Here is a 60,948-nt window from a genome sequence, read left to right on the forward strand (position 1 = left end):
ACGCTATGATGAAATTTCTTGCTAACCTTGCTATATCTAATTACAAGAAATGCTTCAACTACTAATCCCTACCACGACCGAAACTAATTCAGTTACCGTATATTTCCGCGTATGAGACGACCTTCACGTGACGAGGTCTAAAATTAGGTAAAATTTTAATAAATTTAGGTAATATCTATTGTATAAGACGACTGGTAAATTACTAAACCATCGGCGTTTAGGCTAGCTTTTGTTGTATCCTTGGAAATACAAAATGTAATAAAGGCGATTTAATATCATGCTTTTCCTAAACCCGTCGCCTAAAATGGACACCATCATTTTGTTTACGTTTCAATGCCAATCATAACGAATAAACAAAAGCATTTACACATCTGTGTATAAGTTATCTTTTGCAGCAACAGATATCTCAACAATTATTAGCTATGTAATGATACTAGTATTACTAATGTTTTATTACCTTTTTCCCCAAAAATTCTAAATAAATAATATAAAGGCTATTTTATATAATTTTTTTCTAAACACACCACCTAAACTGGACACATTAACACATCCAATAAATAAATGATGATACTAAGTACTTTTAGTAAAGATTATGCTACTACTAATATTCAATTACCATATCTCTAGAAATTGCTAAACAATGTCGCATAACAGAAAAACCATTTTGTTTGCGTTTAGTCAACAATAACAAAACACCGCTAATGACAGTACGATAATTTACGATAATTTTACTGTCTTATAATTGTTCTAAATTATTACGAAGGATAATTGTACATTCCACTTCCAAAATACTCTTCCTAACTTCTGTTCTAAGTCAGTTTAATTCCATAACTTAAGTTCAAAGTCAGTTTAATTCCTCAAATAGGCTATTCATCATGAACTTACGTCAATAATATGTAAGGTAAATATGTTTTGGTTACCTTCACTATGTTATCATACTGTGGTTAGGGCTAGACTACCAATAAACATCACTTAGAATCAAAAGGTGTCATTTTCAGATCAGTGGTAGAAGACAGCCTTTAATTTTCAGAGGCGAATTTTAGGATTTAAGGTCGTCTTATACGCGGAAATATACGGTACATACGACAGCTTAAAACTATTAATAACCATTCGCAATTTAGTCATAAAAGGTTACTTTGTCACCAGGCAAATTTTACATCACAAAAATACTACCTACTTCAAATAAAAATATTTTCAGTCCCCGTTCTTCGTAACTAATGAATTTCAGGCTATTAAAAGCAGAAAATTAAGGAAAACTAAATAAAATTACAGTAATTGATGTTTTAGGCAAGCATTAACCTAAGGAAAAATCAAGATCTTGATAAGAAATTAATTTTAGACAACCTAGAAGTAAATATTGGTTTGAACTAAACAACAAACTATGAGCTAGCCAAAATAATAGAACTTTGAACTCTATATGAATATCTAACCAGAAATAGGAATTCATTTGACATCATCATGATATTTACAAATGCCTGGTCAGTGATATCATGGTATTAGTGTATTTTGAAACACCATAATTACCTGATATTTAAGAATCTAAAAGTAACTGAACTTTAGTAGAATTACCTGATATTTAAGAATCTAAAAGTAACTGAACTTTAGTAGAATTACCTGATATTTAAGAATCTAAAACTAACTGAACTTTAGTAGAATTACCTGATATTTAAGAATCTAAAAGTAACTGAACTTTAGTAGAATTACCTGATATTTAAGAATCGAAAACTAACTGAACTTTAGTAGAATTACCTGATATTTAAGAATCGAAAAGTAACTGAACTTTAGTAGAATTACCTGATATTTAAGAATCTAAAAGTAACTGAACTTTAGTAGATATGGTTACTATACTATAACCCTAAAGAACTTATACGGAAGTTCCAAAATACTACAACCTTAAATGTATAATAGTCGCATTAGCGTAACGAAAAGCTAATACCCTACCACGTAAAAATGACCTGTAAGGATTAAGGCATTTCAAACAACTAAGCTAGACTGACTAACTCCCATTTGCTAGCAAGCAAAATCGTCTGTCTTTCACGAGATTCGAGTCTACTTTGTAATCAATCAAGATGGTGAACAATCTTCTTAAACAGCAGATATTCTTGATTTCCTTTGGGAAATGGAGTCGAGTTTATAAAGTTATCTTGTTCACATTAACTTAGGAGATGGAGTCCAGTGTACAGTTATCTTGGCCACATCACTTGAGAGATGGAGTCCAATGTATACAGTTATCTTGTTCACATCATTCGTCACTGGATTTATTTTTCTTTAAGAAGACATTCTGAAAAGACAAGAAATTGTTTATATCATGTAGTACTGAGATCCATAATCTAATTAACTACAGTATTATAAATGGTAATTTGCTACAAACAGGCCCTATAAGCTTATTTTAGGTCTCTAATAACATCGGCACAGCTGGGACACAAGTTTGTGCGATATGATGCACGCTTCTGAAAGCCTATATGGTTATACACTAGCTGCAGCTACATGAAGTAACTGTTTTTGAAATTACCATCTAGACTGAAATGAAAAACTCACTGAAAAAGTTTATTGGCATCAGAGTTCATTTTTGTTGTTATTGTTAGTTTATCATCATCATCATTATTATCATCATTTTTACCATTATTAAGATTATTTCAACAAGGCCTGGCTACACTTGCATAAAACTATCGAGATCTATTTACATGTCATAAAATATGGGTTGTGGTGACTTGGTGGAAGCGTCTTTGCCTGGTGATTGCTAGACGGGTTCAAATACCGCTTAAACTCGTTAGTTCCTTTGGTCGCCGCAACCTCACCATCCTTGTGAGCTAAGGAGAGGGGGTTTAGGGGAGCCTATAAGTCTATCTGCTGAGACATCAGCAGCCATTGCCTGGCCCTCCTTGCTCCTAGTTTGGGTGGGGATGGGGGTTGGGTGCTGATCATATGTAAAATGGTCAGTCTCTAGGGCATTGTCACTGTCCCTTGCCTCTGTCATTCATGAGCAGCCTTTAAACCTTTAAAAGTAGTCTATTCGTCTCAGATTTTTCCCAAGTTTTCAAAGCATTTCCCTACTTAACCCTTTTACCCCCAATGGACGTACTGGTACGTTTCACAAAACTCATCCCTTTACCCCCATGGACGTAGTGGTACGTCCTTACTAAAAACTGCTATTTACATTTTTTTTGCATATTTTTGATAACTTTAAGAGAAACTTCAGGCATTTCCCCAAAGAATGAGACCAAACTGACCCCTCTATGACAAAAATTAAGGCTGTTAGAGCAATTTAAAAAAACATATATTGCAAAATATGCTTGAAAAAAAAAAAACACCTGGGGGTTAACTTAGGTTTAGAAAGTTCCAAATAGCTTGGGGTAAAAGGGTTAACTGCATCACTTAACACTTAAATCTAAGCTTCCTCTGATTTAAGTACTGAAAGTGTACAACTCTAGATTGCACGAAGAATATTCACAAAGTAATCTTACATGTTGAATGGTTAAACCTATTATCACTCGTCTAGCAAATCATTCTTCGCATAACCTTCAAATATATAGCGTAATATTTTAAGACTGGGAAGTACAGATACTTTTTTATAATTAATTCTATTGAGAAATTTCATTTACGTTATTGTGTTAATTTTCTAACTCATACAATGGGTTCTGTCAGCTATTTATATCAAAGTTCTCTCTAATATTATTACATCATAAACTCATGAAATTAGTGTATTTAAAACGCACTACATTTTTTTTAGAAATGTATTACCCTGAAATTATCGACTTTTTAAAGCCTAACATTCAAAGTTCGGCCAAAAAATGTTATTTTTATTAGTAAAATAAATTTTTGAATATACTTACCCGATAATCATGTAGCTGTCAACTCCGTTGCCCGACAGAATTCTATGGAGGGATACGCCAGCTATCACAATACTAGAAGGGGGTGTACTTACCAGCGCCACCTGTGGCCAGGTACTCAAGTACTTCTTGTTGACACCTCCTCAATTATTCCTCGGTCCCACTGGTTCTCTATGGGGAGGAAGGGAGGGTCAATTAAATCATGATTATCGGGTAAGTATATTCAAAAATTTATTTTACTAATGAAAATAACATTTTTCAATATTAAACTTACCCGATAATCATGTAGCTGATTCACACCCAGGGGGGTGGGTGAAAACCAGTGTACAAGATTAAAGGATAGCTAAGTATCCCAAATTTCATATAACAGTTATCTCAAATAACAATGAAATAATAAGTACCTGGTAAGGAAGTCGAATTGAACCGTTACTCTGCCTCTTTTTTAAGTTCGTCTTCCTTACTGAGCGCAGCGTTCCTCTTGGAGGCTGAATCAACCCAAAGGTGCTAAAGTATATAGGGTTGCAACCCCTACTAAAGGACCTCTACAAAACCTCTAACCTAGGCGCTTCTCAAGAATGAATAGACCACCCGCCAAATCCAAGGATGCGGAAGGCTTCTTAGCCTACCGTAACAACCATAAAAACAACAATAAAAGTATTCAAGAGAAAGGTTAAAAAAGGTTATGGGATTAAGGGAACGTAGTGGCTGAGCCCTCACCTACTACTGCACTCGCTGCTACGAATGGTCCCAGGGTGTAGCAGTTCTCGTAAAGAGACTGGACATCTTTCAGATAAAATGATGCAAACACTGACTTGCTCCTCCAATAGGTTGCATCCATTATGCTCTGCAGAGAACGGTTTTTATTAAAGGCCATCGAAGTAGCTACGGCTCTTACTTCGTGGGTCCTTACCTTCAGCAATGCAAGGTCTTCCTCCTTTAAGTGAGAATGTGCTTCTCTGATCAGAAGCCTTATATAATACGAAAGCCCATTCTTGGACATGGGTCTCGAGGGTTTCTTGATGGCACACCATAAGGCTTCTGACTGTCCTCGAATAGGTTTAGACCTCTTGAGATAATATTTGAGAGCTCTGACAGGGCAAAGAACTCTCTCTAGTTCGTTACCTACCATGTTGGAGAGGCTAGGTATTTCGAACGATCTAGGCCAAGGACGTGAAGGAAGCTCGTTCTTTGCTAGGAATCCAAGCTGAAAAGAACATGATGCAGATTCGGTTGTGAAACCAATGTTCTTGCTGAAGGCATGAACCTCACTGACTCTCTTAGCTGTTGCAAGGCAAACGAGAAAAAGAGTCTTGAGGGTAAGGTCCTTGAAGGAAGCTGACTGGAGAGGTTCGAACCTAGATGTCATAAGGAACCTTAAGACTACGTCTAGATTCCAGCCTGGAGTGGAAAGACAACGTTCTTTAGACGTCTCAAAAGACTTAAGAATGTCTTGAAGGTCCTTGTTGGAAGACAGGTCCAAACCTCTGTGGCGGAGAACTGAAGCCAACATACTCCTATATCCTTTAATCGTAGGAGCTGAAAGGGATCTCTCATTCCTAAGATGTAGAAGGAAGTCAGCTATTTGGATCACAGAGGTATTGGTAGAGGATATAGAATTGGCTCTACACCAGCTTCGGAAGACCTCCCACTTAGACTGGTAGACTCTACGAGTGGAAACCCTTCTTGCTCTGGTAATCGCACTGGCTGCCTCCTTCGAAAAGCCTCGAGCTCTAGCGAATCTTTCGACAGTCTGAAGGCAGTCAGCCGAAGAGCGTGGAGGTTTGGGTGCAACCTGTCTACGTGAGGTTGACGTAGAAGGTCCACTCTTAGAGGTAGAGTCCTGGGGAAGTCGACTAGCCATTGAAGTACCTCTGTGAACCATTCTCTTGCAGGCCAAAGGGGAGCAACCAGCGTCAGCCGTGTCCCTTCGTGCGAGACGAATTTCTGCAGAACTTTGTTTATTATCTTGAACGGAGGGAATGCGTACAGGTCGAGATGGGACCAGTTCAGTAGAAAAGCATCCACATGAACTGCTGCAGGGTCTGGAACAGGAGAACAATACAGCGGAAGTCTCTTGGTTATGGAGGTGGCAAACAGATCTATGGTAGGTTGACCCCACAAGGTCCAAAGTCTGTTGCACACACTCTTGTGGAGGGTCCATTCCGTGGGAATGACCTGATTCCTTCTGCTTAGGCGATCTGCTGACACGTTCATATCGCCCTGAATGAACCTCGTGACCAGAGTGAGGTTTAGACTTCTTGACCAAATGAGGAGGTCCCTTGGGATCTCGTAAAGGCTCCTCGAATGGGTCCCTCCTTGCTTGGAGATGTAAGCCAAGGCTGTGGTATTGTCTGAGTTCACCTCCACCACTTTGCCTAGCAGGAGGGACTTGAAGTTCAACAGGGCTAGATGAACTGCCAGCAGCTCCTTGCAGTTGATGTGGAGTAATCCTTGTTCCTCGTTCCACATTCCCGAGCATTCCCGTCCGTCCAAGGTTGCACCCCAGCCCGAGTCCGATGCATCTGAGAAGAGATGAAGATTGGGGGTCTGAATGGCCAATGATAGACCCTCTTTGAGAAGGAGGTTGTGCTTCCACCACAGGAGAGTGGTCTTCATCTCTTGGTTGATAGGGATAGAGACTGCTTCTAGAGTCGAACCCTTGTCCCAATGAGCTGCCAGGTGGAATTGAAGAGGGCGGAGGTGGAGTCTCCCTAGCTCGACAAACAGGGCCAGTGATGAGAGGGTCCCTGTGAGACTCATCCACTGTCTCACTGAGCAACTGCTCCTCTTCAGCATGCTCATGATGCACTCTAGGGCTTGGCTTATCCTGGGGGCCGATGGAAAAGCCCGAAAATCCTGACTCCGAATCTCCATTCCCAGGTACACAATGGATTGTGAGGGAATGAGTTGAGATTTCTCTATATTGACTAATAGACCTAGGTCTCTGATTAAGTCTAAAGTCCAATTGAGATTCTCCAGACAACGACGACTCGTGGAGGCTCTCAACAGCCAGTCGTCTAGGTAGAGGGAGGCTCTGATGTTCGACAAGTGTAGGAATTTGGCTACATTCCTCATCAGATGAGTAAAGACCATAGGAGCTGTGCTTAGGCCAAAACACAGGGCTTGGAATTGATAGACAACCTTTCCGAAAACGAATCTCAGGAAAGGTTGGGAGTCTGGATGAATAGGAACGTGAAAGTATGCATCTTTCAAGTCCAACGAGACCATCCAGTCCTCCTGTCTGACCGCTGCTAAGACCGACTTGGTCGTCTCCATCGTGAACGTCTGCTTGGTGACATACTCGTTGAGAGCGCTGACGTCCAGCACCGGTCTCCAACCTCCTGTCTTCTTGGCCACAAGAAAGAGACGGTTGTAGAAGCCCGGGGATTGATGGTCCCGGACTATAACCACTGCCTTCTTCTGCACAAGTAGCGACACCTCCTGGTGCAATGCTAGCCTCTTGTCCTCTTCTTTGTAGTTGGGAGAGAGGTTGATGGGCGATGTGGTCAGAGGTGGTTTGAGGCAGAATGGAATCCTGTAACCGTTCCTCAGCCAACTGACAGACTGTACGTCTGCACCTCTCTTCTCCCAGGCTCGCCAGAAGATCTTGAGTCTGGCTCCTACTGTTGTCTGGAGAAGCGGAGAGTCAGTTTTTTCCTTTAGAAGTCCTGGATCCTTTCCTAGACTTGCTCCTGTAAGAGTCTGGACGGGAGCTTCCTCGGCTGGGGGCTCTACCACGAAAGGGCGGTATGAACCTCGTAGCAGGGGTATCGGCCACTGGGGAGCGGTAAGTCTTGGGGACTGAGGTAGCAACCTTAGACTTACGAGCCGATGAGGCTACAAGATCGTGCGTATCCTTTTGTATCAGGGCAGCAGACAAGTCCTTAACTAGCTCTTCGGGAAAGAGGAACTTCGAGAGCGGAGCAAAAAGGAGTTGTGACCGTTGGCAAGGTGTAATGCTGGCGGAAAGGAAGGTACACAGTTGTTCCCTTTTCTTCAACACCCCTGATACAAACATCGACGCTAGCTCACCCGATCCATCTCTGATGGCCTTATCCATGCAGGACATTAATAGCATGGCAGAATCTTTGTCCGCAGGAGAGGTTTTCTTGCTGAGGGCCCCCAGGCACCAGTCGAGAAAGTTGAACATTTCAAATGCTCTAAACATCCCATTCAGTAAGTGATCCAGGTCTGAGAAGGTCCAACAAACCTTCGAGCGCCTCATAGCAGTTCTCCGAGGCGAGTCTACCAGACTTGAGAAGTCAGCCTGGGCAGAGGCAGGTACTCCCAAGCCTGGTGCTTCCCCTGTGGCATACCAAACGCTCGCTTTCGAAGTGAGCTTCGTTGGAGGGAACATGAAGGAAGTCTTGCCAAGGTGTTGTTTAGACTGCAGCCACTCCCCTAAGATCCTTAAAGCCCTCTTAGAGGATCTAGCTAGGACAAGCTTAGTATAGGAGGACTTAGCTTGTTGTACGCCCAGCGAAAACTCAGATGGCGGAGAGCGGGGAATAGCAGAGACAAAGTGGTCTGGGTAAACCTCCCTGAGTAGAGCCAAGACCTTACGAAAATCAAGAGACTGTGGAGAAAGCTTGGATTCGTCCACGTCTGATGAGGGATCAAGGTGTGCCTCCTCATCATCCGAAACTTCATCCCCAGAATGTAGCGAAGAGATCGGACAAGAATGCTGAACCGCAGAGTCAGAACGTGTAGGAACAATAACCGTGGTTTCCTCTTCAAGTAACTGTTGTGGGAAAACCTGAGGCTCAGACTGCAAGGGCTGAACAACAGACGAAGCAGACGGAAGGCGCATGGGTGGAGGAGGTTGACTCCTAGCAAGAGAGGTTGAACCCAAGGATTGCGCTTGCTGAGCGGAGGACGGAGGCGGAGTAGCAAGTTCCTGTTCCTGTGATATGAGCGGAGCATGATGAGGCTGAGGCTGCGCAGAACAAGGTAAAGTTCTCGCAAGCTGAGGCTTCTGAGGCGCAAGATCAGGGTGTAAGGGTTGAGCTCGCTGCAGCGAGAGCTGAGGAGACTGACTCATGGACGGAAGAGGTTGTTGTACCTCAACCGAGAGTTGCACCACTGGTGGAGCAGCAAGGGGAGGCGGAGGAAGAGTGGAGTAATCCTCCTGATCCCAAAGTAAAGGTTGCCTTAAAGAAGGCTGAGGCTGAACACCACTGGGAACAGCGAACTCAGAATGTGGCTCAACATCGTACGCCTGGCAGATGGTGCTGCGACTAGGCGGAGCGAGCGCAGGCGGGGCGAGCGCAGGCGGAGCGAGAACAGGCGGAGGGAGTGTAGGCGGAGGCGGAGGTGCAACACTCTCAGCCCGACACTCACGCATCAAGTCCGAAAGCTGAGCTTGCATGGACTGAAGCAGAGTCCACTTGGGATCGGCAGAAACGACAGTAGACTGAGGTAAAGCCTTAACAGTCGAGCTCTGTTGTGGCAGAACCTTACTCCTCTTGGGCGGAGTACAGTCGACAGATGACTGAGGCGAGTCAGAGCTGAGCCAATGACTGCAACCTGGCTGAGCACTCGCGGACTGGACTCTGCGTTTAAGCGGTCTCGAGACCTGAGACCAACGTTTCTTCCCAGACAGTTGATCAGCGGACGAGCGGAAGACGGGCTCAATCGTCTGCAGGTGGGAGTGACGGTCTTTGGAAGACACGCCCGCAACCACCGAGGATAATTCTGTGCGCCTAACAAGGCCTGCCGAACCCTTATGCCCTTCGACATTGCTTCTCCCCTGGGCTTGGGAGCTTGCAAGAGGTCCCGGACTGGGAGGACGACTGGCTCGCACAGAAGTATCCTCACGCACCACACTGGCACTAACACTAGCACAAGGCACTGCACTGACACTAGCACTCGTCACAGCACTGGCACTAACTCCACCCACTGCACTCTTGACCTTCAGTTCTTTAACTTCGGCCATCAGAGACTTATGGTCACTTACCACTGACTCTACTTTATCGCCTAAAGCCTGAATAGCACGCAAAACCACTGACATATCAGGCGGAGGGCACACAGTAGGTTCGGGGGTAGCCACTACAGGGGTAGGAACAGGTAGGGGATCATGAGGTGAGGAAAACAATGAAGAGTGAGAAGAACTCCTCCTAACTCTACCTCTCTCTAACTTAGTAGAATACTTCAAAAGACGGACAAATTCCAATTCCGAAAGTCCGGCGCATTCCTCACATCGATTTTCTAACTGACAGGGCCTGTCCCTACAGTCAGAACAAGCGGTGTGAGGATCTACCGAGGCCTTCGGAATACGCCTATTGCAAGACCTACATCGTCTATGGGAGGGGGCTTGCGAAATGTCAGACATTTTGAATTCAAGAGTTAGCCAAAGGAGGGTCCAAAAAACAAGCAAAAATTCGTTAACCGTTAATCAGGACTATATAAAAGCTATCTAGCTAATATAAGAAGGTTTCCAGTAAAGCGACAGCCGTTAATCTGAGAGAATACTTCACCAATTAGCCGTGAATAAACTCGAAGACCATAAGCGTATCCCAGAACGTCTTGCCGGAAGCACGACAGAGGAATAATTGAGGAGGTGTCAACAAGAAGTACTTGAGTACCTGGCCACAGGTGGCGCTGGTAAGTACACCCCCTTCTAGTATTGTGATAGCTGGCGTATCCCTCCATAGAATTCTGTCGGGCAACGGAGTTGACAGCTACATGATTATCGGGTAAGTTTAATATTGAAAAATAAGTCTAAAACATTCATAAATACTGTAACTCTCACCCATGTCAATGTAGATATCGGTGGTGTAAGCCAAGTCAGGTTAGAAAGTCCTCTTATTGGCAAACATTGGGTCCATCTAGCAGGTTCCATACTTGCTTTTCAATTTGTACTTATTTCTTGTGTCATTTCCAGTTTCACTTCAGTTTATTTAATGATTTTCAGCTTCATTTTCAGCCCATCGAGTTAGTCCCTAGTTGTTTATTTACTTTAAATATATTTTTTGAACAAGAAGAATTCCTGTATTAATCCAGTTTTTCATAAATTCTAAAGGTCCTCTTTCATGTAGCGCAGTGAAAGGTGACCTGACATTTCCACACTCCAGCATCTAAAACTTGAGCCATCGAGTTTCTCCTGAAGGCTAAAGTAGTAAAACTACTCTAATCTCACGAGTTTGCACTTTAGCCGACTGAAAACAAATTTACTATCTCATTCTTATTCAGTTATGATATTAATAGAAATTTATATTGTATCTTCTAATTTGCAGATGTAGCTTTTTAATTTTCGTTTCCGTTCCAATTATTGATGCCCATACTATAGAGAAACAGATAGGCTATGTGCAACTATTCAAAATAATAAAGGTATCTTATTTTGTCATTAATGTTTTTCTTTTGCCAATTAACGTAAGTTTATTAAATAGAAATTTATATTGTATCTTCTAATTTGCAGATATAGCTTTTTAATTTTCATTTCCGTTCCAATCATTGCTTAGCATTTTTTTTTATGGAATGCAGTTTTTGATGTGTGTGATAATCCCTTGGTTGTTCGGGTCTGATGTACTTTGGAATCTTGGGGACCTCTATTGATAATCTCTCACAGATTGTATTCTTGGTGACTTTTTCACTCTACCAGTACTTATAAGTTCTGTCACCTAGGACAGGCCATTTGGGTCCTCCAAAGGTTACACCTTAGAGCCCTTACCGGACACATAAGTACTGTATTTCTCGTGTCATAAGACGCACCTTTTTCCTGGAAAGTTATCCCAAAAAATGACCCTGTCTTAGTACTAACAAAGTTGTACAGGGAAGTTTGACAACCCTCAAATGCAACTGTAATGATAAACAAACACACTCCTCCAGACATAAAATGTAAGCTTACAATTATCATTCACATGTAATATTTTTATTTTGATACTGAACTTTGTTTAATGAATAAGTTATTGTTTGTTTTGGTGAACAGCTGATGACTACACACAAACATACCAACTAATGGCATCCTAGCTGACGATGCTAAGACGTATTGTGTATGCAGTAATAATCTATTTTCTCATATTTTGAAATAAAAGCAATATTTTGATAACGACTTTGTTGCCCAAATTCCGAAATAAACACAAACAGATAGTCGTTTAATGCTACCCTGATAAAATATTTCACTGAAAACAAGTGCAGAAAAGTAACTGCCATATTTGACAGCATATAGGACACACATTTTTACCAAAATTTTGAGTGAAAAATTGCTCAAGTGTCTTATACATTATAGGTGAAGTTTGAGACCTCCCTCAACCCTAGGCTAATAGTCTCTCGGATGCTCACTAATCCAGCTTGCGATCAGTACTTTTACCTGCCCTAAACTCCATACATCCTTATTTTCTTTTTATTGCTAGTATTATTGTATTATTACAGGTGCTTTAAAAATGAATTAGTAAAAATGAAAGCAATACAATCTGAAATGCTGAGACTTGCATTTGTTTAAAAAAATTCAGCTGAATGGCGTTCTGACTTCTCTGTACTACCAAATATCTTTTATTATTATTACCATTACTAAGACTATTACTATTTTTATTATTTTCTATTGAAATATCTTATGTAAATAAACTAAAAACTTAGCTTTCCTGATTCTGGCCTGCTAAAATGAGGGTGCGTCTCATATGCCGTCAAATATGGTAGACCAAGAGTCACACAACTGGAAGCAAAAGTATTCCTCCTAATGGAATTTCTAAAGAATTCTTTATTTGATCAATAATTAATCTTTATGAAAATATGTGCATGCGGAATTTGGGGAAATATTACTGGAATTTTACCTCTTTACCAAAATTTGATCAGGAACATTTGGTAATACTACTTTCATGAAAATCACTTGAAACACTAAACTTGGTGTGCGTTATGTATAGTTTCGGCAACTACGACTGGTTTAGTGGGGTTTTTTAATATATAAATAAGTAATAAAATTGGAATAACTTGTTTATAGCTAATTAATATTAACCTAAATTATTTCATAATGCACCCAAAATATGAAATTTTACTGTGCCAGATGAAAAATCTCATTGTCGAGTCACCGACTAAAAATTGCTACCAAGATCCCTTGTAAAATCACCAAAATCTTTTTTCAAAAAACTGCTTAGCTAATTATAGGTTGCTTATTACCACTTGTAGCGTCTTATGACATGGGAAATACAGTAACTCATCCGGATCATCGATTAGTTCCCCAGAGGAGAAACTGTAAATGATGAAAACCTGGGATCAATGATTGACAGATTTTGAGCTTTTTCTACAAATTCACATGTTCTGGGATTTCAGTTTTTGTCAGCAGAAATTAGGATTTCTTTCCTCAATCTTTCCTTTACGAAGTTTGCAGTATGTAGATTTATTTTGTACACCATTGAATGCATAAATGGACCTGAAAAAGAGAAAACTATATAGAAAAAAAGGAATTAGGATTTCTTTATAGGATTCCTTTCCTCAATCTTTCTTTTTTGAAGTTTGCAGTATGTAGATTTGTTTTGTACACCATTGAATGCATAAATGGACCTGAAAAAAAAGAGAAAACTATGTAGAAAAAAAAAATTCCTCATTGGGTGATGTAGACTCAAAAAGCTTAGTCATATACATACATATACCAAAGCACTTCCCCCAATTTTGGGGGGTAGCCGACATCAACAAAGGAAACAAAAACAAAAAGGGGACCTCTACTCTCTACGTTCCTCCCAGCTAAACAAAATCTAATCCACTTTCATAATGCCTGCTCTTACAATGTACAATTTGGAAAATAAGTGACTTAGAAGAATGGGGGAAATGTGCCAGTACAAGAATATGGTAATCAAAGCAATGTACATAATGGAGAAGTATTGAATTAAAAACTCAAGTTTGACAACTGGTGAATTCTAACCGAGGCCCTTTGCGTCAATAGGCGTTGGAGATGATGACATAACGGCAAGTAGATCATAAATTATTGGTAATTTGTATTTTTCCTAACATACTTACCGAGAAACACTTTCATAGGAGTTACCTGGAACCTCCTCTCAGACGACCAGAGTTTTGTGTAGTTTACCCTACTCCCCTTTTCTGTAATGGTAGGCCTAGCAGAAGGATACATGCCCTGAGGGCAAACCCGAGGTAGGCCACATGCGCGCTTGGGTCGTGATCTCCAGGAAGTTCTATGAAAGTAACAATACTAAAGATCAGTGAGGCACCCGGGGGAAGGAAGGGAGGGCCATAACCCAAAAGTGTTTCTCGGTAAGTATGTTAGGAAAAATACAAATTACTAATAATTTGTGATTTGTTCCAAAACAGAGACTTACCTCGAAACACTTTCACAGGAGACTTACACTTTAGGTAGTAGGTTGGCCAGGGCACCAGCCACCCGTTGAGATACTACCGCTAGAGAGTTATGGGGTCTTTTGACTGGCCAGACAGTACTACATTGGATCCTCCTCTCTGGTTACGGTTCATTTTCCCTTTGCCTACATACACACTGAATAGTCTGGCATATTCTTTACATATTCTCCTCTATCCTCATACACCTGACAACACAGATTACCAAACAATTCTTCATCACCCAAGGGGTTACTGCACTGTAATTGTTCAGTGCCACTTTCCTCTTGGTAAGGGTAGAAGAGACTCTTTAGCTATGGTAAGCAGCTCTTCTAGGAGAAGGACACTCCAAAATCAAACCACTGTTCTCTAGTCTTGGGTAGTGCCATAGCCTCTGTACCATGGCCTTTCACTGTCTTGGGTTAGAGTTCTCTTGCTTGAGGGTACACTCGAGCACACTCTCCTATCTTATTTCTCTTCCTCTTGTTTTGTTAAAGTTTTTATAGTTTATATAGGAGATATTTATTGTTGTTACTCTTCTTAGAATATTTTATTTTCCTTTTTTCCTTTCCGCACTGAGCTATTTTCCCTGTTGGAGCCCCTGGGCTTATAGCATACTGCTTTTCCAACTAGGGTTGTAGCTTAGTAAGTAATAATAATAATAATAATAGGAGGTGGGAGTGCCTCCCTGACAAGGACCCAAACAACTGGAAAGTAGGATAAACTACACAAAGAGCTCATTACCAGTGAAAAAAGTACTCACTCTACATAATTCCTTGATGATGTGCTTGCTGAAGTATGGATATACGGGGGTTGTGCCGGTCTACTGGCTAAGACCTCCCTCGGCGATAAAAAGTAAAAGGAGAAGACAAGGGAGAAAAATAGAAAAGATCACCTGTGTCTAATGGTTTTGATATTCACGATTGAACCTGGGGCTTGGGCCGTTAAATCGGTTGGAGCGTGGAGATGACTGGCCCAAAGGAAAAACCATCTAAGGACTTCCTCGTACAATCCTTGAGGTAATGAGACGTGAACGTCAACTGGGTAGACCAAGTGCCTGCTCTAAGAACCTGAGCTACTGACATGTTCTTTTCAAAGTCTAGAAAGGTACTTAAACCTCTAACGTCATGTGCCCTGGGCTTTCCTGGAACTGAAAGTCCTGCCCTAGAATAAGCTTGAATGATGACTTGCCTGAGCCAAAAGGAAATGGTGTTTTTGGAAATCTTCTTTTTCGTCGGACCCGTGGAGACGAAAAGATTCTTTATACCCGGGTGGAGATTCGCCGTCCTCTTTAGATATTTCCTTATAACTCTGACAGGACACAATTTTAAGTCATCTAGATTATCTGATCATGGAATTGCTGGATAAACCTCTAACCTAGGATCCCAAACGGATGGGTTTTGGGTTTTGGCGACAAACGAGGGAACAAACTTAAAGGAGATATCTCTCCAACCCCTTGAGTGTCCTACCACGTAAGACAACCCATGAATTTCTCCTGCTCTCTTCGCTGACGCCAAAGCTAACAAGAAGACCACCTTAAGCGTAAGATTCCTGTCCACTATATCCTTCAAAGGTTCGAAGGGAGGCTTACTAAACATGTCTATAACTCTAGCCAGGTCCCATTGCGGAACCCTAGGAGACGAGGGAGGACAGGACTGCTCAAAACTCTTGATGAGCATCGAGATGTGTCTAGAAGAACTCAGATCTATACCTTTCAGGAGAAAAACTTGTCCCAGGGCGGCTCGCACACCTTTTACTGCTGGAATCGACATGCCCAACTCATCCCTGAGGTGAACGAGAAAATCTGCAATATTGGGTACTGATGCTTCTAAAGGCTTTATTTTCCTTGAAGCACACCATTTAATGAAAGCTGCCCATTTTGCTTGGTAGACTGCTGTAGAAGACTGTCTCAGGTAACGTGACATTCTAACAGCCGTCTTGGTCGAATACCCTTGTCTTTTCAAGAGGTGCTGGATAACCTCCAGGCGTGAAGACGAAGGGATTGAGGGTTCCCGTGGAACCTCAGAAAGTGTGGCTGCCTCAGGAGGTCTGGTCTGTCCGGAAGAGGCCACGGAGGGAGAATAGCCAGACCTTTTAGGTATACGAACCACTCTCTCTCCGGCCACCAAGGCACTACCAAAGTCATCTTTAGGTTGTTGGCTGTCCTTACTCTGTTGAGAACTTGCCTCATCAGAGCGAAAGGAGGAAAGGCGTACACGTCCAGATTGTCCCACTTGTGCTGAAAGGCGTCCTCCAATGCCGCCTTTGGGTCTGGGACAGGCGAACAGAATACGGGGAGTTGCGCGTTCAGCCTCGTCGCGAAGAGATCCATTACCGGAGAACCCCACCTTCGGATGCTGAATCTTGCCACTTCGGGGTGAAGGGACCATTCCGTCCCCACCACTTGGCCCACTCTGCTGAGGCCGTCGGCTAGCACGTTTCTCTTTCCCGGAATGAATCTCGCCGACAGTCTGACTTGTTCCTCTTCTGCCCATTTCAGGACTTGCAAGGTGAGAACGCACAACTCCTTCGACTTCAACCCTCCTTCCCTCTTTATGTACGCCACTACTGTGGCATTGTCCGACATTAACGCCACTGAGTTTCCTTTGAGAACTAGACTGAAGTGTAGACAGGCTTCCTGAACCGCTCTCACCTCCAGAACCTTGATGTGGAGAGCCTTCTCTTTTTCCGTCCAACTGCCTCTCGCTGCTTTTCCCAGAAGGTGGGCTCCCCACCCTTCTTTTCTTCTTTTGACGCGTCTGTGAAGAGCAGAAGCTCTGGCGGTCCGGAGGACAGTGGCATCCCTTTCAGAGTGTTCGCTCGATCTTGCCACCACTCCAGGGACCGTTTGGTCTCCGGTAGAACTGGCACAATGATGTTTGGGGAACTTCTCTGATCCCACCAATCCTTTAAGTTCCACTGGATGCTCCTGAGCTTCTGCCTTCCTTGGGGAACCATCTTCTCTAAGGACACTAGGTGTCCTATCAACCTCAGCCAATCCTTTGCTCTTCTGGGTTGACCCTCCAGGAAGGGGCGGAGAACTTGGTCCAGATTGATCAGCCTGTCTACTGATGGAAACGCCTTGACTAGTAAGGAATCCAGGACTATCCCCAAGTACGTCATCCTGTTGGTTGGGGACAGGTGAGACTTCTCCAGATTGACGGTGATGCCCAGAGTTTTGCAAAGATGAAGAAGCTCTGCGCCTTGTTGCTGCAAGACTTCCTTTGAGGCAGAAAGGAGTAACCAGTCGTCCAGGTACCGAATTAGACGGATCTCCCGTTCGTGCGCCCAAACGGAGATCGTCGTAAAAATTCTTGGTAATACCTGGGGGGCTGTGGACAGCCCGAACCACAGGGCTTTGAACTGCAAAATCTAAGAACCCCACTTCACCCGGAGAAACTTCCTGCTTGCTGGATGAATTGGGACTTGGAAATAGGCATCCTTGAGGTCTATGGATATCATGACATCTCCTTCCCTCAAGGACGGCATGACCGTTCTTGGGGTGTCCATCTTGAATTGTGTTTACCGAATGAATTTGTTGAGGGCTGACAGGTCTATTACTGGTCTCCATCCTTCCGTTGCCTTCTCTACCAGGAAGAGTCGACTGTAGAACCCCGGACCCGGAAGATGCACAGTCTCCATTGCTCCCTTCTCCAACTTTGTGGAGACTTCTTCCTCCAAGGTTGCTCTTTTCAGGGGGTCTTTGGGGGCCAACCACTCCGCCTGGCTTGCAGGAATCAAGGGAGGTGGATCTTCCAGAAAAGGGAGCCTGTAGCCCTCTTTCAAAACAGTTACCGTCCACAGTTCTGCTCCGTGGAGTTTCCAAGCTTGCCAAAATTGTCTGAGGCATCCCCCTACCTGAGGCTTGGGCAGGGGAGGGGGGCCTCTCACTCTACCTTCAGCGGGAGGAACGTCCTGAACGGCCGCTCCTAGCTGAAGAGTAGGAATTCCTATAGGTGGAAGGGGCTGAATTAGTTCCTCTTTGGGGGGGATACGTTGACTGAGCCCACTGCGATATCGAAGGTTCTCTCCTTACTTGAGTTGGGGAAGGGCGAGAACTAGCAGGCGCCTCGGATACAGGTCTTCTAAAAACCGGTCTCCTCGCCGATTGCGACTTCGGTAAGATGGCATCTTTCTTCCTAGCTAGTTTCTCCGCAACTTCTTCCGCCTTCTTGATTGGGAAAAGACCTTCGTCCCAAACCGAAAAGTTCCGGAGGGATTTCGCTTCTCAATCCGGGATCTTCCTGGAAAGGTTCTTTAAGACCGAGTCTCTTCTCCTCAAGACCCAGTTCGCGGATAATGCCAAGGCCTGGAATGTGAGAAACTTAAGGGCACGGCCGCCCTAACCGACCAACTCTTTTAGGGCTTCTCGCTTGGCAGGATCCAAAGACTCCATCGGGATCTGGGTACCAACTAAGGTAGTAGCCCACCAGTCCAACCATGAGGCGACATTCACGAGATCCTTGGACATCTCCTCCATCATGATGGACTCGGATTGTGTAAAGAAAATGGGTGCCGCCGCCGCCCTGTCTTCCGGGGCACCTTGTCCTAACACCTCTAGGACGTCTTCTAGCTTGCTATCCCCATGTGGTCGTCCTTCTAAAGCATAGTACTTGCTTTGCGATTTTAAGCCCTGCAGCAGTTCGGCCGAACTGTGACCTTTTGAGGTGTCCCCATTGCGGGTGACCACCTTGTCAATATGAGTGCGCCCCAACTTCACGTCTCTCGCCTCCGGAAGAGCCAGTGATGACTTCTTTTGGACGGGTTCCTCCACGATCCTGTTAAGGCCAGACGTCCAGTCATCTTCTTCCTGAGGTAGAGGCTCCACCAGCTTATTGTGACTCCTTATTAAGGAGATCACCCTCCTATAAGCGGAGTCCTCCGTCGTTCCAAGGCCTGCGACTTCAACCGCATCCTCCGTCCGTCGATGGGGTGACGAATCTACACGGGCACCTCCGCTCTGACGGGAGCCGCGGCTAAGGCCTTCTGGAGAGACGGGCGCCTCTGTCACCTTAAGGGCCTTTGACGATGGAACGAGCTCCCCCGTGAAGGTGTTCGACGGAGGGAGTCGAGCTCCCCCGTGAAGGTGTTCGACGGAGGGAGTCGTATACGTCGATCCGTACCACGGGCTAACTCGTCGAGGCTGCCCGTCCTAGGAGGTGACTCCCTCCGCTGGGCGGATTGAGTCTCCTTGGATCGGGACTTATGCCTACCAGACGAGGCCTTTTGGTCTGAGGCTGAAGCCGACTTGCGGCTATCGGAGGCCCTTCTAGGAGGACTGTCTCCTGTCAGCCTAACCACTGAGCCCAAGCCTGAAGACAGGTCTCTGAGCTTACTTTCGGGTACTAGGACCCACCGTTCCTGTGGAGACTCAGCTCTCCTGCACTTCTTCCGTGGGGAACGAGATCTCCTCCTTCTATACCTAGACTCCGACGGAGACCTAGAAAAGGACTGCCTCCTCCAGGAGCGATCCCTCTTCCTCCTACGTCTCCTGCGACGTTCTTCGTCCGACGACGCGGACGATTCATCTGCCGACGATTCGGACCTCCCGTGGAAACGGGTCCCAGCAACAGAAGGAGCCTTGCTCAACACCTGCTGGGTTCCCGACGTCGACGGTTGAAGAAACTCCTCGGGAACTGCCGTCGAAGGTGCTGGAGTCGTAAAAGGACAATCTATAAAAGGGAAGCATCCGCTCAACTCTTCCTCCAGCCTCATAGGGGACTTGCCCGGCGTCCTCGGAAGACTCCATCCCAGGGGCTCCTCCTGCGGGGAATCCTCTCTATCCAGGGCGCCCTCCGCTGCGGAAGCGCCGGAAACATCCACCCACGAATCTGGCGAAGAAAAGGGCACATGTTTAGTCCACATGGGGTCCCCGGCCGAGACGCGCTCCCCTTGCACAAGAGCAACGTCCCGCGGACCCCCACTACACATACCTTCAGGCGCCTGGTTCGCCTTTAAAACTGTAGATACCCCCAAAACATGACTCTCCTGGGGAAGAAGCCCCGACTTCTTCCCCTTAACAGACTTACCTCGTCCCCTACTCTGGGTAGGGGAAGAAGAAGGAACTCTACTAGGACCCTCTCCGGCCGAAGTCGTAGGGGAAGAAACACTAGCCTTCCTTGGAGAACGCTTCGAGGACTTCTTCTTCTTGGTCCCGTACTTGATCCATTGGACCTCACTCCAGGCAGCACATTCCGGATAAGTGTCCGAAGGAGAGCACACTTTACCCCTACACGAGGAACAAAGGGAGTGCGAATCTACATCGGGCTTCGCTAAGAAAGCCCAACACGATTTCCCGGCCCTAGGCCCAGGACAAAGGCGAGCATGCTCCAACGCACACAAACACAACACCACTAGACACAGGCAAAAAGCGGAAAAAGAATGAGAACACTAAGAAGCACAAGCGAACGCACAAAGGAATTAAAAGCCAAAGCACCAAGTTAAAGCACTAAGCACGAGGGAGAGCACAACGGACCACGTGGCCACGAGACACAAAGGGTCGCACTGAGATCAGAGGAGCGTCGAGATATCACGAACTTACTGGAGATCACAACCCAAGCGCGCATGTGGCCTACCTCGGGTTTGCCCTCAGGGCACGTATCCTTCCGCTAGGCCTACCATTACAGAAAATGGGAGTAGGGTAAACTACACAAAACTCTGGTCGTCTGAGAGGAGGTTCCAGGTAACTCCTATGAAAGTGTTTCGAGGCAAGTCTCTGTGTTGGAACAAATACTGGTTAAAGGTTGATTACACAGTAGAAAGGAAAGCTTGTCTGTATAGAGTTGAATGGATACAACTGCAGCTTACTAACACAGTACTTTGTGAAAAAGACCTCTTGATTGTTTTGCCAAACATGTAACAATTACTGAATGTTATTGGATTGGATTTAAGGGCTTCGACTCCATACTCTTACGTACAAAGCCAAATTGAATCCGAGGAAAACTCCATGTTACAATGAAATAAAAGTTGAGAGGTTGGACAGCAAAGTACGAACGATGGTTAAGTAGGTATGAAACAAGTGTAAGTAGGTGCCAAAATAAAGCTGAAAAGATTCTCAATTAATGTATACACATGGAATCACAGGATAGTTTTATTGGTGGCTATTTTCTAGGTCCTCAACATCACAAATTTCTTGACAAGTGACAAATGATTTATTGAACTAAAAGGATTATTGAATGCATTTTAAAGTAACTAAGTATTGTAGGCCAGAAGTCATAGGAGAAAAGAAACCTTGACTATGCAACATTAGGTTGTTAATACCTTTTATAATCTTGACCAAATGAAACCAGCCAAAATATTGAAGGATAAATCTTTAATAAACCCTATAGAATATTGACAACCTTAGGGTAAATCAATCTTATTTTCTATGCACAAAGTCCTCATGAAATTATTTTCAATTTGCCATTTTACCGAGACATAGATATGCACTGTATAAACGACACTTTTTTTATATTTGACTGAATCAAGAAAGTAAGCAGCATTTAGTATACTCTTTCTTACCGTTCCATCAGCTGTATCTTGTAGTTTATTTATTTCCTTATTTCCTTTCTTCACTGGGCTATTTTCCCTGTTGGAGCCCTTGGCCTTATAGTATCCAGCTTTTCAAACTTGGGTCGTAGCTTAATAAGTAATAATCTGATCCATTTCCGAAATGGTCAGAAAATCATTACAAGGCTCAATGAACGTCACAGTGAACTTTGACTTGAGATGTTCCCAGACCTGTGAAACAACAGATTATTAGTGAATTGTTAGTAGAAATTAAACATATTCCTAACAGATTAAACCTAGGTTAGCATTTTTAAGCATATGTCTCAACAACTAATACTTCAAATGTATGTCCACTTTATAAAAGATAGCAGCTGGCAATACAATGTGCCTAGCAACAGTTATAAGTTGTCTTAATAATGATTTATGATTGAAAAGTTAATCACAAAGAGCAAATATGTTACATGAAGTGAAGTTGAAACTATTGTAAATGATACACAATTTTACTTTGGAATAAACTATATTGATGATAATGCTAAAACTTGAAACCATGTTCTTACTAGTGTTAAGGATTGGACGACAGTTTAACAACTAAAACTAAATGAAAATAAGACTAAGTTTATCATAGTAGGAAAGAAAATTAACTTAGGATTGATTACTATAACTATTTATTGCAATCAACAGTGCAACTAAAGAAATTACAAAGCATAACACTGCAAGCAGACGAGTACGATTGGTTGAAGACGTTCTACCCCAAGAAAGGATACTCATAATTGAATTACACTGGCTCCCTATTGTTGTTATTATTATTATTATCATTATTATTATTATTATTATCATTACTTGCTAAGCTACAACCCTAGTTGGAAAAGCCAGATGCAATAAGCCCAGGTGCTCCAACAGGGAAAATAGCCCAGTGAGGAAAGGAAACAAGGAAAAATAAAATATTTTAAGAAGAGCAACAATATTAAAATAAATATCACTTTATAAACTATAAAAACTTTAACATAACAAGTGGAAGAGAAATAAGATATAAGATAGAACAGTGTGCCCGAGTGTACCCTCAAGCAAGAGAACTCTAACCCAAGACAGTGGAAGACCATGGTACAGAGGCTAAGGCACTACCCAAGATTAGAGAACAATGGTTTTATTTTGGAGTGTCCTTCTCCTAGAAGAGCTGCTTACCACAGCTAAAGAGTCTCTTCTACCCTTACAAAGAGGAAAGTGGCCACTGAACAATTACAGTAAGAAGAATTGTTTGATAATATCGGTGTTGTCAGGTGTATGAGGACAGAGGAGAATATGTAACGAGTAGGCCAGACTATTCGGTGCGCGAATATGTTGGCAAAGGGAAAATGAACCGTAACCAGAGAGAAGGATCCAATGTAGTACTGTCTGGCCACTAAAAAGACCCCATAACTCTCTAGTGGTAGTATCTCAACAGGTGGCTGATGCCCTGGCCAGCCTACTAAGCCATAATTGAGCTCAAGATATGCATAATGACTCATGAAGTTAACAGAACCAGATATGCAAAATGTCTAAGAGAACTGACACACATCTTGCAGCAAATAAATCATGTTGACACAAAAATGGTTACATGTAGTTTCAAGATATTGGAACCAAGATGTAACTCTACAGTAGGGTCTAAATCTTTCAAATATGCAATCACAAGATTATGTAACAAGATCCCACTACACATCTGAAAGAATGAATATATTGACTCTTTCAAGAAGAAAATTGAGACACTTATAAAATATCTATACTGTACTTTTATATATATAGTTATTAAACTATAACCCTAAATAAACTATATTGTACAGTACTTCCAAATTACTAAACTCTCGACTCTAAACTAATATTATTGGTAAAACAAAGGAGAAATAATGCCTTACTTGTCTAAGCTAGATCCATAAGGACTGAGGTATTTCAACCTCCCATTTGCTTGCATCCAAACCCGCCTGTCTTTTATGACGACTCTTCAGGCTAAATTCGAATCAATCTTGATGGTAAAAAATCTTCTTTAAGAACATAGTCTTCTTGATTTCCTTTGAGAGATGGAGTCCGGTGCATAAAGTTATCTTGGCCACATCACTTGGGAGATGAAGTCCCGTCTATAATGTTATCTTGGCCACATCACTTGGGAGATGAAGTCCCGTCTATAATGTTATCTTGGCCACATCACTTGGGAGATGAAGTCCCGTCTATAATGTTATCTTGGCCACATCACTTGGGAGATGAAGTCCCGTCTATAAAGTTATCTTGGCCACATCACTTGGGAGATGAAGTCCCGTCTATAAAGTTATCTTGGCCACATCACTTGGGAGATGAAGTCCCGTCTATAATGTTACCTTGGCCACATTACTTGGGAGATGAAGTCCCGTCTATGAAGTTATCTTGGCCACATCACTTGGGAGATGAAGTCCCGTCTGTAATGTTACCTTGGCCACATTACTTGGGAGATGAAGTCCCGTCTATGAAGTTATCTTGGCCACATCACTTGGGAGATGAAGTCCCGTCTATAAAGTTATCTTGGCCACATCACTTGGGAGATGAAGTCCAGTCTATAATGTTAACTTGGCCACATTACTTGGGAGGTGGTGTCCTGTGTATAATGTTATCTTGGCCACATCATTGGGAGATGTAGTCCAGTGTATAAAGTTATCTTGGCCACATTACTTGGGAGATGAAGTCCCGTCTATAAAGTTATCTTTGACACATCATTGGGAGGTGGAGTCCAGTGTATAAAGTTATCTTGGCCACATCACTTGGGAGATGAAGTCCCGTCTATAATGTTACCTTGGCCACATTACTTGGGAGGTGGTGTCCTGTGTATAATGTTATCTTGGCCACATTATTGGGAGATGTAGTCCAGTGTATAAAGTTATCTTGGCCACATCACTTGGGAGATGAAGTCCCGTCTATAAAGTTATCTTTGACACATCATTGGGAGGTGGAGTCCAGTGTATAAAGTTATCTTGGCCACATCACTTGGGAGATGAAGTCCCGTCTATAAAGTTATCTTTGACACATCATTGGGAGGTGGAGTCCAGTGTATAAAGTTATCTTGGCCACATTACTTGGGAGACGAAGTCCCGTCTATAATGTTATCTTGGCCACATCACTTTGGAGGTGGAGTCCTGTGTATAAAGTTATCTTGGCCACATCACTTGGGAGATGGAGTCCAGTGCATAAAGTTATCTTGGCCACATCACTTGGGAGATGGAATCAAGTGTAGAAAGTTTTCTTGGCCACTGGATGTATTTTTTTAAGACATTCTGAAAAGACAAGAAATTACGTACATCATATAACATTGAAATCTACGAGCTTATTAACTATTATAAATAGCAATTTGCTATAACCAGGCCCCAAAAGTGTATTTCTAAACCTCAAGCTTGGGTATTGTGATGTACATGTTTCTGAAAGCCTATTTGGTTATACAATAGCTGCAGCTATTTGAAGTAACTTTTTTTGTAATTACGATCTGGAATGAAATGCTGAAATAAATAAAATAATTTAAAGTGTATTAGTCATTATTGTAGTTTATTATCATTATTAATGGTGGATAATGTGGGAGGTGGGCTGTGGCACCCTAGCAGTACCAGCTGAACTCGGTTGAGTCCCTTGTTAGGCTGGGAGGAACGTAGAGAGTAGAGGTCCCCTTTTTGTTTTTGTTTCATTTGTTGATGTCGGCTACCCCCCAAAATTGGGGGAAGTGCCTTGGTATATGTATGTATGTATGTATTATTATTACTATTATTAGTTCAACAGGGCCTGGATATACCTACATAAGACTATCAGTAACTGCATATGGTAAAATTCATTAACAGGAAGAGTGATCGATTTCTCAGATTTTTCCCAAGATTTCAAAGTAATCTCCTACTTGACTCAATTACTTAATACTTAAATCTAAGCTTCCTCTAATTTAAGTACTGAAAGTAAGTAGCTATGGATTGCACTGAGAATATACATTGTGAAATATGATATTTTAATTATAAAATAAATTTTTGAATATACTTACCCGGTGAATATATAATAGCTGCTGCTCAGCGGCTCGACAGAAAACACACTCAAAAACTCGCGAGCGATCGCTATGAAGGTTGCGGGTGTGCCCACCAGCGCCAACTATCGGCCAGATACCACTCCTGCATGTAAACAAACCCTTCAATTCTTCTCGTCCCGCTGCTTCTCTATTGGGGAGGAAGGGAGGGCCTTTAATTTATATATTCACCGGGTAAGTATATTCAAAAATTTATTTTATAATTAAAATTTCATTTTTAAATATTTAACTTAGCCGGTGAATATATAATAGCTGATTCACACCCAAGGCGGTGGGTAGAGACCAGAGTTAATTAAGTTTACAGCGTATGTGCTAAGAGTTTTTGACAGTTATCAATATAACAAAACCAAAATATATAGGTACCTGGTAAGGAAGTTGACTTAGACGATTACTCTGCCTTGTAAGTCTGTCTTCCTCACGAAGCCCAGCGATCCTCTTAGGATGCTGAAAGACTCCCAGGAGCTAAAGTATGAAGGGTTGCAACCCATACTAACAGGACCTCATCAAACCCCTAATCTGGGCGCTCTCAAGAAATGACTTTGACCACCCGCCAAATCAACCAGGATGCGAAAGGCTTCTTAGCCTTCCGTACAACCCATAAAAAACAATATTAAAAACATTTCAAGAGACAGATTAAAAAGGATATTGGAATTAGGGAAGTGTAGTGGTAGAACCCTCACCCACTACTGCACTCGCTGCAACGAATGGACCCAGTGTGTAGCAGTCCTCGTAAAGAGTCTGGACATCTTTCAAGTAAAATGACGCGAACACTGACTTGCTTCTCCAAAAAGTTGCGTCCATGATACTTTGCAGAGATCTATTTTGCTTGAAGGCCACGGAGGTTGCTATAGCTCTAATTTCGTGCGTCTTAACCTTAAGCAAAGATTGGTCTTCCTCATTCAAGTGGGAATGAGCTTCTCGTATTAAAAATCTGATAAAATATGACAAAGCATTCTTTGACATAGGTAAGGATGGTTTCTTAACCGAACACCATAACGCTTCAGATTTACCTCGTAATGGCTTAGTACGAGCTAAATAGAACTTAAGAGCTCTAACGGGACATAACACTCTTTCCAGTTCGTTGCCTACGATCTCTGATAAGCAAGGAATATCAAAAGATTTAGGCCAAGGACGAGAAGGCAGTTCATTTTTGGCCAGGAAACCAAGTTGAAGAGAACAAGTGGCTTTTTCTGTAGAAAAGCCGATGTTCTTACTGAAGGCATGAAGTTCACTGACTCTTTTAGCCGAGGCCAAGCACACCAGGAAAAGAGTCTTAAGAGTGAGATCCTTCAGGGAGGCTGAATGTAATGGCTCAAACCTGTCTGACATGAGGAACCTTAGGACCACGTCTAAGTTCCATCCAGGAGTAGCCAAACGACGTTCCTTAGAGGTTTCAAAAGACTTAAGGAGATCTTGTAGATCTTTATTGTTGGAAAGATCTAAGCCTCTATGCCGAAAAACCGAAGCCAACATGCTCCTGTAGCCCTTGATCGTGGTAGCTGAAAGGGAGCGAACTTTTCTCAGGTGTAAGAGAAAATCAGCGATTTGGGCTACAGAGGTACTGGACGAGGATACAGATGCTGACTTGCACCAGTCTCGGAAGACTCTAATGGTAGAAGCTCTCCTCGCTCTTGCAATCGCACTGGCTGCCTCCTTCGAAAAGCCTCGAGCTCTAGAGAGTCTTTCGATAGTCTGAAGGCAGTCAGACGAAGAGCGGGGAGGCTTTGGTGTACAGTACATTCTTTACGTGGGGCTGACGTAACAGATCTACTCTTAGAGGAAGACTCCTTGGAAAGTCTACCAGCCATCGAAGTACCTCGGTGAACCATTCTCTCGCGGGCCAGAGGGGAGCAACTAACGTCAACCTTGTCCCTTCGTGAGAGGCGAACTTCTGCAGTACCTTGTTGACAATCTTGAATGGTGGGAATGCATATAGGTCCAGATGAGACCAATCTAGAAGAAATGCGTCTATGTGTATTGCTGCTGGGTCTGGGACTGGAGAGCAATAGATTGGAAGTCTCTTGGTCATCGAGGTTGCAAAGAGGTCTATGGTGGGTTGACCCCAAGTCGCCCAAAGACTCTTGCACACGTCCTTGTGGAGGGTCCATTCCGTAGGAATTACCTGACCCCTCCGACTGAGGCAGTCTGCTAAGACGTTCAAGTCGCCCTGGATAAACCTCGTTAACAGGGAGATGCCTCTATCTCTTGACCAAATGAGCAGGTCCCTTGCGATCTCGTACAGCGTCAGGGAGTGGGTGCCTCCTTGCTTGGAAATGTATGCCAAGGCTGTGGTATTGTCAGAGTTGATCTCTACCACTTTGTTTCGAAGGAGACTCTCGAAGTTCATCAAGGCCAGGTGGACTGCCAAAAGTTCCTTGCCGTTGATGTGCATGCTCCTCTGACTTGAGGTCCACAGACCTGAGCATTCTCGACCGTCCAGGGTCGCACCCCAACCCAAATCCGACGCGTCTGAGAATAGTACGTGGTTTGGGTTCTGAACTGCTAGGGAAAGTCCCTCTCTCAGACTGATATTGTCGTTCCACCAATTCAGGCATGCCTTTACTGGTTTGGAGATCGGGATTGAGACCGTCTCTGACGTCTTGTCCTTTTTCCAGTGAAAAGCTAGATGGAACTGGAGAGGTCGAAGGTGTAGCCTTCCTAGCGAGACAAACTGCTCCAGGGATGATAGAGTTCCTACTAGACTCATCCAATTCCTGACTGAGCATCGTTCTCTCTTCAACATCAGTTGGACTTTGAGCAGGGCTTGCTCTATTCGGGGGGCAGACGGAAAAGCCCGAAAAACTGGACCGCGAATCTCCATCCCTAAATACAGTATAGTTTGGGATGGAATCAGCTGGGACTTTTCTAGGTTGACCAAAAGTCCCAATTCCTTGGTCAGATCCAATGTCCAATGAAGATCCTGCAGACAGCAATGACTGGACGAGGCTCTGAGAAGCCAGTCGTCCAAGTACAGGGAGGCTCGGATTCCCGATAAATGGAGGAATTTTGCTACATTCCTCATAAGCCTCGTAAACACGAGAGGAGCAGGACTTAGGCCAAAACACAGGGCCCGAAACTGGTATACCACATTGTTGAAAACAAACCTCAGAAAAGGTTGGGAATCTGGGTGTATGGGGATGTGGAAGTATGCGTCTCTTAGGTCGAGAGAGACCATCCAGTCTCCCTTTCTGACCGCTGCTAAGACTGATTTCGTGGTCTCCATGGTGAACTTTGTCTTCGTAACAAAGATGTTGAGTGCACTGACGTCTAGCACCGGTCTCCAACCTCCTGTCTTCTTCGGTACTAGGAAGAGACGGTTGTAAAACCCCGGTGATTGAAGGTCCGAGACTTTCACCACCGCTCCCTTCTCTAGCAAAAGAGACACTTCTAGGTTCAGGGCTTGTCTCTTTGACTCCTCTCGGTACCTGGGAGAGAGGTCGATGGGGGAAGTCGCTAGAGGAGGTTTGCGTACAAATGGAATTTTGTACCCCTCTCTGAGCAACCTCACAGATTGTTGGTCTGCGCCCCTCTTCTCCCAGGCTTGCCAGAAGTTCTTCAGTCTGGCTCCTACTGCTGTCTGAGGCTGCGGGCAGTCAGACTCTGCCACGTGAGGACTTGGCTCCTCTCTTCTTTCCTCTCTTTCCCTCGGCACGAGTACTTCCCCTGCTGGGAGCTCTGCCACGAAAGGGCGGAATAAATCTGGACGCCGGAGTGTCTATCCTAGGTCTTGCAGAAAAGGATGTCGAAGGAGTCCCTTTGCGAGCAGAGGACGCAACCAAGTCATGGGTGTCCTTCTGCACGAGTGAAGAAGCTATGTCCTTAACCAATTGTTGCGGGAACAAAAACTTTGATAAGGGAGCAAAGAGCAGTTCAGATCTCTGACAGGGAGTAACTCCTGCCGACAGAAAAGAGCAAAGGGACTCTCGCTTCTTTAGGACTCCCGACGTAAAAGAGGAGGAGAGCTCATTGGAACCATCGCGGATGGCTTTATCCATACAGGACATAATCAGTAAGGAGACATCTCTATCAGCCGATGAGATTTTCCTACTTAAGGCTCCCAAACACCAGTCAAGGAAGTTGAAAACTTCAAAGGCTCTGTAAATGCCTTTCAGCAGATGGTCAAGGTCCGAGGAGGACCAACTAATCTTCGAGCGTCTCATGGCTAGGCGGCGGGGAGAGTCTACAAGGCTTGAGAAGTCGCCCTGGGCAGAGGCAGGGACTCCCAAGCCGAGAACTTCTCCCGTGGCATACCAGACGCTCGATCTAGACGAGAGTTTAGACGGAGGGAAGGCAAAGGCCGTCTTCCCCAAACTCCTCTTGGTTTCCAACCAGTCGCCTAAAAGCCGTAAAGCTCTCTTGGAAGAGCGAGAGAGCACAAGTTTTGTAAAGGCTGGCATGTTAGCAGGTACGCCTAGAACAAACTCAGACGGCGGCGAACGAGGAGCAACAGCGACGAAGTGATCGGGAAACAACTCCTTAAAAATTAACATGACTTTCTTAAAGTCCATTGATGGAGGAACTGTTCTGGGTTCGTCTACATCTGAATGCTGAGGGTCAGCAACGACCTCATCTGAAGGATCCTCATCTGACAACTGCTGAGAAACAAGCAAAGGGGTTGGCAATGCTTGACACGCAGCGTCCACACGCACTGGTGCATTAGTAGCGGACCAGGACGCAACGTCATGTAACTGCTTAACAGTCTGTGAACTGTCAACAACAACAGGTGCGTGAGGACGCTCGGCGTCCACTCGAGACTGTTTTGACTGCCTAGCCTGAGCAGTCAAAACAACTCTAGACTGCTGTGGTTGACGCTCAGCGTCAAAACAAGTCAACTCCGATGGTTGGCGAACGTCCTGAACGTCAACAGGAGCATTAGTAAGTGGCCTAACGTCCAAATGCGGCTGAAAATCAACACGAGACCGCATCGAGTGAGGCTCTACATATCGTGACTGACGTGACTTAGCTACGCCAACGTCAACAGGACGCACAAAGGTTCGTTTGGGCGGCTGAAGGCCAGGATCTCGATGAGATAAACGGCTAGGCTCAACATGAACCTTATTGGCAGAATAGTCTTCCATAAGGGAGGCGAGCTTAGTCTGCATGTCCTGCAGTATAACCCATTTAGGGTCCACGGGAATGGGTGCGGTAAACGACGGGTTAACGTCTGAGACGGCACAACCTTGCCTACACCAAGACTTTCTGAGCCTGTGTAACGTTGCTGCTTAGGCGGCGAGCAGTCATCCGATGACTGCAACGGGTCAGAACTGTCCCAATGACTACATCCAGGACGCTGGACCTGTCCTGAAGGGACCGACTTTCGCTTAAGGGGCCTAGAAACCTTGCTCCACGGTTTCTTATGCGAAAAGTCTTCGGAAGACGAGAAGAAAATGGGCTCTCTCGTCTTATGGTAGGGGCGATCTTGGTGAGATACGCCTGATACCATAGAGGGAACGTCTGTTCGCTGATCAAGGCCTCTCGAACCCATAAGTCGTACGACATTACTTCTCCCCTGGGCTTGGGAGCTTGCAAGAGGTCTCGGACTAGGTGAACGACAGGCACGAACAGACGAACCCTCGGTCGCAACACTGTTCACAACACTTTGCGCACTAATCACTTTCCCACTATTTTCCGCTGTGGCACTCTGACACTTAAGCTCTTTAACGTCAGCCATGAGTTGATTACGATCAGTTGCTAACGCTTCAACTCTTTCCCCCAAGGCATGAATAGCACGTAACATGTCTTGCATAGATGGTTCCTGAGTGCCAGAAGGGGGGTTAGGTACAACCACTACAGGGGAAGGATTAGGTTCAGGGGCATGTGGAGAGGAAAAATCTACTGACCTAGAGGAACTCCTCCTTACCCTATCTCTCTCTAGCCTACGTGCATACTTATCGTATTCGAGCCAATCGAATTCCGAAAGGCCCACGCATTCCTCACACCGATCTCCCAATTGACAGGTTTTACCTCGACAATTGGAACACACAGTATGTGGGTCGAGAGATGCCTTTGGAAGACGCCTATTACAGTCCCTAGCATTACACTTACGAAATCTAGGTACTTGTGAAGGGTCAGCCATTTTGAATTAGTCAAAGAAAGTCCAAAAAACAATCCAAGTCATCAACAATTAAATATGTCCAATAAAGAGTTCAAGAGTTTAAGTTGAGGAAAAACACCTGCACTGCGAAAGCTCAAACCAAAATGAAGTACTTCACCAAATATGTTGAGAAAACTCCAGGTTATACAGCGAGTATTGATACGTCTTGTCGTCAAGGTCGACAGAGAAGAATTGAAGGGTTTGTTTACATGCAGGAGTGGTATCTGGCCGATAGTTGGCGCTGGTGGGCACACCCGCAACCTTCATAGCGATCGCTCGCGAGTTTTTGAGTGTGTTTTCTGTCGAGCCGCTGAGCAGCAGCTATTATATATTCACCGGCTAAGTTAAATATTTAAAACTTACAAACTATGCTTTGCATAAACTTCAAATACATATTGGAATATTTTGAAACTGGCAAGCATAGTGTTTTTATAATTAACAGAAAATCCACTTAGGCTATTGTATTAATTTTCTAACTCTTATATGAGTTCTGTCTTCCATTTAAATCAAATTTATCTCTAATAATGTTGCATCGTACTCATGAAATTAGTGAATTTAAGACCAATTTGATTTTTAAGAAATATATCACCATAAAACTCTTGAATTTTTAAATCCTACCACTCAAGGTTAGGTAAAAAAATACTCTATAAACATCTGTGAAATTAAAAGGCTGAAATTCTATAATTGTCTTAAAAAAGCTCATAAATACTCTTAACTCTCACCAATGAAATAGTAGTTATTGGTGGCAGAAGCCAACAGTCAGGTTAGAAAGTCCTCTCATGAGCCAGCATTCCATCTATTCAACACTGTTCCGTTTTCGCTTTTCCATTTGTACTAATTTCTGGAGGAACGTAGAGAGTAGAGGTCCCCTTTTTTGTTTTGTTTCTTTTGTTGATGTCGGCTACCACCCAAAATTGGGGGAAGTGCCTTGGTATATGTACAGTATGTATGTACTAATTTCTGTATCATCATTTCCAGTTTAACTTCTTTTTTTTATGATTTTCGAACTTCAAGTTAGTCTCTCAGTTCTTATTTTCTTTATATTAATTTTTTGATAAAGAACTTCTCTATCAATCCAGTTTTCATAAATTCTAAAGGTCCTCTTGGTTACAGCCTCTACGTTATTTCACATCCTACTCGTTCTTATGCCAACAAACTCAACAGCTTCGAGATTAAAAATTTTCTATGCGACCTGGATACATTAGCACGTAGTGATGTATACAGAGTATACACAATGATGGACACACAGTATAGAAATAAGGAAAAGATGGGACAAGACTTCCCCTTGGACAATTGGCCCAGACTTTGAGGTAGACACAGATAACATCAACATTAAGCACCAGATTGACAATTAAGTGAAGTACAGAAGACCTCCTATAGAATAGCGTTGGTCCTCAAAACCGAAAGACAATCAAAGAGATGATAAACCACTTCAAAAGTTACAACTATTTGTAGACATTACTCATTTTGTTATAAAGGAACGTGTAAATCACATTACGTAACTGTAGTGGTATGGTGGTAAAGCTGAGAAAACCTCAATCCCCACAAGTGCCCCAATAAAATGCAGGAAGGCTTAGAAAAGGGATATTGACGAAAGAAAAATCTATTTCAGGGCACGACCTGTGTCGCTCCGTGAAATGCTCCTCTAGCACCATTTCTAAGGCATAGTTATTGCTGAATACAGTATACCAGAGAAAAAAAGAGATGCATGGAATGCCAGGAATAAACCTAGCTCGCTCACTCTTTGAGTGTCGGTATAGAAAACTGGGGCGTGATTGAACCACGACCATAGATCCCTAACCAATTAGACCTCTCCTTCATCAACATCCCCCTCCAAAAAAGAGTATGGTTCAAGTATCTCATTTAAATGGTGCAGCTCAAAATTGGACGGTTCTTTCAGCATATAAAGTCAATTATGAAATATGGTACAGTACTTTATGTTGAAGAGATATTTGATTAACGGTAGGGGGCAAAGATTGTGAACTAGTGAACTATACAAAATATAACTTCCAAAACTGATAGCAAGAAAAAATATCTGCAAATTGAAGCCGGCAAAAACCAATTCTTGTAACAAAAGCGAGGATAACCACACAGGAATTATAAGATAACTTCATCCACAGAGATATCTGAGCAATATGATTTTTCTTTCAGTAAATGAAAAGATACATAAAAAAGCTGATCACTTCCAGGCTGGGAAGAACGTAGAGAGGGGAGGTCCCCTTTTTGTTTCATTGTTTGATGTCGGCTACCCCCCAAAATTGAGGGAAGTGCCTTGGTATATGTATGTATGTACTTCCAGGAACATTATATGGATCCTTCAAATAGGCAGAGAAAAGGTGCCTGTGCCAAACCAGCCATGAAGATAGTTAACAGAAACAAACATCAGTCCTAGTCGCAGAATACCCGATGTTTCTTTCCTTATGATGTAGAGTACGTCAAAACGAGTTCATCTCTATGCAAATGCTTAGTTTCTCATACTTGCATTTTCTCAACTTCCAGCATATGTCTTTTGTGCTTAGAATAAAGGTCTACCAGGATTATTCAGATGAAATTCCCCTTACTATTAAGTCTACTAATAAGTTCCGACTAATAATATTTTGGAAGTAAGTTCTTGAGTTTCGGTAGTGTTGTTCCTCAGTCTTGTGCTCTTAAGAGCAATTCATTTTTGAGTTTCAGTAGTTTTGTTACTCAGTCTTGTGCTCTTAAGACCAATTCACTTTTGTCTGTGATTCTGGTCCTTAACCTGCGTCAAGGTTCAGTTGAGTAACTATCTTTTGATACAAACTAGATTTTGGAAGCTGAAACTTTTGATGTGGCTAGGATGAAGTAGTGCATCATCCATCCTTGAAGGAGGCATAATTATCTTCTCGTATATGACCTTCATGTTCGCATTCATAACTGGGACAAGCTGTAATATATAGGCTCTTGTACTTCATTTTTCGTCAGCAGGAATTTTCCTTCCTTCTTGAAGTTTGCAGCGTGTATATGTTCTGTAGACCAATGGAATCCGTAAATGGACCTGGAAAAAAAAGAAAAAATTACAGAAAGAAAAAATTAAAAAGGAAAAATCTATATAGAAAACAAAAATTACTCATTGAATGACTAGACTGAAAAAGCTTAGTATGTTGAACAACATCTAAAATGATGTACACTGAAAAAAGCTTAGTATGTTGAACATCTAGAATATGTAGACTGAAAAAAGCTTAGTATGTTGAACAACAACTAAATGATGTAGACTGAAAAAAGCTTAGTATGTTGAACAACATCTAAAATGATGTACTGAAAAAAAAGCTTAGTATGTTGAACAACACCTAGAATAATATGTAGACTGAAAAAGCTTAGTATGTTGAACACCTAGAATAATATGTAGACTGAAAAAGCTTAGTATGTTGAACACCTAGAATAATATGTAGACTGAAAAAGCTTAGTATGTTGAACACCTAGAATAATATGTAGACTGAAAAAGCTTAGTATGTTGAACACCTAGAATAATATGTAGACTGAAAAAGCTTAGTATGTTGAACAACATCTAAAATGATGTAGACTGAAAAAAGCTTAGTATGTTGAACAGCATCTAGAATATGTAGACTGAAAAAGCTTAATATGTTGAACAAAATCTAGTGCACCTTCATTCCTCCTGATCTTACAATGTACAGTTTGGAAAATATGTAACTTGGTAGTATGGGGGGAAATGTCACAGTACAGATACATGGTAATTAAAGGAACGTGCCAAAAAGGAGGTGAATACTGGTTCAAGGTTGATAATATACTAGAAAATACAGCTTTTATCTATATAGAATTGAATGGACAGTAATGCACCTTAATAACACAGTACTTTATGCAAAAGACCTCTTAACTCTGTTGTCAAATGTGTAACCATTACTAAATGTCATTGGATTGGATTTAAGGAATTCGGCTCTATACTCTATCGTACAAAGCCAAACTGCAACTGGGGAAAACTCTTGAGTTACACTGAAATAAAAGTGAAGAGGTTGGACAGCAAAATGAAACAAAGCAAGCAGGGATAGAGATTCAAGTAGAAGGATGTAAAGCGAGGATATAAAGCAAGTGCAGTTCGGGGACGAAGGAACGCTTTGAAGATCAAGTAATGCCTACAAGTGCAGTCATAGGATAGTTTTACCTGTGGGTACTTTCTACGTCATTAATGACAAAGCTTAAAAAATATTTGTATTTTTCCTAAATATAAAACCTTTGTCCTTTAATATGAGACTCATTCTTAGATGGGAGAAAGTTCCTATTACCAAATTGGCTGGTTAACCCTTTTACCCCCAAAGGACGTACTGGTACGTTTCACAAAACTCATCCCTTTACCCCCATGGACGTACCGGTACGTCCTTGCAAAAAAATGCTATAAAATTTTTTTTTTTTCATATCTTTAATAATTTTTTGAGAAAATTCAGGCATTTTCCAAGAGAATGAGACCAACCTGACCTCTCTATGACAAAAATTAAGGCTGTTAGAGCAATTTAAAAAATATATACAGCAAAATGTGCTGGGGAAAAAATAACCCCTTGGGGGTTAAGGGTTGGAAATTTCCAAAGAACCTGGGGCTAAAAGGGTTCAAGTTTCGAGATAGCTATGCTCAGACATGATATCTTGCGGAGCGTAGCTTACTAGACACATCGCGAGCAGAGGTTAATGCACATAAAAATCTCTTAAGTAAGGCCTACTGTATACAAATCAATGGATTTGCCTGTACATATCCATCCTTCCCATCGTCAGGAGAATGGTGGAGTGAACACTTCTATTTCAACAGCAATGGAAAAGCTGCTGGCTATAAGTTGTGTTTACCTGTAGCAACATCACTCCATAGAATCCTAACAGCTATACCCCGAAGGGAGGGAAAGAAGAGATAATAAAGGGTCAGACACACTTACTCCCATCCTAGACTTACATTTTAATAATCTTATGCATAAAACTTTTGATCCTCTAACAGAGCTAGGGTCGTTATACAACTTGAAAAGCACCAATCACAGGTCCTACAATTCTTCTTCACCTAAGGGGTTACTGCACTGTAATTGTTCAGTGGCCACTTTCCTCTTGGTAAGGGTAGAAGAGACTCTCTAGCTATGGTAAGCAGCTCTTCTAGGAGAAGGACACTCCAAAATCAAACCATTGTTTTCTAGTCTTGGGTAGTGCCATAGCCTCTGTATCATGGTCTTCCAATGTCTTGGGTTAGAGTTCTCTTGCTTGAGGGTACACTCGGGCACACTATTCAATCCTATTTCTCTTCCTCTTGTTTTGTTAAAGCTTTCATAGTTTATATAGGAGATATTTTTTAGTGTTGCTGGTCTTTAAGTATTTTATTTTTCCTTGTTTCCTTTCCTCACTGGCCTATTTTCCCTGTTGGAGCCCCTGGGCTTATAGCATTCTGCTTTTCCAACTAGGGTTGTAGCTTAGCAATTAATAATAATAATAATAATAATAATAATAATAATAATAATAAAATGTATTCAAAGACTTCTGAGTACATTCCTGCAAATAATGCATGGTAAAGGTGGTCTGATGTTTCTATAATCCAACGTTTAGACCTTGAACCACAGAGATATTTTTCTTTAAGGTTACAGTAGCACCAACTCCTCTGATCTCATGGGAGCGTACCTAACTTGGTCTGATGTGACGGGGGATCTAGGGAGTAATGCCCTATTGATAGTTTCCCACAGCCAAAAGGAGATTGTATATTTGGGGGGCTCTCACTCTACCAGTTCTTATGAATAGGTTCAGTAACCTAGATCTGGCAGTGTGGGTTCTCTTAAAGTAGCACCTTAGCACCATTACTGAAAACAAAAGTAACTCCTCTGGATCAGTACCTGGGCTCAAGGGGAATCTGTGATTTTGACCAGTCTTTTTTAGACACCATTTTAACCATCATAGGTGGAGGCAACCGTGAGGAGCAAGTGTCTCTAGAGGTCAGGTGGCCTAGTACTTGTAGCAATTGTTGTGATGGTTACTGTGCCTGATGAAGGAAGGGATGAACCACTTTCCTGAATCAGTTTACCCTTTTTTGGGATGAATAAACTCTCCCTAATATTGTGTCCATGCACAAGTATATAATTTTTTGCTTGGGTGAAAGCTTGGATGTCTCCAGATTTGTAATGACCGCCAGAACGCGACAAAACAGGAGGCGTCTGTTCCAATGAGGATAAAGTTAGAGCTTTGGAGCTGTGTCAGCCAGTATTAGTGAGTCCACTAAGTACCGGATCGGTCAAATTCCCTTGGCGGGACACCGTGAACACCTGAGTGAATACCAGAGGGGCCATGGACAACCCGAAGAAAATAACTTTGGATGAAAAGCCCTCGTTTCCAAGGACAGAACACAGATACTTTCTTGAACGATCTACAGGGATCTCTAAGTACTGTAAGCGTCTCCGAGATCAAGTGAAACCATTAAGTTATTCTTCCTTAGGTCATGTCTGATTGTCCTGGGTGTTTCCAGCCCAAACTGAGTCTGATGGATGAACATGTCCAGGGCTGAGAGATCTATTACTGGTCTCCAGTCCCCTGAGGATTTCTTGACCAGGAAAAGACAGCTGATTGATTGATTGATTTGAGGTGTTCTGGCATCCTAACATCTAATGTCATTGACGCCGAAACAGACAGCTGAAGAAGCCTAGAGACTTGCCTTGGACAACTTCTAGAGTGACCTTTAGCAATCAAGTCCAAAGGCGTAACGCAGTGTTTTCACTAGGAACAAGAGACTTGCCCAAGCGTTAACGAAAAACTTAAAAGCCAAGTATGAAAAAATGACAATAGTATGTCTGATATTCTCAGAAGGAATCAAATTGACTGTTTAAAGGGATGGAGCTTCCCCTCCACCGGCAATTAACTAATGACACCACGCTATAAGTATTTAACTGCAGAGTTTCAGATGTGCTTGAATACATATTCATCATGCATAGACCAATCACTTTAAATAGTTGATAACAAAAAACCTTGAAATAAATATAACAAATTTGGAAATAATTTGTATTTTTCCTAACATACAAACCTGGAGTTATTTATAGGGTATTACTTTCGGCAACACTGAAAACCAGCCAAGACAATTTTAGTGAGGGATAATTACCGCATCCGCTAGTTAGCGGGAGGGTGTTGGGGTAGACTAGCTACCCTGCTCACTCACACCTGTCGGTTGAGTAACCACTTTTGCTTTCTGGCAGGACTTCTAGGGGACAGGGTGGCGGGCCAATTTGTATAAATAGCTCCAGGTTTGTATGTTAGGAAAAATACAAATTATTTCCAAATTTATTTGTTCCGACACAGATACAAACCTTCGCTATTTATAGAGTAACTTACTCTTAGGAGGGAGGAAGTTCTACCAACTGGCCTTGGTCATGACCCGGGGTTCCTTCTAATTGATTTTTGATCTAATTAGTAGGAACCCTACCCTCACTAAAATCAAAGCAGTTACAAGGTAACTCATTGATAGCGGCCTGCAAAAGCTTGTGTGAGAGAGACTCGTGGCTTGTCTTTACATAGGAACTCGAGGATTCTAAGACATATCCAACACCCTCCCTCATGAGGTATTGGTGACGTAACAAAGTATCCATTCATACTCAGGATGCAAAAGGGAAATGAACCTTACCTGCAGAGGGGTGAGGTCAGCTATGCTTCGGTCTTGCGGAGCTGTTTCCCCAGGGGGGGGGAGAAGGAGAAAGAAAGTAGTGAGCCAGACATTCTTTTCATTCACCCCAGACTAACCCAGGTAACCTCAGCCCTCAACCCTCTGCTGCTTGTCCATCAAGGAGCCTGAGGCATTAGATCATTTGTTGTGTGGCCACCACAGGACCAATGGAGAAGGTTTCCATGCTCCTGTGGGTTACGTCTTTCAGGTAGTGGGCTGTGAAGGTCGTCTGACGCTTCCACACGCCCGCTTGCAATACCTATGCCACAGAAAAATTCTTCTTGAACGCCAGAGACATTGCAATGCCTCTGACGCCATGAGCTCTAGGTCGGTTGGACAGAAGAGGATCTGGATATAGAGCGTATTCGATTACTTTCCTTAACAAAGAGGAAATAGTATTCCTCGTGACCCTCCTCTTGACCTTCCCCGTGCTGACAAAAAGTGCTCGTACATGGGGGCGAGCTTTTGCTGTTCTTTTTAAGTAACACCTCAGACTCCTTACTGGACATAGTAACAGTTGGTCTGGATCTTCGGTTACAGAACGAAGATTCTATCCGAAATGGGCCGAACCTGGAGTCTGGCACACCCGGATTTTGAGTCTTAGCTACAAACTCAGGGACGTAGTTGAGGATTACTTCCCCCCATCTCCTAGAGTGGAGACATCAGCAGATAGACCATGAAGTTCGCTGACTCTCTTGGCCAAAGCCAGAGCGAGCAGGGAGACCGTCTTCCACGTGAGGTGGCGATCTGAGGTCTGGCGTAGTGGTTCATAGGGGAAACCCTTCAGAGACCTGAGGACCCGAACCAGTTCCAAGGGGGAGGTCTTAGCTCTGCCTGGGGACAAGTAAGCTCGTAACTGCGTATGAGCAAAGAAAGTTCTGAGGTGGAAATATCGACTCCTTTCAGTCTAAAGGCGAGACTCAAGGCTGAGCGGTAGCCTTTGACTGCCGAGACCGAGAGGAGAATTTCTTCCCGAAGGTATACAAGAAACTCCGCTATAGTTGGAACAGAGTCATCGAGGGGAGAGATACCCCTTCCATAACACCAACCACAGAAAACTGACCACTTTGCCTGGTAGACTGCCTCTGTGGATCTCCTGAGGTGTCCAGCCATTCTTGCCTCTCTGTGTGAGGAGGTGCTGGATAGTCTCCAGGCGTGAAGTCGAAGCAAGGCTACGGCTTTGTGGAAGATGTTGGCATGTGGTTGTTTGAGGAGGTCGTGCTGTGGAGGAAAGCATCTTGCCAAAGAGCTTGGGGATCCGGGACTGGGGAGCAGTACAACGGGAGCCTGAAATTCAGGACCGTTGCGAACAGATTCTTAGTCAGGGAACCCCACAAAGTCAGGACTTTGTTGGCTATCAGAGGATTTAAAGACCACTCGGTGCCAACTATCCGAGTCGCTCTGCTCAGCTTGTCTGTTAGCACATTCCACTTGCCCGGAATGAAGCGAGCTGATAGAGTCACCGAGTTGTCCTCTGCCCATCTGAGTATCTCTACTGCAAAATGGCACAGCTGCTGCGAAAAGGTACCGCCGTTTGCTTAGATAAGCTACTACCGTGGTGTTGTCACTCATCAGCACGACGGAGTACCCCGCCAGGACCCGGTGGAACTCTTTGAGGGCCAGAAAGGCTGCCCTCATCTCTTGAGAGATTTATGTGCTGGTACCTTTCTGATTCGGACCATTGGCCGGAGATGTAATAGTGCAACACGTGAGCCCCCCACCCTTCTTTTGATGCAACCGAGAAAAGCATCAATTCCGGGGGAGAGATGAGAAGATCGACCCCTTTTGCAGAGGTTTGGCGCCGCCAGCCAACACCTGAGGTCCGACTGTTCCTCTAGCCCTATGCGGACTAGGTGATCCCGGAAATCGGAGTGTTGGTTCCACTGGGATTTTAGTCGCCACTGGAGGGATCTCATCCTAAGGCAACTGTTGGGGACCAGTCGGGTCAGGGAAGAGAGGTGACCGAGAAGGCGAAGACAATACTGCGCTGGGAGCTCTTCCCAACTGAGGAAGACCTGTGCTATCTCCCTCAGTCTCTGGATCCTTTCATCTGATGGAAACGCTTTGTGCCTTAGGGTGTCTAATCGCATGCCTAGGTATACCAGTTCTTGAGAAGGGAGCAGTTGAGACTTCTCGAGGTTTACCACGATCCCCAGATCCTGGCAAAACCTTAGAAGCTCATCTCGGTGGCGGAGAAGGGCCGCCTCAGAGTCTGCCAGAATCTGCCAGTCGTCCAAGTATCTCAGGAGACGGATGCCGACTCTGTGAGCCCAAGATGATACTAGGGTGAATACTCTCTTGAATACCTGGGGTGCTGTGGAAAGACCGAAACACAGTTCCCTGAACTGGTAATGCTTCCGAATGAACATGAATCTCAGATACTTCCTAGAAGACGGGTGAATTGGGATCTGGAAGTATGCGTCCTTCAGATCTAGAGTGCACATGAAGTCCTGGGGTCTTATCTCTTGTCTGACTGTATCGGCCATCTCCATCCTGAAAGGTGTCTGTTCGACAAACCTGTTCAGGGCCGAGAGGTCGATGACTGGTCTCCAGCCTCCAGACGCCTTTTTCACAAGAAAGTTGATTGTAGAAGCCTGGGGACCCGTCAAGGACCTCCTGGAGAGCATCCTTCTCCAACATGGACTGGACTTCTGCCCTGAGGGCAAACTCCTGTGCAGATTCCTTCGCACAGGAGTTTGATGGAATCGGCACTCGAGTCAGTGGAGGGAGAGAGAGCGTGAACGGGATACGATACCCTGAACGAATCACCTCGACCGTCCAGGGTTCGGCCCCGTGGTGAAACCACCTCTGCCAGCGGCTTTGCAGGCATTCCCCCACTGGTGGGCAAATGGGAGGATTGCCTGTCTTATTGGGACCGGCCTCGGCCAGACCCCTTCTTACCCTTTCCTCCACGAAAGGACTTTTTGCTGTGAAAGGCCTCCTTTGCACCCAATTTACCCTGTTGTTTTGGGTCTCTAGTCCTTTTCGGCTGCGGGTTTTGCTGTGCTTTCCGCTGTGGCTGAGAGGGGTAAGGTCTACCTGTTAAGACCTTTTGGATGAGGGAGTCCTGACTGGACTTCCTCCACCTCTCTGCCACCCGCTCGACATCCTCGGGATGGAACAAAGAATTGCCCTCGTAAGGAGCATTTCTCAGTCTTGCTACTTCGGCTTGAGGGAGATGTCTCTCCTCTTCAGGATAGTGTTGGCCCAAAGTTCACTACCTGACGGGAGAGAACTCGATGGCCCGAGTGCCAGACAATAAAAGTGTCTCCAAAAACTTCCTCGAGGACTCCCGAGACAGGTCTTTAGACCGCATCAGTTGTCCTAAAGATCCTAACCAGAAATCCAGCCACGAAGTAGCCTGCATGGCGTACTTCGCCACCTTTTCCTGGTTTAGGATTTCAGAGGCCGAAAAGGAGACTGGAAGTCCCGTAAGTTTCTCGAAGGGGGTGGCCTTCGATTGTGCATCTATAGAGTGGTCGAGAGGCAGCGTTGGAAGAGATTCCCCGAGGATCTCCTAGTACCTCCTCTGAAACACATACGGAGGAGGTAGGAGCTTGGAGGACGAGTTGGAGCGGAGAGAAGAGGTGGACCCAGTTGCCTGGGACACTGCCTTCTGTTTGACACTCTTCAACCCCTTTGACCAGGGCAAAGCTGCACTGGTCCTATGAGGTTTCCGAGTGCCATAGAACTGGTCAAGGACCGTTTCTTTTCCATCTAGAGGGGCTGCCGATGGATCTGGAAGTCCATTGATGGAACGGATGCAGGCTAGGACCTGCCAGAAGGCGTGTTCCGACTCCTTCCTCTCATCCTCTGTAAGCTTAGGGCTAGTGGCTGCCAGCAGAGCGTCGTCCTCCAGATCGCTCTGCCCTTCCACGTCCGAGTTCTCATCCATAGGGGCCAGGAGTGGGTCGAAGTCGTCAACTGTATAGACTGGGGATAGGGAGACTACCGGGGAGGTGCTCGCTTCCGGCTGCCTGGGAGGCAGTGAGGAAGGAAGCCTGGCCGAGGATTTGGGGATGGTGAACAAATCCTTCGGTTCCCTCCCACGAGGGCGGAGGTCCTCTGTCCCCAAGGGCCTAGAGGACTCCGTCGGCTTACAGGTGGAATGTAAGTCCATTGCCGTAGGGGTGAATCCCGTCCGGTCGCAGGTCGTGCCTCCTTAGACACTATCTCGACCGGTAAAGAACGGAAGGAGTCTCCATAGGAAGTACTGTAACCCTATCTTCCTTGGGGGGCGAAGGATGAATTCTTTTCCTTTTCCCCTTTGGCCTGGCCTGTAACGTCTTGAACTGCAGGGGGCTACCCTGAGGTTCATGCCTAATCTACTCTAGAGGTCTTTTGCGGGGGCATGACCGTCTCCCCTTGCCTGAAGGACCCGCCTGTGCGGGAACTTCCGAACTCCTCCTAGGATCGGAGGGAGGAGAGGACCCTGGGAAGAGAGGAGGCAACAAGGGAATCCTAGGTGTATCACCTAAGGATTGATTGATTGAAAGTTTTCTGGCATCCTGACATCTAAGGTCATTGATGCCCATAGCATTTATTATATATGAAAAATGAAAGAGAATTCAATTAAAACCATAAAAGTTAAGAAGTCATTACAATGGTTAAATAGTTTTCAGAAGACCTGCTTCTGAAATAAATCTAAAAATTTCACTCGCATAGTAGGACACATCGTGTCCAAAAATCTTGGCAAGGATGAACCTGCCATCCTCACCTCGAGCCTCAAACAGGTATCTATTTCTTAAGTTAGTAAAATTAGGGTATTCGGTCAACAAATGCCTCACTGTTAAAGGTACTAAACAGTCCTCGCAATACGGTTGGTGTTGACCCTTCTGCAGAAACTCGTGTCAACCGTGTGTGACCAATTCGGAGGCGACAAAGAGTCGTCTCCCATTTTCGGGGTATCGTGTTATACCTCCAAGGTGATATGATATTTGTTACTTCCCTCATTTTATTGCCATCTTGACTATCCCAGTGCTGTTGCCATTTATTACAAACCAATTTCTTGATGTAAGGTAGGATATCATTACAGGGAATAGGATGCCTCCTTGGTAGCAACTCGGATGCCGCATTCTTCGCCAATAAATCGGCCTTCTCATTCCCAGACACACCTACATGTGCTGGAACCCAACAAAATTGAACTGTTATACCTCTCCGTCCAATAATAAAAAGCCATTCTAAAATCTTTAAAACTAGAGGGTTATTAGAATTAAAAACTTGTAAAGCTTGAAGAACGCTCCTTGCATCACTAAAAATGGTAAAATTACCCTCCTTTTCCAAAGCTATTTTCTCAATAGCGGTTAGTATGCCATACAGTTCGGCAGTAAATATGGAAGCTGTTAGAGGAAGTGCACCTCTACAATTAAAATCATTACTATGTACTCCAAATCCAACGTCAGCATCAGATTTGGAGCCATCAGTATATATAAAAGTCGATCCCCTATGTTCTTCGACACGTTCCATAAAAAGAGACCTGGATTCTAAGTCAGTCATATTCTTCTTAACTCCAATAAAGTATTTACAAAAAGATATGTCAGGTAATTTCCATGGAGGCATTGGTGATACCTTGAATGGAAGCACATTAATTATAATTAAATCCAGATTGTTTAATAATTGTTTCACCCGAAACCCAAAAGGTTGAGGAGATTTTGGGTGCAGCTCAAAGTAGGTTGAGTGTCTTACAAGGCTTGCTGTTTGAAAGGCAGAAGAATTAGGGAGTCTTTGCAATCTAAACCAATACCGAATAATAGAGGACATTCGGTAAAGGTCTAGAGGCAACTCCCCAGCATCAACAAGGAGACTGGTGATAGGCGAAGTTCTAAAGGCTCCTGTGGACAATCTAATGCTAGCATGATGTATTGAATCTAATATTTTTAACCGGCTTGGGGTTGCTGACGAGTATATTTCGCATCCATAACTAATTTTGGAAAATATCAAGGCCTTGTATAATTTTAAATTGTATTGCGGTCTGCCCCCCATGATGTATGGGACAATACTTTTAAAAGATTTATAGCTTCAACACATTTAGCTTTTAATGCTTTTAAGTGAGGAACCCATGCAAGCCTACAATCAAATATCAACCCTAAAAATTTAGCTTCACTTGCACATGGGATCCGTTGACCTTTGATGTATATATCCGGGTCTGGATGTACTCCCCGTATACGACAAAAATGGACAATTGTAGTTATACTTGTCGAGAACTTAAATCCATTCATATCGGCCCAATGGAAGATTTTATCAATAGAGAGTTGTATTTTTCTCTCAACCATTGCCATTCTGGCCCAAGCAAATGATATGGAGAGATCATCCACAAATAATGTTGCAAGAACATCCCGGGGAATGACTGAGGATATCCCACTAATTGCTAGAGCAAAAAGGGTTACACTCAGCACACTCCCCTGAGGAACTCCTTCCTCCTGACATTTACTCTGTGATGGAGCTTCCCCAACTCTCACTTGGAAAACTCTATGTGAAAGAAATGATTGGATGAATAGTGGTAGCTCTCTTCTCAATCCGCACTCATGGATTCTTTTAAGTATACCGTATCTCCATGTGGTATCATATGCCTTTTCAAGATAAAAAAAGACTCACATGGTGCTGTTTGGAAGCAAAGGCTTCACAAATGGAGGACTCAAGTTGTATTAGCACATCAGTCGTTGAGTGCATTTTCCTGAATCCACATTGAATGGGTGATAAAATACCCTTCTTTTCAAGGTACCAAATCAGTCTTACATTGACCATCTTTTCCATGATTTTGCACAAACAAGATGTCAATGCAATTGGCCTAAAATTTGCTGCTAAAAGCTTGTCCCTACCGGGTTTTAAAAAGGCTAGAATAATGGCTAGTTCCCAAACACTTGGATAACTATGATCATGCCATATTCTATTAAAAATGCTTAAAATAAATAACTTTGTATTAAAATGTACATGTTTAATCATTGCATATGGAATTCCATCGGGTCCAGGGGCTGTATCGTTACACGTGGCAAGAGCAGAATCAAACTCTCTTTCAGTAAAAGGAGAATTATATGACTCTTGCTTTCTTGTTGCAAAATTTAAAACTTTCTTTGCTTCAATGCTCCTATACAGGTGACCAGGAGCTGTTTCACACTTGCAAGATACATTTGAAAAATGGTCAGCCAGGGCATTGCTAACTTCGGTTGCTCCAGTCATATACTGGCCAATTATCTTTAACACTGGTGGTGGGTTTGGGGTGAATTTGCCTGCTATCTTTTTGACTTTCCCCCACACAGATGAAGTTGGTGTTCTACTGTTAATGGAGGAAACAAATGACATCCAAGACTGGCGCCTAGCTTCTTTCATGGCACGGCAGAACTGTGCTCTACATTTCTTGTATATGACTAAATTCTCCTCAGTACGGCACATGCGCAATCGAGTTAGACTTTCTTGTGGCTCTGTGCAGGGCAGTTAGTTCAGATGACCACCAGGGGACTGGTCGTCGTCTGAATATCTCTGTTGTTTTGGGAATGGAATTTACTCCTGCTGTATGAAGAGTTACATTGAGTAAGTCCATGGCATCATCAACACTTTCAAACTGTTCTGTATTTCCTTCAATTTCACTTAGCTCCCGAAATCTATCCCAGTCCGCCTTATCAAGATTCCATCGAGGCGTTCTCTGTAAAGGTGGACCACTGTTGGTGTTTATAATGATTGGTGCATGATCACTAGTATGCCAATCATCTAATGTTCTCCAATTAAAATCGAGAAGACAGTTAAAGCTTGCGACTGATAGGTCAATGCAGGACAAGGTACCTGTCTGTACATGAAAATGTGTGGGCTCTCCTGTATTGAGGAGTCCGACATCTTCATTCTCCAAAATTGACGATATAATATTACCCCTTGCATTTGCTAAAACATCACCCCATAAAGGATGTCTACTATTAAGGTCTCCTAGTAAGAGAAAGGGTTGTGAGAGTTGTTTAATCACCTCTACTATATTATCATATGAGATGTTATCATTTGGAGGCAAGTAAAGAGAACAGATTGTGTATTTTCTCCCTATATCAATCTGTACAGCCACTGCCTGCAGAGGGGTACAGATAGACAAAGATATTTGGGGAACATCTCGACGAACGTATATAAGACTTCCCCCATGGCTCCCTGCTCATTGATCATATGGTGTCCTATAGCTAACATACTCTCGAGGACAAGGAGTATTAGCATCGAGCTTGCTTTCTTGTAGACATACTGTTATAGGGGAGTGCTCACGTATGAGGAGCTTAAGTTGTTCATATTTCGCCCTTAAACCCTGGCAATTCCATTGCACAATGGAGGAAAAAACTATGTTTTATTTTTTGGATGACACCTTAGATGAAGTCTTCCCATTGGCAATATTTGATCTAACAATATTTCCCGGAGGTAACTCTAGAGAGGATCTTGATATAGTGGGTTTTGTGTTTCTCTTTTTCTTTGTGTCCTTTTGATCTAATTGTTGAGGAGGATGGTGGACCTCAACTTGAATTTCTGATTGGTTCAATTTACCTTCTAGTTGTTCAGAAACATCAGCAGACAAGATATCATATTCATTGGAAGTCGTGACTTTAATGTTTCTTATGGTAGGAGGAGAGAGGGAGGGAGGTCTCTCTCTTTTTCGATTAAAAGGTTGTGATCTGTCAGGTTTTTGCACCTTCCCCACTACGGGTTCACCAGGTAAATTGGTTTCAAGTGCAACCTCCATCAGATCAGGCAAGGAAACGGCCTGTGAGAAGTTTGTACTATTGTTTAAAATCGGAGTAGTTGGCTTTTGAATAATTTTCAGATCTTTAAGTATCCGTTTTGATTTTTCTACAATTTCTGGATATAGATTTTCGATGGGACTTTCAACCTCTTTTAACTACTTTCATTTGTTTCTTTATCTTAGAAGTAGAGATATAATTTTTGTCTGTGTGGTTTGGCAAGTTTTTCTTCAGAACCATTGAAAAAGGTTGCCCTGGTCTTATTTGCTTTTCAAGAGCTCTTTTACAAGCCTCTTTAAAAGTTAATGGCCTGGATTTCTTTTTCAAAAATAAACTTTACACAGCTTTTAGATGTAGCTGGGTGTGCTTCCCCACAATGTATGCAATTAGGGTTTTCTATGCATATTCCATGACTACTTTTTCCACAGTTGGCACAAACAGCTGGCTTATTGTTTAGTTTTTCTTTACATTTCTGGCTTAAATGGCCATACATTTGGCAATGATAACATCGCAATGGTGAAGGGATATATGGTTTTACCTTCTAAGATAGCCAACCAGCTTTTATAACATTTGGTAATCGGCATTGATCAAATGTTATAATCAGAGTAGCAAGAGGGATACGTTGTTCTCCAACTCTCTTTCTCATTCTGACTACTTTAACTACTACTTGATTTTTCAGTTCATCCTCAATTTCTTTTTCCTCTATATCCAACAATTCTGGAGCATATATCACACCTCTACTCTGGTTGAAAGTAGGGTCCGAAACGCATTTTACGCTATGACCATTCAATGTTGTAAGTGTTTTCAACCTTTCACCTTGTACTGGGGACAGTGTCTCTATCAAGAGACTTCCATTTCCCTGGGGTAGAATTTTTGGCTGCCCTCCACATAAAGTAACTATTTCCCTATTAGCTTTAAAATTATTTATACGCTCATTTCTTTCGTTTTCAAATTCCAAGATAAAAAAATTTTCATAATTCACTACTTCATAGTGACCAGGTAATACTTCTACTTTTCTATATCTTTCTGTACTGTCATAATTTTTCACTCTCTCTCTCTTCTTCTCTAGCGTTTTATTATTCACATGACGTGAATAAGGTTCCAACGTTACAATGCTAGAACCCGAGTTGGAGCTGTCTGTACCGAGGTCCATGTTTGTATTTTCCAGGTCGTCAACAGAGGTGTTGGGTTTTTTTGAAAAAGCAAGCCGGGTTATCCACCTCTTATCGGAGGATGTCAGTCCTCCTATCCCATGTGGCCCAACACGAGAAGAGGCTTCAGCGGGGACCAGTCCTCTATTAGAGAGGGGCTGCCTCTCTTAAGGTGGGCGTACACTGGTCAGGGGGGTAGTTAGCCCCTCCCACCGTCGACTCCAATGCCTGGCGTCACTCATTACCCGCAAATATGGGCGACTTAAAACCGGATCACTGGAGCCCGACTCTTAACAGACTTGGTCTGCACCCAATGGGGTCTGCCAGAGGGTGATGGGGTCTAAATTGGCACAGGTTGAGATGGAATGCCGTCCATCCCACACTGTGCCAAATCCAAAACAGCATCCAAAGTATAATCGAACATGCCAAAATTATCAACAATATTGAGCCCAAAAGGAAGAGATGGGAGAAAAAAGACAATCAAAAGTAAAAGAGAAAGCGCTGACTGATTTAGTTGGAGCAACAGCTGGGCACCGAGGTCCAATGGGAAGTAGTTCCCACTGTTCATTAGAGCCCAGCTGCTAATCCCTAAGCCCCCATCCTCATCAAGGCTTCAGCATCTGGGGGGTAGAGGCCAGATAAATCGTCAACAAAAGGCGCTAAGCTTAAAATTTCATACACGGTGTGAAGTAAAATCGTTCTCCGCAGTGAAAGGTTATGAATCTGAGTAAACTAAAGTCGTTCTCCGCAGTGAAAGGGTTAAGGATCTCAGTCGCCGAGAATGAGACCTGCCGGTTGGATTGTCTCTCAAGAGGGACTCCCCTGGTAAGCTCTTCCAAGGAATGGTGAAGGGGAAGAGCTAAACAAGGCTCCTCTAAGATCTCGAAGTACCTCCTCTGCTGTACACGAGGAGGTGGGAGAAGCTTGTTACCGGCACTGGATCGGCTGGAGGAGGCTAGCTCGGAGAGCTGGACTGCGATCTTGTCCCTGGCACTCTTAACCCCTTGAGACCAGGGCAAAGCTGCACTGGCCTTAAGAGGGTTTTTGAGTCCCAAATACTCAGTCCAAGACCATGTCTTTGCCCTCTTGAGGAGGAATCTCTGGGTCAGCAAACCCATTGAGTCCTCATAAGGGTCAGAACCTGCCAAAATGCATGTTCTGACTCCTGCAGCTCTCCTTCTGAAGGACTAGCAGCAAAGTCTCCTGTCCTCAAAGGCTCTTCTTGAGGAGACTCGCGGACGTTCTCCTAGTGACTGGCTGGTTCCGGCCTAAGTCTTCGACTCCCTCCTGGGAGGGATGCAGGACTCCAACAACGACGGAGGTAGGCTCTTCTCCGCCCCTACCCGTGAAGACTTTTCAACGCGAGGTGGGGTTTCCCTCATTGGTGCGATGGGGGAACGTCTCACCTCACATGACTCCCAAGGACGGGAAATCCTCGTCCGAAGGGGAGGGAAAAAAATTTGGGGGGGGAGGGGGCCTGCCTCGAAGGCTTACGAGGAGACAGCTTTGTCCTCAGAGAAGTCACCGCGTCGGAAACTCCTCTTTTTCTCTTCAGGGGAGTAGATGCTGCCAAGGATTTGTGGCCTAGCTCAGAGAGAACAGGCTTAAAAGTCTGCGCGACAGCTCTGATCAGTGCCCAAAACCAAGGCTGCTAGCTGACGGCTGCGCTGTCAGACACTCCCTCTGGAAGGACAGGGATCAACCGATCCCTGGGAGGAGTTTCCACAGGGGGGTTCGCCTGCAAAGAAAAAGATGACAAAGAAGAAATGTCCCTGGACCTTTCTGAAACCTTCCCCCCTACCGGCGAGAGCGCTGTTCTGCGCTTGCAGGAAGGGAGGGGGGGGAGGGAATGTGGAGATGGCGACCTTGCCGCGCATTGTCCTGCAGCCTCGCCCGTGGGAGGATATTGACGATCGCGCTGGGGAATACCCAGGGTCGCGCGTGGGAGCCTGTTGGCAATTGCTGGTGTGTGCGCGAGGGTGATTGCGAGGGTGTGCGCGGGCGAGCGATCGCGCGCAGGAGACATCAGAGGGTGCGCAGGAAGCAGATTGCGCGCTCGCGCGCGAGGATGAATATTCGCGCAGGATCAGAATGAAGAGCCCGTACGGGCGAGGAATCATGCGCTCTAAATGATGTTGATGGGCACGCGCGCAGGAGAGATATCTCTTGCGCGCGGGCGCACAGCTGGACCCTGCGTACATTGGCGCACCTCTTGTGTGCGTACATCAGGCTGGCGATGCACCACTGCTGTGGGAAATGGGCGTGGGCGTGCAGGGCCCGCGCGCGCCTCCTCGTGCCTGCGCGCGATCGCGCGCTGGCGAGGGATGGCACGCAGGTGAAGGTAGACGGCGCTTTGGCGAGCGCTGGCGAGTAGGGGAAGCTTTAAACTTCCCTACTGCACCCGGATCCGAAGATCGTGGGTGTGCAGGAGATCGTTGGCGCGTTGGTGAGCGCTGGCACGCAGGAGAACATTGGCCAGTATGGCATGCAGCAGGTTCAGAGCGCGCAATGGCGCGCTTTAGCAGGAACATCGGCAACGGGTGTGTGCTGGCGCGTTCTATCAGGAACGTTGGCAGCAGGTGCGCACTGGCGCACTATATCAGCAACAGTAGGAGAGCGCCTGTGCGCTAACTCCGAAACCTCAAAGAGGTCAGCTGAACGTTGGCGCGCATGCTTGGCATGGCGCGTAAGGGACGTGTGCGCTAAGTTGCGCGCAAGCCCTTGATGCCCCGAAGGGACCGTTGCCTGTTTTATAAAAACACGTTTAGTTGGCACCCACAGCGCATCAGCAGCCAGGAACGGCAACGGCAGGTCAGCAGGTCTGACGGGTGGAAGGTCGGCGTGCCCTTTGTCAGGACGACCTTCCACCGAAGGGGATCGTGAACGATCCGCAGAGAGGTCCAGGGTTGTAGCAGGAACAGTCGGAGATCGGTGACGAGGCTCCTCTGCGGCGGACTGCGATGATGTTGAACCGGAGAGGCGCCTCCTCACACCCTTGTGAGGTGAAGGAAGGCCTCTCCGGCGAAGAGGAAGGCGAGCCTTACGACGTATGCGCCCTCCGGGGGCCGTTGGGTCAGCAAGCTGACCATCAGCAGTCCTCCGAAGAGGAGTCTCTGTGAGTGAACTCCCCCGAGGGGGAGAATCATTGGCAGGAGAGACTGTTGGACTTAGTTCCTCCCTCAAACGTTGAGCAGAGGGAGAAACCAAGCCTTCAGCTACAGCAGGATGGGAAGTTGCAGAGGTAGGAGATACCGCATCGGATACCTCTGCCACCACAACGTCGACGATAGACAGAGGATCAACCTCTGCCAAAGTCGGCGATTGCTTGACAGCGGCACCCTTCCTTGAAGGCCGAACCTTCGAGCCCCAAGGAAGACCAAAGCTGGAATAAATCAGTTACATTGATATTAACATTTAAATCCTCCCCCCGGGGGAAGAGGTGGAGCTGCCTCGCTAGGGGAGGCAACGCCATCTCTCGAACCCCGACATCGGGAAACAGAACCATGGTCTACGCTACCCCTCGACGGTTTCTCGGAAGAAACCGATCATGTGCGAGCCTCGGAGGAGGTTTGGGCAACGGAGGAAGAGTCCTAGGGATTTTCTCCTTTCAAAGAAATCTTCAAAGGAGAAATATCTCGCCTGGACTTCTTCCGTTGCCCAGATAACCTCTCCCACTGGGAGGAAGACCACTCCCTACACTCACCACATTTATTATCACTATCACACCGTTGGCCCCTACAGTAAGGACAAAGGGTGTGAGCGTCCGTCTCGACCGCTGACATAAGTGTACCACAAGGGCGGTCGGGTAATCCAGGACATTTGCGCATTTTCGCAGAGGCCAACTTCGCACACAAACCTGTAGGAGAAAAAGTAGAAAGACATTAATGGCTGTCAGAGAGGCGAGAATGAGAGCGGACACGTGCGACTACCACCCGACCCGAGAGCAAAGTGAGCTAAAGCACAGGTGAGTGTGGGGGGGGGGGGTAGCAAGCTACCCTCCCTACCCCCCGCTAACTAACGGTGGGGTAGTAAACCCTCGTTAAAATTCTAATGGCTCGTCATTTCAGCTACGCCAAAAGTAATAACCCCTATAAAATAGCGTGGTTTGTATGTCAGTTACGGAACAATTGAAAGTTTGGTGAACTAATCTCTCTCGGGGAGGGTGAAGACCATGCCCAAAACATCTCCATCTACCCCTCACCTTGATCTCACCCATATATGGCACTCAAATAATCTCTCTTATGGTTTCATTTCTAATCCTGTCCTGCCATTTAACTCCCAATATCCTTCCGAGGGCTTTGTTCTCAAATCTACTAAATCTATTGGAGATTGTTTCATCGTCATACCATGATAGTGAATGATACTATGAATTTCTTGACAAACAACAGATGAGTTATTGAACTCCATTGATTATTGAATGCAATTTTAAGTAACTAATTAATATGAGCCACAAATCCTAAGAGTAAAAGCTATTCTGGCTTTTTTTCTTTTAAACCCTGACTATGCAACATTTGGTTGTTGATAAATTTCATGGAATCTTGACAAAATAAGAATTGGGTCAAAATAATGAAGAATAAAGATTTCAATGAACCCTATATAATATTATCATTATTATTACTAGCCAAGCTACAACCCTAGTAGGAAAATCAAGATGTTATAAGCCCAAGGGCTCCAATAGGAAAAAATAGCCCAATGAGGAAAGGAAATAAGGAAATAAATAAATGATGAGAACCAATTAACAATAAATCATTCTAAAAACTGTAACGTCAAAATAGAAATGTCATATATAAACTATTGACGTCAAAAACATGTCATATATAAACTATAAAAAGACTCTTGTCAGCTTGGTCAACATAAAAAAATTTGCTCCAACTTTGAACTTTTGAAGTTCTAACACCCTTACAGTAAATCAGTCTTATATTTTAAGCAGAAAGTCCTAACAATATGGATTTCACTTCACCATTTTACCGAGACCTTGAGATGCACTGTATAAATGACAGTTTTTCACCTTTGACTAAGTCAAGAAAGTAAGTAGCATTTAGTACACTATTTCTTACCATTCATTCAGCTGTATCAGATCCATTTCCGAGATTGTCGCAGAAAATCATCATAATGCTCAACCTGCGTCACATTGGATTTCGACTTGAGATGTTCCCAGACCTAGAAAGCAACAGATTATTAGTGCAATGTTAGTTGGAACTATCCATATTCCTAACAGATTAAACTATTTGCAGATGTTGCACAATTTAAACCGTGTTCTTTCTAGTGATAGGAAATAGATGACAGTTAAATGGCTAAAACTAAATGAAAACATAACAAAATTTATCGTGATAGGAAAGGAACAACTTATGGATTGACTAGTGTAACTTAATTTATTACAATCTATCCAAGTGCCACTTAAAACATAATATACAGAGGACAAACATTGATAAAAGGTGTCCCACCCCAAGACAGGAGGGGGGGGGATATGGAGATGGCGACCTTGCCGCGCGTTGTCCTGCAGCCTCGCGCGTGGGAGGATAATGATGATCGCGCTGGGGAATACCCAGGGTCACGCGCGGGAGACTGTTGGCAATTGCTGGTGTGTGCGCGAGGGTGCGCGCGGGCGAGCGATCGCGCGCAGGAGACATCAGAGGGTGTGCAGGAAGCCGATTGCGCGCTCGCGCGCGAGTGTGAATATTCGCGCGCGCAGGATCGGGATGAAGAGCCCGTGCGGGCGAGGAATCATGCGCTCTAGATGATGTTGATGGGCGCGCGCGCAGGAGACATATCTCTTGCGCGCGGGCCCCCAAGACAGGATTACTCTTACATCAAATTAATTACACCGACTGACTAACAAAGCCAAAATCGAGTTCAAGACGTGTGTAATATTTCATGAAGTTACCAGAACCGGACGTCCAAAACACCTAAGAGAATTGCTACACATCGTGCAGCCAACAAATCATGTCGACACAAGAACATTTACATTATGGTTTCAAGTCGTTGGAGCCATAATGTACTGTCCCTCTACTGTAGGCTCTGGAACTTCCAAATATGTAGCACCATGACTATACAACAAACTCCCACTAGACATCAGAAAGATTGAAGATATTAAGGCTTTCAAGAAGAAACTGAAGGGTTTCTTGATTTCAAAGTGCTTCAAAAACGTGGATTTGAAAATTAATGCTGAATGCGCATTGTGATACTCTAAATACCTATGGTAAATGACAAATAGATCTTGTAGGCGCTGTACATACATACAACTATGTAAGCATTTTCTTAGACCCATGTCTTGTTTCAAGATTCAAGCAGATCATAATATAAATTAACATTTGGATTTCCGTACACCGTAAGAGTCGATTCACACTATCGGTACGGTCACGCTCCAGTCTTGGTTCGGTCTAGGTACTGGGGTGTTAACACCTTTGGCTTGCTCTCGGTCCTTATAAATATAAGGATAAAGCATAATTATATTGGAATATTGTTCAGAGATACTAGAAATGTATTTGCAAAGTGAAGATTAGCCTGTTATTGTACATATTGATTTTTTACTATCACAACCGGAGCGAGAGCGGACCGAAGCGCTAGTGTGAATGCTTCCATTTAAAATCATGTAACGATATTTGACTGGGCCGTGACTGGAGCGAGAGCGAAGCCCACGAACCGACAGTGTGAATCAACCCTAGGAGGTAGGCCAACATCAAACTTGGTCCCACATATCATCAGATGAGCAGTCCTGCATAAAGGAAATTGTGGTGTGAAGTATATTGTTAGTTACTTTCCCATTATTTGTCAAATCAATTTTCTTCAGGAAGAAAATTCTATTTATTTTTGTCTAAAACATGACATTATGAAGGTAGTTTTAAAATTTACAAAATATGATTTAGTGTTATGTCAGGAGTGAAGTCGGTTGGGGCAGGGTTGACTTAAGTCTTAGGGTAAACTATGACAGTCTAAGGGGGGTCGGGGGCTGCAAGTAGGCAGGTAAGTAGGTAAGGATATAGCTCAGTGGTTCCCAACCTTTTTTCTGTCATTTCCCCTCTGCACCCAGTTCAACCATCCAGATTTCCCCCTTCATGCCCCGCCCAGCCCTCGTGCCCACTCGCCTGCCTCAGAAATGTGCATGACACTCCAATTCTCCCCTTGAATATCATGTCTTTGAGAAATGATATGATCAAATCACAATTGAATGGCTAACAACAAATTGCCGCACGTACTATAAGGACATTTTCTGCTTGTTTTTGTTAGTGGGTAATGTAATTATTTCCCCCCTGGAAGCTTTAAATTTCCCTCCAGGGGGAAATTTCCCCCAGGTTGGGAACCACTGATTTATAGCTCTTAGGTTAGGTTAGGTGGGGAACCTTAAGTTACGAGGTCTTCCTGTGTTTATTTCCCTTTAGATGTCTGGTTTTCCAATCATAACTTCTGGAATTTTAAAACATCTAAAGTTTGAAAAATATGGGTTTCTACTAATTAGTACTTGCATCAGAACAGTTCAAAATACCTATTTCTGGGCTCGACCTGTGTCGCCCAGTGAAATGCTCATCTAGCACCATTCCTAAGGCATAGTTATTGCTGGATATACCAGAGAAAAAAAAGAGATGCATGGAATGCCAGGGATAAACCTAGCTCGCTCACTCTTTGAGTGTTGGTATAGAAAACTGGGGCGTGATTGAACCACGACCATAGATCCCTCACCAATTAGACCTCTCCTTCATCAACATACCTCTCTACCCCTACATCATCCCACCCCCCATCCTCATTCCTCCTCGGCACTTGCGTTGGTCAGACGTGTTTTGTTTTGCTCTGTGTTTTGTGTTTTTTGGAAGATGTCCGTTGGTCAGACGTGTTTTGTTTTGCTCTGTTTTGTGTTTTTTGGAAGATGTCCAACGTTTTAGAGATCCCTGCTTCTAAGTTAGATATACCTGGACCATTTTCTTACTTTCTTCATTAGGAATATTGTGCTTGAGTAAATATCTACCCAGATGTTAATTACTGAACTGATCCATCTCAACCAAATACACAAGCTTTCAGAATTGTATGTGATAGGTAAAAGTGCTGTCCTTTCCTCCCTACTGGGCAAGGATTGTAAAAAGTACCTAGATTCTAAAAAGTGACAAATGCATTTACAGAGACTAGAGGGGCATAGTAACAGATCATCTAGGTCGTCGGTTACAGAGCGGAGACTTGTTATCCGGGAGGAGTTGAATCTGGGATCCAAAAGCCCCCGATTCTGAGTCTTTGCAACAAACTCAGGGACGAAGCTGAAGCCGAACCCCGATTCTATTTCTCTATGAGAGATGGAAACCAACGTTATTTTAACAGAAACAGTAGTAACTTAAAACATTTTGATTCTCAGTTTTGTTTTGAAAAAAAATATAGGGAAGTATATCACCAAAAATGATGGGGAGGGATATGTATAATGTAAAATTCCCCTAATTTCAACCATATCTTAAACTTGCATAAAATAAAGTGTTCAGAATGTTCTAAATACCTAGGTTAACCAGATAGATATACTGTAGAATTATTTTGAAAATTATCAAAATCGCCGTGAAATTTATGTCGAACAAGCTCTGTGCCCTGACAAGCACTCTCTCACTACCGTAGTTCCCAGAATTCCCTGCCGATGATATTTTCATCAATTCAGCAGATCTTAAAGCGGAACACCGAACTACTCGTCTGTCACGGTAATTTGAAATGACTCAATCGGACAACACATGACCCAGGAAATTGACCGGGACCTTTCTTTATTCAATCAGAATTCAATATTTCCAAAATTCAAACACGGTAATGGGAGCATGGAGCATCATGAGTGGTTTGGAGACACCAATTTTCAGCCTTCGAGACACAATGATGGCAATGTATAAGAGCTAGAGCGAAGAAACTTGCGATTCATTTGTGCGATAGCTACTTCGCTATGTACATTATCCAGAAATGCTATTTGAAGGATACTGGGTATAACCTGAAGGCATTCCTAGAATTAATGAACCGTGGGGGCGTATGTATGATAGCGGCCACCTGTATGTATTATCATGCATAACTTAGAATACGGCAGTGTAAGGGGGATCGCAGAGGGGCATTATTATTATATTATTATTATTACTAGCCAAGCTACAACCCTAGTTGGAAAAGCAAGATTCTATAAGCCCAAGGGCTCCAACAGGGAAAAATAGCGCAGTGACTAAAGGAAATAAGGAAATAAATAAATGATGAGAATAAATTAACATATCATTCTAAAAACAGTAACAGCATCAAAACAGAAATGTCCTATATAAACTATTAACGTCAAAAACAGATGTCATACATAAACTAGCCCCCCAATTATGTAAGTAGGTAAGGACACAGCTTGTAGGTTAGGTTAGGGGGGAATATTTAGGTAAGTTGATGTCCATTTTTAATGATAACGTGAAGAACTGGCCGCTGATATACAAAGGCTCCTGAAACATGTTTACCAATCAATATTGGTGATTCCAGGATTCCTAGTCTGTCCCATCAGCAAAATAAGCTGTCCATTGAAAAGATGAAGATGTCACCCAAAGCTTTTCTTCCCATTTTCTAGTCTGTTTTTCTGCAAAACCTCTACACAAGAACATCACTAACCTAAACTTACCCACCTGGCTAGAACAATGGTAAAGTATTTGCCTAGCATTTGCATGATAGCAGATCGATCCCAGCCAGGGACCGTGAGTTTGAGCTGTTTACTGGTTAGGCCACTGCTGTGGTTGGGCACCACAGTGGGGAGATGGACTTGCCCGGTGTGACGGTCTGAACGATCCCCCGGTCTTAGAATTCTCCTTGATAATCTGCGCATGCGCGAACATTACCGTTTGCCAGTGCATACAAGCTTGATGTTTTATTTTCCTGTAATGTTAGCGTGCGCAGCTCAACATTACCGCTTGCCAGTACATACGAGCTTGATGTTTTATTTTCATGCGAGCGAAGCGAGCTAATGGTGGAAAAGAACCATTATATAATGTCAAGGAGAATTCTGAGACCGGGGGATCGTTCAGACCGTCACACCGGCTGACGTTCTGGCGAGCATCTATTCTGATGAAACTGGAACTTGAACCAAATACCTTCAACCTTTTAACATTTAACCTAACCTACAAGCCATGTCCTTAGCTACTTACTTAACGGCAAGGGGGGGGTGACCCCTGAGACACCCCCTTACACTGACGTATTCTTAGCCAGCTATCATACACCCTCTCGTTTCCTCAGTGGTGTGAATTCCTTGTCAATCCTAATACATCTTGGTGTAAATTACTTGTCAATTTCAATTCATCTACACCCTACCCTCATACACAGAGCCGATGTATGGGGGGTGTTGAATATTTTGGAAATACAATAATAGCCAGTTATATCTCAAATATTTTCCTTCATTAAACAACAAATATGAAAAATAGACGCCTATATCTCTCTTTTAGCCCCCGCATTTATAGGCCTGTGTCTTAATACGAGTAAAATATGGAAAATATTCAAAATAAACAAACATACAACTGCGTCACTATAACGAGGTTAAAACCGAGTCACTATACCGAGGTTACAGGAAATCTCGACAGCCATTACATTTTCCTGCCTAATTTATTTGATAGATTCAATTAATCGATTCTGGTTTAAATATCTTTCATCTTACCTTGTTATATATATGATCCCAGAGACAGACACTTTTGGAGGCTGATAAATACGCCATTTTTCACTAAAAGAGTCGAGACAGAGTTTGTTTATGTCAAATACTTGCGCTCGAATGAGGCTTGCCAGATTATTTCGACTGAATTATCGTACATGAACCTTAAAATTATCGTTTTTAAACCAAAATTATCGTACAGTTTCAATATAATTATTAAGGAGTAACATAAAAAGAATAAAAAGGAAAAATTTATTATATAAGGATAATTGAATTATGTTAATTTCCAGAAAGAGTTAATTCATATAGAAACTCGTTATAGATATGAGTTAACTTCCATAACATGCATTATTTATTTATTTATTTCCTTATTTCCTTTCCTCACTGGACTATTTTTCCCTGTTAGAGCCCCTGGGCTTATAGATTATTTATTTATTTATTTCCTTATTTCCTTTCCTCACTGGACTATTTTTCCCTGTTGGAGCCCCTGGGCTTATAGCATCTTGCTTTTCCAACTAGGGTTGTAGCTTGGATAGTAATAATAATAATAATAATAATAATAATAATAATAATAAGGAAAGTTGGTCAACATTACTAATGTGGTCCTGTTGTCATGAAACCATTTTAGGGTTATACTTTGTAAAAATAATTTGAAAATTGTAAAAACATATATATATATATAGAGAGAGAGAGAGAGAGAGAGAGAGAGAGAGAGAGAGAGAGAGAGAGAGAGAGAGAGAGAGAGACAAAAATCTATGCTGATTTTAACCTAATCAGATTTCTGATAATAAATAAATCATGCACATACAAGTAAGGATTAATATTAAGGCATTTCATTATAGATAAATGAATAAAAATTTGGTCTTTGACTAAAATAAATGTATATATGATTATTTTCATTGGCTTTTTACTTATTGTAGAAATCTTTCTTCAACGAGTTAATCATATTTTGATGGCTCAAAGTCAGTTGATTTGTCTTATATACTTCTATTATTGATTAAACATTTCCATGGCATTTATCAGATTATACAATTCTTATGTCAAATGTCCATTAATTATACTAAATTAATGAGTATTCTAAAAAATTATGCTAGCAAATGAAATTACTC

At 43.6% G+C, this 60,948-nt stretch overlaps 1 protein-coding gene and 1 long non-coding RNA gene across 2 annotated transcripts in view; both read right to left on the reverse strand.

Moving 5' to 3' along the window:
- LOC137651067 (uncharacterized) overlaps nt 1-17,958 on the reverse strand; it is a 23,535-nt gene extending 5,577 nt beyond the window's left edge. The window contains exons 1-3 of the mRNA XM_068384205.1: nt 16,762-17,958; nt 15,578-16,726; nt 15,300-15,419 (exon numbers count right to left, since the gene is read on the reverse strand). Of these exons, the coding sequence (XP_068240306.1) occupies nt 15,300-15,419; nt 15,578-16,726; nt 16,762-17,958 (2,466 nt within the window). The remainder of the gene's footprint in view (nt 1-15,299; nt 15,420-15,577; nt 16,727-16,761) is intronic.
- A 15,177-nt stretch (nt 17,959-33,135) lies between these two features.
- Nucleotides 33,136-59,958, reverse strand: LOC137650652 (uncharacterized). The gene is made up of 3 exons (XR_011046022.1): nt 59,849-59,958; nt 54,294-54,396; nt 33,136-34,763 (listed from the first exon to the last, which is right to left on the reverse strand). It is a non-coding gene; the product is annotated as an uncharacterized lncRNA (long non-coding RNA).
- Nucleotides 59,959-60,948: the final 990 nt, after the last annotated feature.

The sequence above is a fragment of the Palaemon carinicauda genome, chromosome 12 (genome assembly GCF_036898095.1).
Source record: "Palaemon carinicauda isolate YSFRI2023 chromosome 12, ASM3689809v2, whole genome shotgun sequence".
NCBI lineage: Eukaryota > Metazoa > Arthropoda > Malacostraca > Decapoda > Palaemonidae > Palaemon > Palaemon carinicauda.